We start from the raw sequence: 72089 nt of genomic DNA on the forward strand, positions 1-72089 counted from the left end.
ACTTTCAAGAAATGCACAGTTTGAAAAACTTTGTTTCTGAATGCGGGAAAAGGTAAAGGTTTTATAATGCCTATATCTAACGATCCTAAAGGAGCAGATGGCTACCTTTGGAATATATGATATGGAACCACTAGCCATCATACATATTTCATTTGGAAGCAGCTAGTGTATTCTCTCTGCAAGATATGCTAATTTTCAACTCCTAAGAAACTTAGAGTGCCAAAGCTTGAAATCGACATATATGTATTTCACAAACTCTGAATGCGGTTTCTGGCAAATGGGCATACCCCTGATAGATTATCGGCCCACCCTCAAACCTTTTCATTTTGAATGAAATTTGAGAATTGACTTTCAAGAAATGCACAGTTAGAAAATCTTTGTTTCTGAATGCGGGAAAAGTTAAAGGTTTTATAAAGCTCCTAAAGGAGCAGATGGCTACCTTTTGAATATATGATATGGAACCACTCACCATCATACATATTTCATTTGGAAGCAGCTAGTCTATTCTCTCTTCAAGATATTCTCATTTTCAACTCCTAAAAAATTAGACTGCCAAAGCTTGAAATCGTCATATATGTATTTCACAAGCTCTGAATGCGGTCTCTGGCAAATGGGCATACCCCTGATAGATTATCGGCCCACCATCAAACCATTTCCTTTTGGATGAAATTTGAGTGTTGACTTTCAAGAAATGGACAGTTTGAAAAACTTTGTTTCTGAATGCGGGAAAAGGTAAAGTTTTTATAAGGCCTATATCTAAAGCTCCTAAAGGAGCACATGGCTACCTTTGGGATATATGATATGGAACCACTCACCATCATACATATTTCATTTGGAAGCAGCTAGTGTATTCTCTTTTCAAGATATGCTCATTTTCAACTCCTAAGAAATTTAGAGTGCCAAAGCTTGAAATCGACATGTATGTATTTCAGAAGCTCTGAATGCGGTTTCTGGCAAATGGGCATACCCCTGATAGATTATCGGCCCACCATCAAACCTTTTCCTTTTGGATGAAATTTGAGTGTTGACTTTCAAGAAATGCACAGTTTGAAAAACTTTGTTTCTGAATGCGGGAAAAGGTAAAGGTTTTATAATGCCTATATCAAACGATCCTTAAGGAGGAGATGGCTACCTTTGGAATATATGATATGGAACCGCTCACCATCATACATAATTCATTTGGAAGCAGCTAGTGTATTCTCTCTTCAAGATATGCTAATTTTCAACTCCTAAGAAACTTAGACTGCCAAAGCTTGAAATCGTCGTGTATGTATTTAACAAGCTCTGAATGCGGTTTCTGGCAAATGGGCATACCCCTGATAGATTATCGGCCCACCATCAAACATTTTCCTTTTGGATGAAATTTGAGTGTTGACTTTCAAGAAATGCACAGTTTGAAAAACTTTGTTTCTGAATGCGGGAAAAGGTAAAGGTTTTATAATGCCTATATCTAAAGCTCCTAAAAGAGCAGATGGCTACCTTTTGAAAAAATGATATGGAACCACTCACCATCATACATATTTCATTTGGAAGCAGCTAGTGTATTCTCTCTTCAAGATATGCTCTTTTTCACCAACTATGAAACTTAGAGTGCCAAAGCTTGAAATCGTCATTTTGGGGATTTCACAAGCTCTGAATGCGGTTTCTGACAAATGGGCATACACCTGATAGATTTTCGCCCCACCATCAAACCTTTTGGTTTTGGATGAAATGTGAGTTTTGACTTTCAAGAAATGCACAGTTTGAAAAACTTTGTTTCTGAATGCGGGAAAAGGTAAAGGTTTTATAATGCCTATATCTAACGATCCTTAAGGAGGAGATGGCTACCTTTGGAATATATGATATGGAACCGCTCACCATCATACATATTTCATTTGGAAGCAGCTAGTGTATTCTCTCTTCAAGATATGCTAATTTTCACCAACTATGAAACTTAGAGTGCCAAAGCTTGAAATCGTCATTTTGGGGATTTCACAAGCTCTGAATGCGGTTTCTGGCAAATGGGCATACACCTGATAGATTTTCGCCCCACCATCAAACCTTTTGGTTTTGGATGAAATGTGAGTTTTGACTTTCAAGAAATGCGCACTCTGAAAAACTTTGTTTCTGAATGCGGGAAAAGTTAAAGTTTTTATAAGGCCTATATCTAAAGCTCTTAAAGGAGCACATGGCTACCTTTGGGATATATGATATGGAACCTCTCACCATCATACATATTTCATTTGGAAGCAGCTAGTGTATTCTCTCTTCAAGATATGCTCTTTTTCACCAACTATGAAACTTAGAGTGCCAAAGCTTGAAATCGTCATTTTGGGGATTTCACATGCTCTGAATGCGGTTTCTGGCAAATGGGCATACACCTGATAGATTTTCGCCCCACCATCAAACCTTTTGGTTTTGGATGAAATTTGAGTTCTGACTTTCAAGAAATGCGCACTCTGAAAAACTTTGTTTCTGAATGCGGGAAAAGTTAAAGTTTTTATGAGGCCTATATCTAAAGCTCCTAAAGGAGCACATGGCTACCTTTGGGATATATGATATGGAACCACTCACCATCATACATATTTCATTTGGAAGCAGCTAGTGTATTCTCTTTTCAAGATATGCTCATTTTCAACTCCTAAGAAATTTAGAGTGCCAAAGCTTGAAATCGACATGTATGTATTTCAGAAGCTCTGAATGCGGTTTCTGGCAAATGGGCATACCCCTGATAGATTATCGGCCCACCATCAAACCTTTTCCTTTTGGATGAAATTTGAGTGTTGACTTTCAAGAAATGCACAGTTTGAAAAACTTTGTTTCTGAATGCGGGAAAAGGTAAAGGTTTTATAATGCCTATATCTAACGATCCTTAAGGAGGAGATGGCTACCTTTGGAATATATGATATGGAACCGCTCACCATCATACATATTTCATTTGGAAGCAGCTAGTGTATTCTCTCTTCAAGATATGCTCATTTTCAACTCCTAAGAAACTTAGACTGCCAAAGCTTGAAATCGTCGTGTATGTATTTAACAAGCTCTGAATGCGGTTTCTGGCAAATGGGCATACCCCTGATAGATTATCGGCCCACCATCAAACATTTTCCTTTTGGATGAAATTTGAGTGTTGACTTTCAAGAAATGCACAGTTTGAAAAACTTTGTTTCTGAATGCGGGAAAAGGTAAAGGTTTTATAATGCCTATATCTAAAGCTCCTAAAAGAGCAGATGGCTACCTTTTGAAAAAATGATATGGAACCACTCACCATCATACATATTTCATTTGGAAGCAGCTAGTGTATTCTCTCTTCAAGATATGCTCTTTTTCACCAACTATGAAACTTAGAGTGCCAAAGCTTGAAATCGTCATTTTGGGGATTTCACAAGCTCTGAATGCGGTTTCTGGCAAATGGGCATACACCTGATAGATTTTCGCCCCACCATCAAACCTTTTGGTTTTGGATGAAATGTGAGTTTTGACTTTCAAGAAATGCACAGTTTGAAAAACTTTGTTTCTGAATGCGGGAAAAGGTAAAGGTTTTATAATGCCTATATCTAACGATCCTTAAGGAGGAGATGGCTACCTTTGGAATATATGATATGGAACCGCTCACCATCATACATATTTCATTTGGAAGCAGCTAGTGTATTCTCTCTTCAAGATATGCTAATTTTCACCAACTATGAAACTTAGAGTGCCAAAGCTTGAAATCGTCATTTTGGGGATTTCACAAGCTCTGAATGCGGTTTCTGGCAAATGGGCATACACCTGATAGATTTTCGCCCCACCATCAAACCTTTTGGTTTTGGATGAAATGTGAGTTTTGACTTTCAAGAAATGCGCACTCTGAAAAACTTTGTTTCTGAATGCGGGAAAAGTTAAAGTTTTTATAAGGCCTATATCTAAAGCTCTTAAAGGAGCACATGGCTACCTTTGGGATATATGATATGGAACCTCTCACCATCATACATATTTCATTTGGAAGCAGCTAGTGTATTCTCTCTTCAAGATATGCTCTTTTTCACCAACTATGAAACTTAGAGTGCCAAAGCTTGAAATCGTCATTTTGGGGATTTCACATGCTCTGAATGCGGTTTCTGGCAAATGGGCATACACCTGATAGATTTTCGCCCCACCATCAAACCTTTTGGTTTTGGATGAAATTTGAGTTCTGACTTTCAAGAAATGCGCACTCTGAAAAACTTTGTTTCTGAATGCGGGAAAAGTTAAAGTTTTTATGAGGCCTATATCTAAAGCTCCTAAAGGAGCACATGGCTACCTTTGGGATATATGATATGGAACCACTCACCATCATACATATTTCATTTGGAAGCAGCTAGTGTATTCTCTTTTCAAGATATGCTCATTTTCAACTCCTAAGAAATTTAGAGTGCCAAAGCTTGAAATCGACATGTATGTATTTCAGAAGCTCTGAATGCGGTTTCTGGCAAATGGGCATACCCCTGATAGATTATCGGCCCACCATCAAACCTTTTCCTTTTGGATGAAATTTGAGTGTTGACTTTCAAGAAATGCACAGTTTGAAAAACTTTGTTTCTGAATGCGGGAAAAGGTAAAGGTTTTATAATGCCTATATCTAACGATCCTTAAGGAGGAGATGGCTACCTTTGGAATATATGATATGGAACCGCTCACCATCATACATATTTCATTTGGAAGCAGCTAGTGTATTCTCTCTTCAAGATATGCTCATTTTCAACTCCTAAGAAACTTAGACTGCCAAAGCTTGAAATCGTCGTGTATGTATTTAACAAGCTCTGAATGCGGTTTCTGGCAAATGGGCATACCCCTGATAGATTATCGGCCCACCATCAAACATTTTCCTTTTGGATGAAATTTGAGTGTTGACTTTCAAGAAATGCACAGTTTGAAAAACTTTGTTTCTGAATGCGGGAAAAGGTAAAGGTTTTATAATGCCTATATCTAAAGCTCCTAAAAGAGCAGATGGCTACCTTTTGAAAAAATGATATGGAACCACTCACCATCATACATATTTCATTTGGAAGCAGCTAGTGTATTCTCTCTTCAAGATATGCTCTTTTTCACCAACTATGAAACTTAGAGTGCCAAAGCTTGAAATCGTCATTTTGGGGATTTCACAAGCTCTGAATGCGGTTTCTGGCAAATGGGCATACACCTGATAGATTTTCGCCCCACCATCAAACCTTTTGGTTTTGGATGAAATGTGAGTTTTGACTTTCAAGAAATGCACAGTTTGAAAAACTTTGTTTCTGAATGCGGGAAAAGGTAAAGGTTTTATAATGCCTATATCTAACGATCCTTAAGGAGGAGATGGCTACCTTTGGAATATATGATATGGAACCGCTCACCATCATACATATTTCATTTGGAAGCAGCTAGTGTATTCTCTCTTCAAGATATGCTAATTTTCACCAACTATGAAACTTAGAGTGCCAAAGCTTGAAATCGTCATTTTGGGGATTTCACAAGCTCTGAATGCGGTTTCTGGCAAATGGGCATACACCTGATAGATTTTCGCCCCACCATCAAACCTTTTGGTTTTGGATGAAATGTGAGTTTTGACTTTCAAGAAATGCGCACTCTGAAAAACTTTGTTTCTGAATGCGGGAAAAGTTAAAGTTTTTATAAGGCCTATATCTAAAGCTCTTAAAGGAGCACATGGCTACCTTTGGGATATATGATATGGAACCTCTCACCATCATACATATTTCATTTGGAAGCAGCTAGTGTATTCTCTCTTCAAGATATGCTCTTTTTCACCAACTATGAAACTTAGAGTGCCAAAGCTTGAAATCGTCATTTTGGGGATTTCACAAGCTCTGAATGCGGTTTCTGGCAAATGGGCATACACCTGATAGATTTTCGCCCAACCATCAAACCTTTTGGTTTTGGATGAAATGTGAGTTTTGACTTTCAAGAAATGCGCACTCTGAAAAACTTTGTTTCTGAATGCGGGAAAAGTTAAAGTTTTTATAAGGCCTATATCTTAAGCTCCTAAAGGAGCACAGGGCTACCTTTGGGATATATGATATGGAACCACTCACCATCATACATATTTCATTTGGAAGCAGCTAGTGTATTCTCTCTTCAAGATATGCTCTTTTTCACCAACTATGAAACTTAGAGTGCCAAAGCTTGAAATCGTCATTTTGGGGATTTCACAAACTCTGAATGCGGTTTCTGGCAAATGGGCATACACCTGATAGGTTTTCGCCCCACCATCAAACCTTTTGTTTTTGGATGAAATTTGAGTTTTGACTTTCAAGAAATGCGCACTCTGAAAAACTTTGTTTCTGAATGCGGGAAAAGTTAAAGTTTTTATAAGGCCTATATCTAAAGCTCCTAAAGGAGCACATGGCTTCCTTTGGGATATATGATATGGAACCACTCACCATCATACATATTTCATTTGGAAGCAGCTAGTGTATTCTCTCTTCAAGATATGCTCTTTTTCACCAACTATGAAACTTAGAGTGCCAAAGCTTGAAATCGTCATTTTGGGGATTTCACAAGCTCTGAATGCGGTTTCTGGCAAATGGGCATACACCTCATAGATTTTCGCCCCACCATCAAACCTTTTGGTTTTGGATGAAATGTGAGTTTTGACTTTCAAGAAATGCGCGCTCTGAAAAACTTTGTTTCTGAATGCGGGAAAAGTTTAAGTTTTTATAAGGCCTATATCTAAAGCTCCTAAAGGAGCACATGGCTACCTTTGGGATATATGATATGGAACCACTCACCATCATACATTTTTCATTTGGAAGCAGCTAGTGTATTCTCTCTTCAAGATATGCTCTTTTTCACCAACTATGAAACTTAGAGTGCCAAAGCTTGAAATCGTCATTTTGGGGATTTCACAAGCTCTGAATGCGGTTTCTGGCAAATGGGCATACACCTGATAGATTTTGCCCCACCATCAAACCTTTTGGTTTTGGATGAAATGTGAGTTTTGACTTTCAAGAAATGCGCGCTCTGAAAAACTTTGTTTCTGAATGCGGGAAAAGTTTACGTTTTTATAAGGCCTATATCTAAAGCTCCTAAAGGAGCACAGGGCTACCTTTGGGATATATGATATGGAACCACTCACCATCATACATATTTCATTTGGAAGCAGCTAGTGTATTCTCTCTTAAAGATATGCTCTTTTTCACCAACTATGAAACTTAGAGTGCCAAAGCTTGAAATCGTCATTTTGGGGATTTCACAAACTCTGAATGCGGTTTCTGGCAAATGGGCATACACCTGATAGGTTTTCGCCCCACCATCAAACCTTTTGTTTTTGGATGAAATTTGAGTTTTGACTTTCAAGAAATGCGCGCTCTGAAAAACTTTGTTTCTGAATGCGGGAAAAGTTAAAGTTTTTATAAGGCCTATATCTAAAGCTCCTAAAGGAGCACATGGCTACCTTTGGGATGTATGATATGGAACCACTCACCATCATACATATTTCATTTGGAAGCAGCTAGTGTATTCTCTCTTCAAGATATGCTCTTTTTCACCAAATATGAAACTTAGAGTGCCAAAGCTTGAAATCGTCATTTTGGGGATTTCACAAGCTCTGAATGCGGTTTCTGGCAAATGGGCATACACCTGATAGATTTTCACCCCACCATCAAACCTTTTGGTTTTGGATTAAATGTGAGTTTTGACTTTCAAGAAATGCGCACTCTGAAAAACTTTGTTTCTGAATGCGGGAAAAGTTAAAGTTTTTATAAGGCCTATATCTAAAGCTCCTAAAGGAGAACATGGCTACCTTTGGGATATATGATATGGAATCACTCACCATCATACATATTTCATTTGGCAGCAGCTAGTGTATTCTCTCTTCAAGATATGCTCTTTTTCACCAACTATGAAACTTAGCGTGCCAAAGCTTGAAATCGTCATTTTGGGGATTTCACAAGCTCTGAATGCGGTTTCTGGCAAATGGGCATACACCTGATAGATTTTCGCCCCACCATCAAACCTTTTGGTTTTGGATGAAATGTGAGTTTTGACTTTCAAGAAATGCGCACTCTGAAAAACGTTGTTTCTGAATGCGGGAAAAGTTAAAGTTTTTATAAGGCCTATATCTAAAGCTCCTAAAGGAGAACATGGCTACCTTTGGGATCTATGATATGGAACCACTCACCATCATACATATTTCATTTGGAAGCAGCTAGTGTATTCTCTCTTCAAGATATGCTCTTTTTCACCAACTATGAAACTTAGAGCGCCAAAGCTTGAAATCGTCATTTTGGGGATTTCACAAGCTCTGAATGCGGTTTCTGGCAAATGGGCATACACCTGATAGATTTTCGCCCCACCATCAAACCTTTTGGTTTTGGATGAAATGTGAGTTTTGACTTTCAAGAAATGCGCGCTCTGAAAAACTTTGTTTCTGAATGCGGGAAAAGTTAAAGTTTTTATAAGGCCTATATCTAAAGCTCCTAAAGGAGAACATGGCTACCTTTGGGATATATGATATGGAACCACTCACCATCATACATATTTCATTTGGGAGCAGCTAGTGTATTCTCTCTTCAAGATATGCTCTTTTTCACCAACTATGAAACTTAGCGTGCCAAAGCTTGAAATCGTCATTTTGGGGATTTCACAAGCTCTGAATGCGGTTTCTGGCAAATGGGCATACACCTGATAGGTTTTCGCCCCACCATCAAACCTTTTGTTTTTGGATGAAATTTGAGTTTTTACTTTCAAGAAATGCGCGCTCTGAAAAACTTTGTTTCTGAATGCGGGAAAAGTTAAAGTTTTTATAAGGCCTATATCTAAAGCTCCTAAAGGAGCACATGGCTACCTTTGGGATATATGATATGGAACCACTCACCATCATACATATTTCATTTGGAAGCAGCTAGTGTATTCTCTCTTCAAGATATGCTCTTTTTCACCAACTATGAAACTTAGCGTGCCAAAGCTTGAAATCGTCATTTTGGGGATTTCACAAGCTCTGAATGCGGTTTCTGGCAAATGGGCATACACCTGATAGGTTTTCGCCCCACCATCAAACCTTTTGTTTTTGGATGAAATTTGAGTTTTTACTTTCAAGAAATGCGCGCTCTGAAAAACTTTGTTTCTGAATGCGGGAAAAGTTAAAGTTTTTATAAGGCCTATATCTAAAGCTCCTAAAGGAGCACATGGCTACCTTTGGGATATATGATATGGAACCACTCACCATCATACATATTTCATTTGGAAGCAGCTAGTGTATTCTCTCTTCAAGATATGCTCTTTTTCACCAACTATGAAACTTAGAGTGCCAAAGCTTGAAATCGTCATTTTGGGGATTTCACAAGCTCTGAATGCGGTTTCTGGCAAATGGGCATACACCTGATAGATTTTCGCCCCACCATCAAACCTTTTGGTTTTGAATGAAATGTGAGTTTTGACTTTCAAGAAATGCGCACTCTGAAAAACTTTGTTTCTGAATGCGGGAAAAGTTAAAGTTTTTATAAGGCCTATATCTAAAGCTCCTAAAGGAGCACATGGCTACCTTTGGGATATATGATATGGAACCACTCACCATCATACATATTTCATTTGGAAGCAGCTAGTGTATTCTCTCTTCAAGATATGCTCTTTTTCACCAACTATGAAACTTAGAGTGCCAAAGCTTGAAATCGTCATTTTGGGGATTTCACAAGCTCTGAATGCGGTTTCTGGCAAATGGGCATACACCTGATAGATTTTCGCCCCACCATCAAACCTTTTGGTTTTGGATGAAATGTGAGTTTTGACTTTCAAGAAATGCGCACTCTGAAAAACTTTGTTTCTGAATGCGGGAAAAGTTAAAGTTTTTATAAGGCCTATATCTAAAGCTCCTAAAGGAGCACATGGCTACCTTTGGGATATATGATATGGAACCACTCACCATCATACATATTTCATTTGGAAGCAGCTAGTGTATTCTCTCTTCAAGATATGCTCTTTTTCACCAACTATGAAACTTAGAGTGCCAAAGCTTGAAATCGTCATTTTGGGGATTTCACAAGCTCTGAATGCGGTTTCTGGCAAATGGGCATACACCTGATAGATTTTCGCCCCACCATCAAACCTTTTGGTTTTGCATGAAATGTGAGTTTTGACTTTCAAGAAATGTGCACTCTGAAAGACTTTGTTTCTGAATGCGGGAAAAGTTAAAGTTTTTATAAGGCCTATATCTAAAGCTCCTAAAGGAGCACATGGCTACCTTTGGGATATATGATATGGAACCACTCACCATCATACATATTTCATTTGGAAGCAGCTAGTGTATTCTCTCTTCAAGATATGCTCTTTTTCACCAACTATGAAACTTAGAGTGCCAAAGCTTGAAATCGTCATTTTGGGGATTTCACAAGCTCTGAATGCGGTTTCTGGCAAATGGGCATACACCTGATAGGTTTTCGCCCCACCATCAAACCTTTTGTTTTGGATGAAATTTGAGTGTTGACTTTCAAGAAATGCGCGCTCTTAAAAACTTTGTTTCTGAATGCGGGAAAAGTTAAAGTTTTTATGAGGCCTATATCTATAGCTCCTAAAGGAGCACATGGCTACCTTTGGGATATATGATATGGAACCAGTCACCATCATACATATTTCATTTGGAAGCAGCTAGTGTATTCTCTCTTCAAGATATGCTCTTTTTCACCAACTATGAAACTTAGAGTGCCAAAGCTTGAAATCGTCATTTTGGGGATTTCACAAGCTCTGAATGCGGTTTCTGGCAAATGGGCATACACCTGATAGATTTTCGCCCCACCATCAAACCTTATGGTTTTGGATGAAATGTGAGTTTTGACTTTCAAGAAATGCGCACTCTGAAAAACTTTGTTCCTGAATGCGGGAAAAGTTAAAGTTTTTATAAGGCCTATATCTAAAGCTCCTAAAGGAGAACATGGCTACCTTTGGGATATATGATATGGAACCACTCACCATCATACATATTTCATTTGGAAGCAGCTAGTGTATTCTCTCTTCAAGATATGCTCTTTTTCACCAACTATGAAACTTAGCGTGCCAAAGCTTGAAATCGTCATTTTGGGGATTTCACAAGCTCTGAATGCGGTTTCTGGCAAATGGGCATACACCTGATAGGTTTTCGCCCCACCATCAAACCTTTTGTTTTTGGATGAAATTTGAGTTTTGACTTTCAAGAAATGCGCGCTCTGAAAAACTTTGTTTCTGAATGCGGGAAAAGTTAAAGTTTTTATAAGGCCTATATCTAAAGCTCCTAAAGGAGAACATGGCTACCTTTGGGATATATGATATGGAACCACTCACCATCATACATATTTCATTTGGAAGAAGCTAGTGTATTCTCTCTTCAAGATATGCTCTTTTTCACCAACTATGAAACTTAGCGTGCCAAAGCTTGAAATCGTCATTTTGGGGATTTCACAAGCTCTGAATGCGGTTTCTGGCAAATGGGCATACACCTGATAGGTTTTCGCCCCACCATCAAACCTTTTGTTTTTGGATGAAATTTGAGTTTTGACTTTCAAGAAATGCGCGCTCTGAAAAACTTTGTTTCTGAATGCGGGAAAAGTTTAAGTTTTTATAAGGCCTATATCTAAAGCTCCTAAAGGAGCACATGGCTACCTTTGGGATATATGATATGGAACCACTCACCATCATACATATTTCATTTGGAAGCAGCTAGTGTATTCTCTCTTCAAGATATGCTCTTTTTCACCAACTATGAAACTTAGAGTGCCAAAGCTTGAAATCGTCATTTTGGGGATTTCACAAGCTCTGAATGCGGTTTCTGGCAAATGGGCATACACCTGATAGGTTTTCGCCCCACCATCAAACCTTTTGTTTTTGGATGAAATTTGAGTTTTGACTTTCAAGAAATGCGCGCTCTGAAAAACTTTGTTTCTGAATGCGGGAAAAGTTTAAGTTTTTATAAGGCCTATATCTAAAGCTCCTAAAGGAGCACATGGCTACCTTTGGGATATATGATATGGAACCACTCACCATCATACATATTTCATTTGGAAGCAGCTAGTGTATTCTCTCTTCAAGATATGCTCTTTTTCACCAACTATGAAACTTAGAGTGCCAAAGCTTGAAATCGTCATTTTGGGGATTTCACAAGCTCTGAATGCGGTTTCTGGCAAATGGGCATACACCTGATAGATTTTCGCCCCACCATCAAACCTTTTGGTTTTGGATGAAATGTGAGTTTTGACTTTCAAGAAATGCGCACTCTGAAAAACTTTGTTTCTGAATGCGGGAAAAGTTAAAGTTTTTATAAGGCCTATATCTAAAGCTCCTAAAGGAGAACATGGCTACCTTTGGGATATATGATATGGAACCACTCACCATCATACATATTTCATTTGGAAGCAGCTAGTGTATTCTCTCTTCAAGATATGCTCTTTTTCACCAACTATGAAACTTAGCGTGCCAAAGCTTGAAATCGTCTTTTTGGGGATTTCACAAGCTCTGAATGCGGTTTCTGGCAAATGGGCATACACCTGATAGATTTTCGCCCCACCATCAAACCTTTTGTTTTTGGATGAAATTTGAGTTTTGACTTTCAAGAAATGCGCGCTCTGAAAAACTTTGTTTCTGAATGCGGGAAAAGTTAAAGTTTTTATAAGGCCTATATCTAAAGCTCCTAAAGGAGCACATGGCTACCTTTGGGATATATGATATGGAACCACTCACCATCATACATATTTCATTTGGAAGCAGCTAGTGTATTCTCTCTTCAAGATATGCTCTTTTTCACCAACTATGAAACTTAGAGCGCCAAAGCTTGAAATCGTCATTTTGGGGATTTCACAAGCTCTGAATGCGTTTTCTGGCAAATGGGCATACACCTGATAGATTTTCGCCCCACCATCAAACCTTTTGGTTTTGCATGAAATGTGAGTTTTGACTTTCAAGAAATGTGCACTCTGAAAGACTTTGTTTCTGAATGCGGGAAAAGTTAAAGTTTTTATAAGGCCTATATCTAAAGCTCCTAAAGGAGCACATGGCTACCTTTGGGATATATGATATGGAACCACTCACCATCATACATATTTCATTTGGAAGCAGCTAGTGTATTCTCTCTTCAAGATATGCTCTTTTTCACCAACTATGAAACTTAGCGTGCCAAAGCTTGAAATCGTCATTTTGGGGATTTCACAAGCTCTGAATGCGGTTTCTGGCAAATGGGCATACACCTGATAGGTTTTCGCCCCACCATCAAACCTTTTGTTTTTGGATGAAATTTGAGTTTTGACTTTCAAGAAATGCGCGCTCTGAAAAACTTTGTTTCTGAATGCGGGAAAAGTTAAAGTTTTTATAAGGCCTATATCTAAAGCTCCTAAAGGAGCACATGGCTACCTTTGGGATATATGATATGGAACCACTCACCATCATACATATTTCATTTGGAAGCAGCTAGTGTATTCTCTCTTCAAGATATGCTCTTTTTCACCAACTATGAAACTTAGAGCGCCAAAGCTTGAAATCGTCATTTTGGGGATTTCACAAGCTCTGAATGCGGTTTCTGGCAAATGGGCATACACCTGATAGATTTTCGCCCCACCATCAAACCTTTTGGTTTTGCATGAAATGTGAGTTTTGACTTTCAAGAAATGTGCACTCTGAAAAACTTTGTTTCTGAATGCGGGAAAAGTTAAAGTTTTTATAAGGCCTATATCTAAAGCTCCTAAAGGAGCACATGGCTACCTTTGGGATATATGATATGGAACCACTCACCATCATACATATTTCATTTGGAAGCAGCTAGTGTATTCTCTCTTCAAGATATGCTCTTTTTCACCAACTATGAAACTTAGAGTGCCAAAGCTTGAAATCGTCATTTTGGGGATTTCACAAGCTCTGAATGCGGTTTCTGGCAAATGGGCATACACCTGATAGATTTTCGCCCCACCATCAAACCTTTTGGTTTTGGATGAAATGTGAGTTTTGACTTTCAAGAAATGCGCGCTCTGAAAAACTTTGTTTCTGAATGCGGGAAAAGTTTAAGTTTTTATAAGGCCTATATCTAAAGCTCCTAAAGGAGCACAGGGCTACCTTTGGGATATATGATATGGAACCACTCACCATCATACATATTTCATTTGGAAGCAGCTAGTGTATTCTCTCTTCAAGATATGCTCTTTTTCACCAACTATGAAACTTAGAGTGCCAATGCTTGAAATCGTCATTTTGGGGATTTCACAAACTCTGAATGCGGTTTCTAGCAAATGGGCATACACCTGATAGGTTTTCGCCCCACCATCAAACCTTTTGTTTTGGATGAAATTTGAGTGTTGACTTTCAAGAAATGCACAGTTTGAAAAACTTTATTTCTGAATGTGGGAAAAGTTAAAGGTTTTATAAAGCCTATATCTAAAGATCCTAAAGGAGCAGATGGCTACCTTTGGAATATATGATATGGAACCACTAGCCATCATACATATTTCATTTGGAAGCAGCTAGTGTATTCTCTCTTCAAGATATGCTAATTTTCAACTCCTAAGAAACTTAGAGTGCCAAAGCTTGAAATCGACATATATGTATTTCACAAGCTCTGAATGCGGTTTCTGGCAAATGGGCATACACCTGATAGATTTTCGCCCCACCATCAAACCTTTTCATTTTGAATGAAATTTGAGAATTGACTTTCAAGAAATGCACAGTTAGAAAATCTTTGTTTCTGAATGCGGGAAAAGTTAAAGGTTTTATAAAGCTCCTAAAGGAGCAGATGGCTACCTTTTGAATATATGATATGGAACCACTCACCATCATACATATTTCATTTGGAAGCAGCTAGTGTATTCTCTCTTCAAGATATGCTAATTTTCAACTCCTAAAAAATTAGACTGCCAAAGCTTGAAATCGTCATATATGTATTTCACAAGCTCTGAATGCGGTCTCTGGCAAATGGGCATACCCCTGATAGATTATCGGCCCACCATCAAACCATTTCCTTTTGGATGAAATTTGAGTGTTGACTTTCAAGAAATGCACAGTTTGAAAAACTTTGTTTCTGAATGCGGGAAAAGTTAAAGTTTTTATAAGGCCTATATCTAAAGCTCCTAAAGGAGCACATGGCTACCTTTGGGATATATGATATGGAACCACTCACCATCATACATATTTCATTTGGAAGCAGCTAGTGTATTCTCTTTTCAAGATATGCTCATTTTCAACTCCTAAGAAATTTAGAGTGCCAAAGCTTGAAATCGTCATTTTGGGGATTTCACAAGCTCTGAATGCGGTTTCTGGCAAATGGGCATACACCTGATAGATTTTCGCCCCACCATCAAACCTTTTGGTTTTGGATGAAATGTGAGTTTTGACTTTCAAGAAATGCGCACTCTGAAAAACTTTGTTTCTGAATTCGGGAAAAGTTAAAGTTTTTATAAGGCCTATATCTAAAGCTCCTAAAGGAGCACAGGGCTACCTTTGGGATATATGATATGGAACCACTCACCATCTTACATATTTCATTTGGAAGCAGCTAGTGTATTCTCTCTTCAAGATATGCTCTTTTTCACCAACTATGAAACTTAGAGTGCCAAAGCTTGAAATCGTCATTTTGGGGATTTCACAAGCTCTGAATGCGGTTTCTGGCAAATGGGCATACACCTGATAGATTTTCGCCCCACCATCAAACCTTTTGGTTTTGGATGAAATGTGAGTTTTGACTTTCAAGAAATGCGCGCTCTGAAAAACTTTGTTTCTGAATGCGGGAAAAGTTTAACTTTTTATAAGGCCTATATCTAAAGCTCCTAAAGGAGCACAGGGCTACCTTTGGGATATATGATATGGAACCACTCACCATCATACATATTTCATTTGGAAGCAGCTAGTGTATTCTCTCTTCAAGATATGCTCTTTTTCACCAACTATGAAACTTAGAGTGCCAAAGCTTGAAATCGTCATTTTGGGGATTTCACAAAATCTGAATGCGGTTTCTGGCAAATGGGCATACACCTGAAAGGTTTTCGCCCCACCATCAAACCTTTTGTTTTGGATGAAATTTGAGTGTTGACTTTCAAGAAATGCACAGTTTGAAAAACTTTATTTCTGAATGCGGGAAAAGTTAAAGGTTTTATAAAGCCTATATCTAAAGATCCTAAAGGAGCAGATGGCTACCTTTGGAATATATGATATGGAACCACTAGCCATCATACATATTTCATTTGGAAGCAGCTAGTGTATTCTCTCTTCAAGATATGCTAATTTTCAACTCCTAAGAAACTTAGAGTGCCAAAGCTTGAAATCGACATATATGTATTTCACAAGCTCTGAATGCGGTTTCTGGCAAATGGGCATACCCCAATAGATTATCGGCCCACCCTCAAACCTTTTCATTTTGAATGAAATTTGAGAATTGACTTTCAAGAAATGCACAGTTAGAAAATCTTTGTTTCTGAATGCGGGAAAAGTTAAAGGTTTTATAAAGCTCCTAAAGGAGCACATGGCTACCTTTGGGATATATAATATGGAACCACTCACCATCATACATATTTCATTTGGAAGCAGCTAGTGTATTCTCTTTTCAAGATATGCTCATTTTCAACTCCTAAGCAATTTAGAGTGACAAAGCTTGAAATCGACATGTATGTATTTCAGAAGCTCTGAATGCGGTTTCTGGCAAATGGGCATACCCCTGATAGATTATCGGCCCACCATCAAACCTTTTCCTTTTGGATGAAATTTGAGTGTTGACTTTCAAGAAATGCACAGTTTGAAAAACTTTGTTTCTGAATGCGGGAAAAGGTAAAGGTTTTATAATGCCTATATCTAACGATCCTTAAGGAGGAGATGGCTACCTTTGGAATATATGATATGGAACCGCTCACCATCATACATATTTCATTTGGAAGCAGCTAGTGTATTCTCTCTTCAAGATATGCTAATTTTCAACTCCTAAGAAACTTAGACTGCCAAAGCTTGAAATCGTCGTGTATGTATTTAACAAGCTCTGAATGCGGTTTCTGGCAAATGGGCATACCCCTGATAGATTATCGGCCCACCATCAAACATTTTCCTTTTGGATGAAATTTGAGTGTTGACTTTCAAGAAATGCACAGTTTGAAAAACTTTGTTTCTGAATGCGGGAAAAGGTAAAGGTTTTATAATGCCTATATCTAAAGCTCCTAAAGGAGCACATGGCTACCTTTGGGATATATGATATGGAACCACTCACCATCATACATATTTCATTTGGAAGCAGCTAGTGTATTCTCTCTTCAAGATATGCTCTTTTTCACCAACTATGAAACTTAGAGTGCCAAAGCTTGAAATCGTCATTTTGGGGATTTCACAAGCTCTGAATGCGGTTTCTGGCAAATGGGCATACACCTGATAGATTTTCGCCCCACCATCAAACCTTTTGGTTTTGGATGAAATGTGAGTTTTGACTTTCAAGAAATGCGCGCTCTGAAAAACATTGTTTCTGAATGCGGGAAAAGTTAAAGTTTTTATGAGGCCTATATCTAAAGCTCCTAAAGGAGCACATGGCTACCTTTGGGATATATGATATGGAACCACTCACCATCATACATATTTCATTTGGAAGCAGCTAGTGTATTCTCTCTTCAAGATATGCTCTTTTTCACCAACTATGAAACTTAGAGCGCCAAAGCTTGAAATCGTCATTTTGGGGATTTCACAAGCTCTGAATGCGGTTTCTGGCAAATGGGCATACACCTGAAAGGTTTTCGCCCCACCATCAAACCTTTTGTTTTGGATGAAATTTGAGTGTTGACTTTCAAGAAATGCACAGTTTGAAAAACTTTATTTCTGAATGCGGGAAAAGTTAAAGGTTTTATAAAGCCTATATCTAAAGATCCTAAAGGAGCAGATGGCTACCTTTGGAATATATGATATGGAACCACTAGCCATCATACATATTTCATTTGGAAGCAGCTAGTGTATTCTCTCTTCAAGATATGCTAATTTTCAACTCCTAAGAAACTTAGAGTGCCAAAGCTTGAAATCGACATATATGTATTTCACAAGCTCTGAATGCGGTTTCTGGCAAATGGGCATACCCCAATAGATTATCGGCCCACCCTCAAACCTTTTCATTTTGAATGAAATTTGAGAATTGACTTTCAAGAAATGCACAGTTAGAAAATCTTTGTTTCTGAATGCGGGAAAAGTTAAAGGTTTTATAAAGCTCCTAAAGGAGCACATGGCTACCTTTGGGATATATAATATGGAACCACTCACCATCATACATATTTCATTTGGAAGCAGCTAGTGTATTCTCTTTTCAAGATATGCTCATTTTCAACTCCTAAGAAATTTAGAGTGACAAAGCTTGAAATCGACATGTATGTATTTCAGAAGCTCTGAATGCGGTTTCTGGCAAATGGGCATACCCCTGATAGATTATCGGCCCACCATCAAACCTTTTCCTTTTGGATGAAATTTGAGTATTGACTTTCAAGAAATGCACAGTTTGAAAAACTTTGTTTCTGAATGCGGGAAAAGGTAAAGGTTTTATAATGCCTATATCTAACGATCCTTAAGGAGGAGATGGCTACCTTTGGAATATATGATATGGAACCGCTCACCATCATACATATTTCATTTGGAAGCAGCTAGTGTATTCTCTCTTCAAGATATGCTAATTTTCAACTCCTAAGAAACTTAGACTGCCAAAGCTTGAAATCGTCGTGTATGTATTTAACAAGCTCTGAATGCGGTTTCTGGCAAATGGGCATACCCCTGATAGATTATCGGCCCACCATCAAACATTTTCCTTTTGGATGAAATTTGAGTGTTGACTTTCAAGAAATGCACAGTTTGAAAAACTTTGTTTCTGAATGCGGGAAAAGGTAAAGGTTTTATAATGCCTATATCTAAAGCTCCTAAAGGAGCACATGGCTACCTTTGGGATATATGATATGGAACCACTCACCATCATACATATTTCATTTGGAAGCAGCTAGTGTATTCTCTCTTCAAGATATGCTCTTTTTCACCAACTATGAAACTTAGAGTGCCAAAGCTTGAAATCGTCATTTTGGGGATTTCACAAGCTCTGAATGCGGTTTCTGGCAAATGGGCATACACCTGATAGATTTTCGCCCCACCATCAAACCTTTTGGTTTTGGATGAAATGTGAGTTTTGACTTTCAAGAAATGCGCGCTCTGAAAAACATTGTTTCTGAATGCGGGAAAAGTTAAAGTTTTTATGAGGCCTATATCTAAAGCTCCTAAAGGAGCACATGGCTACCTTTGGGATATATGATATGGAACCACTCACCATCATACATATTTCATTTGGAAGCAGCTAGTGTATTCTCTCTTCAAGATATGCTCTTTTTCACCAACTATGAAACTTAGAGCGCCAAAGCTTGAAATCGTCATTTTGGGGATTTCACAAGCTCTGAATGCGGTTTCTGGCAAATGGGCATACACCTGATAGATTTTCGCCCCACCATCAAACCTTTTGGTTTTGGATGAAATGTGAGTTTTGACTTTCAAGAAATGCGCACTCTGAAAAACTTTGTTTCTGAATGCGGGAAAAGTTAAAGTTTTTATAAGGCCTATATCTAAAGCTCCTAAAGGAGCACATGGCTACCTTTGGGATATATGATATGGAACCACTCACCATCATACATATTTCATTTGGAAGCAGCTAGTGTATTCTCTCTTCAAGATATGCTCTTTTTCACCAACTATGAAACTTAGAGTGCCAAAGCTTGAAATCGTCATTTTGGGGATTTCACAAGCTCTGAATGCGGTTTCTGGCAAATGGGCATACACCTGATAGATTTTCGCCCCACCATCAAACCTTTTGGTTTTGGATGAAATGTGAGTTTTGACTTTCAAGAAATGTGCACTCTGAAAAACTTTGTTTCTGAATGCGGGAAAAGTTAAAGTTTTTATAAGGCCTATATCTAAAGCTCCTAAAGGAGCACATGGCTACCTTTGGGATATATGATATGGAACCACTCACCATCATACATATTTCATTTGGAAGCAGCTAGTCTATTCTCTCTTCAAGATATGCTCTTTTTCACCAACTATGAAACTTAGAGTGCCAAAGCTTGAAATCGTCATTTTGGGGATTTCACAAGCTCTGAATGCGGTTTCTGGCAAATGGGCATACACCTGATAGATTTTCGCCCCACCATCAAACCTTTTGGTTTTGGATGAAATGTGAGTTTTGACTTTCAAGAAATGCGCGCTCTGAAAAACTTTGTTTCTGAATGCGGGAAAAGTTAAAGTTTTTATGAGGCCTATATCTATAGCTCCTAAAGGAGCACATGGCTACCTTTGGGATATATGATATGGAACCAGTCACCATCATACATATTTCATTTGGAAGCAGCTAGTGTATTCTCTCTTCAAGATATGCTCTTTTTCACCAACTATGAAACTTAGAGTGCCAAAGCTTGAAATCGTCATTTTGGGGATTTCACAAGCTCTGAATGCGGTTTCTGGCAAATGGGCATACACCTGATAGATTTTCGCCCCACCATCAAACCTTTTGGTTTTGGATGAAATGTGAGTTTTGACTTTCAAGAAATGCGCGCTCTGAAAAACTTTGTTTCTGAATGCGGGAAAAGTTAAAGTTTTCATAAGGCCTATATCTAAAGCTCCTAAAGGAGCACATGGCTACCTTTGGGATATATGATATGGAACCACTCACCATCATACATATTTCATTTGTAAGCAGCTAGTGTATTCTCTCTTCAAGATATGCTCTTTTTCACCAACTATGAAACTTAGCGTGCCAAAGCTTGAAATCGTCATTTTGGGGATTTCACAAGCTCTGAATGCGGTTTCTGGCAAATGGGCATACACCTGATAGGTTTTCGCCCCACCATCAAACCTTTTGTTTTTGGATGAAATTTGAGTTTTGACTTTCAAGAAATGCGCGCTCTGAAAAACTTTGTTTCTGAATGCGGGAAAAGTTAAAGTTTTCATAAGGCCTATATCTAAAGCTCCTAAAGGAGCACATGGCTACCTTTGGGATATATGATATGGAACCACTCACCATCATACATATTTCATTTGGAAGCAGCTAGTGTATTCTCTCTTCAAGATATGCTCTTTTTCACCAACTATGAAACTTAGAGCGCCAAAGCTTGAAATCGTCATTTTGGGGATTTCACAAGCTCTGAATGCGGTTTCTGGCAAATGGGCATACACCTGATAGATTTTCGCCCCACCATCAAACCTTTTGGTTTTGCATGAAATGTGAGTTTTGACTTTCAAGAAATGTGCACTCTGAAAAACTTTGTTTCTGAATGCGGGAAAAGTTAAAGTTTTTATAAGGCCTATATCTAAAGCTCCTAAAGGAGCACATGGCTACCTTTGGGATATATGATATGGAACCACTCACCATCATACATATTTCATTTGGAAGCAGCTAGTGTATTCTCTCTTCAAGATATGCTCTTTTTCACCAACTATGAAACTTAGAGTGCCAAAGCTTGAAATCGTCATTTTGGGGATTTCACAAGCTCTGAATGCGGTTTCTGGCAAATGGGCATACACCTGATAGATTTTCGCCCCACCATCAAACCTTTTGGTTTTGGATGAAATGTGAGTTTTGACTTTCAAGAAATGCGCGCTCTGAAAAACTTTGTTTCTGAATGCGGGAAAAGTTAAAGTTTTTATAAGGCCTATATCTAAAGCTCCTAAAAGAGCACAGGGCTACCTTTGGGATATATGATATGGAACCACTCATCATCATACATATTTCATTTGGAAGCAGCTAGTGTATTCTCTCTTCAAGATATGCTCTTTTTCACCAACTATGAAACTTAGAGTGCCAATGCTTGAAATCGTCATTTTGGGGATTTCACAAACTCTGAATGCGGTTTCTGGCAAATGGGCATACACCTGATAGGTTTTCCCCCCACCATCAAACCTTTTGTTTTGGATGAAATTTGAGTGTTGACTTTCAAGAAATGCACAGTTTGAAAAACTTTATTTCTGAATGTGGGAAAAGTTAAAGGTTTTATAAAGCCTATATCTAAAGATCCTAAAGGAGCAGATGGCTACCTTTGGAATAGATGATATGGAACCACTAGCCATCATACATATTTCATTTGGAAGCAGCTAGTTTATTCTCTCTTCAAGATATGCTAATTTTCAACTCCTAAGAAACTTAGAGTGCCAAAGCTTGAAATCGACATATATGTATTTCACAAGCTCTGAATGCGGTTTCTGGCAAATGGGCATACCCCTGATAGATTATCGGCCCACCATCAAACCTTTTCCTTTTGGATGAAATTTGAGTGTTGACTTTCAAGAAATGCACAGTTTGAAAAACTTTGTTTCTGAATGCGGGAAAAGGTAAAGGTTTTATAATGCCTATATCTAACGATCCTTAAGGAGGAGATGGCTACCTTTGGAATATATGATATGGAACCGCTCACCATCATACATATTTCATTTGGAAGCAGCTAGTGTATTCTCTCTTCAAGATATGCTAATTTTCAACTCCTAAGAAACTTAGACTGCCAAAGCTTGAAATCGTCGTGTATGTATTTAACAAGCTCTGAATGCGGTTTCTGGCAAATGGGCATACCCCTGATAGATTATCGGCCCACCATCAAACATTTTCCTTTTGGATGAAATTTGAGTGTTGACTTTCAAGAAATGCACAGTTTGAAAAACTTTGTTTCTGAATGCGGGAAAAGTTAAAGTTTTTATAAGGCCTATATCTAAAGCTCCTAAAGGAGCACATGGCTACCTTTGGGATATATGATATGGAACAACTCACCATCATACATATTTCATTTGGAAGCAGCTAGTGTATTCTCTCTTCAAGATATGCTCTTTTTCACCAACTATGAAACTTAGAGTGCCAAAGCTTGAAATCGTCATTTTGGGGATTTCACAAGCTCTGAATGCGGTTTCTGGCAAATGGGCATACACCTGATAGATTTTCGCCCCACCATCAAACCTTTTGGTTTTGGATGAAATGTGAGTTTTGACTTTCAAGAAATGCGCGCTCTGAAAAACTTTGTTTCTGAATGCGGGAAAAGTTAAAGTTTTTATGAGGCCTATATCTATAGCTCCTAAAGGAGCACATGGCTACCTTTGGGATATATGATATGGAACCAGTCACCATCATACATATTTCATTTGGAAGAAGCTAGTGTATTCTCTCTTCAAGATATGCTCTTTTTCACCAACTATGAAACTTAGAGTGCCAAAGCTTGAAATCGTCATTTTGGGGATTTCACAAGCTCTGAATGCGGTTTCTGGCAAATGGGCATACACCTGATAGATTTTCGCCCCACCATCAAACCTTTTGGTTTTGGATGAAATGTGAGTTTTGACTTTCAAGAAATGCGCACTCTGAAAAACTTTGTTTCTGAATGCGGGAAAAGTTAAAGTTTTTATAAGGCCTATATCTAAAGCTCCTAAAGGAGAACATGGCTACCTTTGGGATATATGATATGGAACCACTCACCATCATACATATTTCATTTGGAAGCAGCTAGTGTATTCTCTCTTCAAGATATGCTCTTTTTCACCAACTATGAAACAGAGTGCCAAAGCTTGAAATCGTCATTTTGGGGATTTCACAAGCTCTGAATGCGGTTTCTGGCAAATGGGCATACACCTGATAGGTTTTCGCCCCACCATCAAACCTTTTGTTTTTGGATGAAATTTGAGTTTTGACTTTCAAGAAATGCGCGCTCTGAAAAACTTTGTTTCTGAATGCGGGAAAAGTTAAAGTTTTTATAAGGCCTATATCTAAAGCTCCTAAAGGAGCACATGGCTACCTTTGGGATATATGATATGGAACCACTCACCATCATACATATTTCATTTGGAAGCAGCTAGTGTATTCTCTCTTCAAGATATGCTCTTTTTCACCAACTGTGAAACTTAGAGCGCCAAAGCTTGAAATCGTCATTTTGGGGATTTCACAAGCTCTGAATGCGGTTTCTGGCAAATGGGCATACACCTGATAGATTTTCGCCCCACCATCAAACCTTTTGGTTTTGCATGAAATGTGAGTTTTGACTTTCAAGAAATGTGCACTCTGAAAAACTTTGTTTCTGAATGCGGGAAAAGTTAAAGTTTTTATGAGGCCTATATCTATAGCTCCTAAAGGAGCACATGGCTACCTTTGGGATATATGATATGGAACCAGTCACCATCATACATATTTCATTTGGAAGCAGCTAGTGTATTCTCTCTTCAAGATATGCTCTTTTTCACCAACTATGAAACTTAGAGTGCCAAAGCTTGAAATCGTCATTTTGGGGATTTCACAAGCTCTGAATGCGGTTTCTGGCAAATGGGCATACACCTGATAGATTTTCGCCCCACCATCAAACCTTTTGGTTTTGGATGAAATGTGAGTTTTGACTTTCAAGAAATGCGCACTCTGAAAAACTTTGTTTCTGAATGCGGGAAAAGTTAAAGTTTTCATAAGGCCTATATCTAAAGCTCCTAAAGGAGAACATGGCTACCTTTGGGATATATGATATGGAACCACTCACCATCATACATATTTCATTTGGAAGCAGCTAGTGTATTCTCTCTTCAAGATATGCTCTTTTTCACCAACTATGAAACTTAGCGTGCCAAAGCTTGAAATCGTCATTTTGGGGATTTCACAAGCTCTGAATGCGGTTTCTGGCAAATGGGCATACACCTGATAGGTTTTCGCCCCACCATCAAACCTTTTGTTTTTGGATGAAATTTGAGTTTTGACTTTCAAGAAATGCGCGCTCTGAAAAACTTTGTTTCTGAATGCGGGAAAAGTTAAAGTTTTTATAAGGCCTATATCTAAAGCTCCTAAAGGAGCACATGGCTACCTTTGGGGTATATGATATGGAACCACTCACCATCATACATATTTCATTTGGAAGCAGCTAGTGTATTCTCTCTTCAAGATATGCTCTTTTTCACCAACTATGAAACTTAGAGTGCCAAAGCTTGAAATCGTCATTTTGGGGATTTCACAAGCTCTGAATGCGGTTTCTGGCAAATGGGCATACACCTGATAGATTTTCGCCCCACCATCAAACCTTTTGGTTTTGGATGAAATGTGAGTTTTGACTTTCAAGAAATGCGCACTCTGAAAAACTTTGTTTCTGAATGCGGGAAAAGTTAAAGTTTTTATAAGGCCTATATCTAAAGCTCCTAAAGGAGAACATGGCTACCTTTGGGATATATGATATGGAACCACTCACCATCATACATATTTCATTTGGAAGCAGCTAGTGTATTCTCTCTTCAAGATATGCTCATTTTCACCAACTATGAAACTTAGCGTGCCAAAGCTTGAAATCGTCATTTTGGGGATTTCACAAGCTCTGAATGCGGTTTCTGGCAAATGGGCATACACCTGATAGGTTTTCGCCCCACCATCAAACCTTTTGTTTTTGGATGAAATTTGAGTTTTGACTTTCAAGAAATGCGCGCTCTGAAAAACTTTGTTTCTGAATGCGGGAAAAGTTAAAGTTTTTATAAGGCCTATATCTAAAGCTCCTAAAGGAGCACATGGCTACCTTTGGGGTATATGATATGGAACCACTCACCATCATACATATTTCATTTGGAAGCAGCAAGTGTATTCTCTCTTCAAGATATGCTCTTTTTCACCAACTATGAAACTTAGAGTGCCAAAGCTTGAAATCGTCATTTTGGGGATTTCACAAGCTCTGAATGCGGTTTCTGGCAAATGGGCATACACCTGATAGATTTTCGCCCCACCATCAAACCTTTTGGTTTTGGATGAAATGTGAGTTTTGACTTTCAAGAAATGCGCGCTCTGAAAAACTTTGTTTCTGAATGCGGGAAAAGTTAAAGTTTTCATGAGGCCTATATCTATAGCTCCTAAAGGAGCACATGGCTACCTTTGGGATATATGATATGAAACCAGTCACCATCATACATATTTCATTTGGAAGCAGCTAGTGTATTCTCTCTTCAAGATATGCTCTTTTTCACCAACTATGAAACTTAGAGTGCCAAAGCTTGAAATCGTCATTTTGGGGATTTCACAAGCTCTGAATGCGGTTTCTGGCAAATGGGCATACACCTGATAGATTTTCGCCCCACCATCAAACCTTTTGGTTTTGGATGAAATGTGAGTTTTGACTTTCAAGAAATGCGCACTCTGAAAAACTTTGTTTCTGAATGCGGGAAAAGTTAAAGTTTTTATAAGGCCTATATCTAAAGCTCCTAAAGGAGAACATGGCTACCTTTGGGATATATGATATGGAACCACTCACCATCATACATATTTCATTTGGAAGCAGCTAGTGTATTCTCTCTTCAAGATATGCTCTTTTTCACCAACTATGAAACTTAGAGTGCCAAAGCTTGAAATCGTCATTTTGGGGATTTCACAAGCTCTGAATGCGGTTTCTGGCAAATGGGCATACACCTGATAGATTTTCGCCCCACCATCAAACCTTTTGGTTTTGGATGAAATGTGAGTTTTGACTTTCAAGAAATGCGCACTCTGAAAAACTTTGTTTCTGAATGCGGGAAAAGTTAAAGTTTTTATAAGGCCTATATCTAAAGCTCCTAAAGGAGCACATGGCTACCTTTGGGATATATGATATGGAACCACTCACCATCATACATATTTCATTTGGAAGCAGCTAGTGTATTCTCTCTTCAAGATATGCTCTTTTTCACCAACTATGAAACTTAGAGTGCCAAAGCTTGAAATCGTCATTTTGGGGATTTCACAAGCTCTGAATGCGGTTTCTGGCAAATGGGCATACACCTGATAGATTTTCACCGCACCATCAAACCTTTTGGTTTTGGATGAAATGTGAGTTTTGACTTTCAAGAAATGCGCACTCTGAAAAACTTTGTTTCTGAATCCGTGAAAAGTTAAAGTTTTTATAAGGCCTATATCTAAAGCTCCTAAAGGAGCAAATGGCTACCTTTGGGATATATGATATGGAACCACTCACCATCATACATATTTCATTTGGAAGCAGCTAGTGTATTCTCTCTTCAAGATATGCTCTTTTTCACCAACTATGAAACTTAGAGTGCCAAAGCTTGAAATCGTCATTTTGGGGATTTCACAAGCTCTGAATGCGGTTTCTGGCAAATGGGCATACACCTGATAGATTTTCGCCCCACCATCAAACCTTTTGGTTTTGGATGAAATGTGAGTTTTGACTTTCAAGAAATGCGCACTCTGAAAAACTTTGTTTCTGAATGCGGGAAAAGTTAAAGTTTTTATAAGGCCTATATCTAAAGCTCCTAAAGGAGAACATGGCTACCTTTGGGATATATGATATGGAACCACTCACCATCATACATATTTCATTTGGAAGCAGCTAGTGTATTCTCTCTTCAAGATATGCTCTTTTTCACCAACTATGAAACTTAGCGTGCCAAAGCTTGAAATCGTCATTTTGGGGATTTCACAAGCTCTGAATGCGGTTTCTGGCAAATGGGCATACACCTGATAGGTTTTCGCCCCACCATCAAACCTTTTGTTTTTGGATGAAATTTGAGTTTTGACTTTCAAGAAATGCGCGCTCTGAAAAACTTTGTTTCTGAATGCGGGAAAAGTTAAAGTTTTTATAAGGCCTATATCTAAAGCTCCTAAAGGAGCACATGGCTGCCTTTGGGATATATGATATGGAACCACTCACCATCATACATATTTCATTTGGAAGCAGCTAGTGTATTCTCTCTTCAAGATATGCTCTTTTTCACCAACTATGAAACTTAAGAGTGCCAAAGCTTGAAATCGTCTTTTTGGGGATTTCACAAGCTCTGAATGCGGTTTCTGGCAAATGGCCATACACCTGATAGATTTTCGCCCCACCATCAAACCTTTTGGTTTTGGATGAAATGTGAGTTTTGACTTTCAAGAAATGCGCACTCTGAAAAACATTGTTTCTGAATGCGGGAAAAGTTAAAGTTTTTATAAGGCCTATATCTAAAGCTCCTAAAGGAGCACATGGCTACCTTTGGGATATATGATATGGAACCACTCACCATCATACATATTTCATTTGGAAGCAGCTAGTGTATTCTCTCTTCAAGATATGCTCTTTTTCACCAACTATGAAACTTAGAGTGCCAAAGCTTGAAATCGTCATTTTGGGGATTTCACAAGCTCTGAATGCGGTTTCTGGCAAATGGGCATACACCTGATAGATTTTCGCCCCACCATCAAACCTTTTGGTTTTGGATGAAATGTGAGTTTTGACTTTCAAGAAATGCGCACTCTGAAAAACTTTGTTTGTGAATCCGTGAAAAGTTAAAGTTTTTATAAGGCCTATATCTAAAGCTCCAAAAAGAGCAAATGGCTACCTTTGGGATATATGATATGGAACCACTCACCATCATACATATTTCATTTGGAAGCAGCTAGTGTATTCTCTCTTCAAGATATGCTCTTTTTCACCAACTATGAAACTTAGAGTGCCAAAGCTTGAAATCGTCATTTTGGGGATTTCACAAGCTCTGAATGCGGTTTCTGGCAAATGGGCATACACCTGATAGATTTTCGCCCCACCATCAAACCTTTTGGTTTTGGATGAAATGTGAGTTTTGACTTTCAAGAAATGCGCGCTCTGAAAAACTTTGTTTCTGAATGCGGGAAAAGTTAAAGTTTTTATGAGGCCTATATCTATAGCTCCTAAAGGAGCACATGGCTACCTTTGGGATATATGATATGGAACCAGTCACCATCATACATATTTCATTTGGAAGCAGCTAGTGTATTCTCTCTTCAAGATATGCTCTTTTTCACCAACTATGAAACTTAGAGTGCCAAAGCTTGAAATCGTCATTTTGGGGATTTCACAAGCTCTGAATGCGGTTTCTGGCAAATGGGCATACACCTGATAGATTTTCGCCCCACCATCAAACCTTTTGGTTTTGGATGAAATGTGAGTTTTGACTTTCAAGAAATGCGCACTCTGAAAAACATTGTTTCTGAATGCGGGAAAAGTTAAAGTTTTTATAAGGCCTATATCTAAAGCTCCTAAAGGAGCACATGGCTACCTTTGGGATATATGATATGGAACCACTCACCATCATACATATTTCATTTGGAAGCAGCTAGTGTATTCTCTCTTCAAGATATGCTCTTTTTCACCAACTATGAAACTTAGAGTGCCAAAGCTTGAAATCGTCATTTTGGGGATTTCACAAGCTCTGAATGCGGTTTCTGGCAAATGGGCATACACCTGATAGATTTTCGCCCCACCATCAAACCTTTTGGTTTTGGATGAAATGTGAGTTTTGACTTTCAAGAAATGCGCACTCTGAAAAACTTTGTTTGTGAATCCGTGAAAAGTTAAAGTTTTTATAAGGCCTATATCTAAAGCTCCAAAAAGAGCAAATGGCTACCTTTGGGATATATGATATGGAACCACTCACCATCATACATATTTCATTTGGAAGCAGCTAGTGTATTCTCTCTTCAAGATATGCTCTTTTTCACCAACTATGAAACTTAGAGTGCCAAAGCTTGAAATCGTCATTTTGGGGATTTCACAAGCTCTGAATGCGGTTTCTGGCAAATGGGCATACACCTGATAGATTTTCGCCCCACCATCAAACCTTTTGGTTTTGGATGAAATGTGAGTTTTGACTTTCAAGAAATGCGCGCTCTGAAAAACTTTGTTTCTGAATGCGGGAAAAGTTAAAGTTTTTATGAGGCCTATATCTATAGCTCCTAAAGGAGCACATGGCTACCTTTGGGATATATGATATGGAACCAGTCACCATCATACATATTTCATTTGGAAGCAGCTAGTGTATTCTCTCTTCAAGATATGCTCTTTTTCACCAACTATGAAACTTAGAGTGCCAAAGCTTGAAATCGTCATTTTGGGGATTTCACAAGCTCTGAATGCGGTTTCTGGCAAATGGGCATACACCTGATAGATTTTCGCCCCACCATCAAACCTTTTGGTTTTGGATGAAATGTGAGTTTTGACTTTCAAGAAATGCGCACTCTGAAAAACTTTGTTTCTGAATGCGGGAAAAGTTAAAGTTTTTATAAGGCCTATATCTAAAGCTCCTAAAGGAGAACATGGCTACCTTTGGGATATATGATATGGAACCACTCACCATCATACATATTTCATTTGGAAGCAGCTAGTGTATTCTCTCTTCAAGATATGCTCTTTTTCACCAACTATGAAACTTAGCGTGCCAAAGCTTGAAATCGTCATTTTGGGGATTTCACAAGCTCTGAATGCGGTTTCTGGCAAATGGGCATACACCTGATAGGTCTTCGCCCCACCATCAAACCTTTTGTTTTTGGATGAAATTTGAGTTTTGACTTTCAAGAAATGCGCGCTCCGAAAAACTTTGTTTCTGAATGCGGGAAAAGTTAAAGTTTTTATAAGGCCTATATCTAAAGCTCCTAAAGGAGCACATGGCTACCTTTGGGATATATGATATGGAACCACTCACCATCATACATATTTCATTTGGAAGCAGCTAGTGTATTCTCTCTTCAAGATATGCTCTTTTTCACCAACTATGAAACTTAGAGTGCCAAAGCTTGAAATCGTCATTTTGGGGATTTCACAAGCTCTGAATGCGGTTTCTGGCAAATGGGCATACACCTGATAGATTTTCGCCCCACCATCAAACCTTTTGGTTTTGGATGAAATGTGAGTTTTGACTTTCAAGAAATGCGCGCTCTGAAAAACTTTGTTTCTGAATGCGGGAAAAGTTAAAGTTTTTATGAGGCCTATATCTATAGCTCCTAAAGGAGCACATGGCTACCTTTGGGATATATGATATGGAACCAGTCACCATCATACATATTTCATTTGGAAGCAGCTACTGTATTCTCTCTTCAAGATATGCTCTTTTTCACCAACTATGAAACTTAGAGTGCCAAAGCTTGAAATCGTCATTTTGGGGATTTCACAAGCTCTGAATGCGGTTTCTGGCAAATGGGCATACACCTGATAGATTTTCGCCCCACCATCAAACCTTTTGGTTTTGGATGAAATGTGAGTTTTGACTTTCAAGAAATGCGCACTCTGAAAAACTTTGTTTCTGAATGCGGGAAAAGTTAAAGTTTTTATAAGGCCTATATCTAAAGCTCCTAAAGGAGAACATGGCTACCTTTGGGATATATGATATGGAACCACTCACCATCATACATATTTCATTTGGAAGCAGCTAGTGTATTCTCTCTTCAAGATATGCTCTTTTTCACCAACTATGAAACTTAGCGTGCCAAAGCTTGAAATCGTCATTTTGGGGATTTCACAAGCTCTGAATGCGGTTTCTGGCAAATGGGCATACACCTGATAGGTTTTCGCCCCACCATCAAACCTTTTGTTTTTGGATGGAATTTGAGTTTTGACTTTCAAGAAATGCGCGCTCCGAAAAACTTTGTTTCTGAATGCGGGAAAAGTTAAAGTTTTTATAAGGCCTATATCTAAAGCTCCTAAAGGAGCACATGGCTACCTTTGGGATATATGATATGGAACCACTCACCATCATACATATTTCATTTGGAAGCAGCTAGTGTATTCTCTCTTCAAGATATGCTCTTTTTCACCAACTATGAAACTTAGAGCGCCAAAGCTTGAAATCGTCATTTTGGGGATTTCACAAGCTCTGAATGCGGTTTCTGGCAAATGGGCATACACCTGATAGATTTTCGCCCCACCATCAAACCTTTTGGTTTTGGATGAAATGTGAGTTTTGACTTTCAAGAAATGCGCACTCTGAAAAACTTTGTTTCTGAATGCGGGAAAAGTTAAAGTTTTTATAAGGCCTATATCTAAAGCTCCTAAAGGAGCACATGGCTACCTTTGGGATATATGATATGGAACCACTCACCATCATACATATTTCATTTGGGAGCAGCTAGTGTATTCTCTCTTCAAGATATGCTCTTTTTCACCAACTATGAAACTTAGAGTGCCAAAGCTTGAAATCGTCATTTTGGGGATTTCACAAGCTCTGAATGCGGTTTCTGGCAAATGGGCATACACCTGATAGATTTTCGCCCCACCATCAAACCTTTTGGTTTTGGATGAAATGTGAGTTTTGACTTTCAAGAAATGCGCGCTCTGAAAAACTTTGTTTCTGAATGCGGGAAAAGTTAAAGTTTTTATGAGGCCTATATCTATAGCTCCTAAAGGAGCACATGGCTACCTTTGGGATATATGATATGGAACCAGTCACCATCATACATATTTCATTTGGAAGCAGCTACTGTATTCTCTCTTCAAGATATGCTCTTTTTCACCAACTATGAAACTTAGAGTGCCAAAGCTTGAAATCGTCATTTTGGGGATTTCACAAGCTCTGAATGCGGTTTCTGGCAAATGGGCATACACCTGATAGATTTTCGCCCCACCATCAAACCTTTTGGTTTTGGATGAAATGTGAGTTTTGACTTTCAAGAAATGCGCACTCTGAAAAACTTTGTTTCTGAATGCGGGAAAAGTTAAAGTTTTTATAAGGCCTATATCTAAAGCTCCTAAAGGAGAACATGGCTACCTTTGGGATATATGATATGGAACCACTCACCATCATACATATTTCATTTGGAAGCAGCTAGTGTATTCTCTCTTCAAGATATGCTCTTTTTCACCAACTATGAAACTTAGCGTGCCAAAGCTTGAAATCGTCATTTTGGGGATTTCACAAGCTCTGAATGCGGTTTCTGGCAAATGGGCATACACCTGATAGGTTTTCGCCCCACCATCAAACCTTTTGTTTTTGGATGGAATTTGAGTTTTGACTTTCAAGAAATGCGCGCTCCGAAAAACTTTGTTTCTGAATGCGGGAAAAGTTAAAGTTTTTATAAGGCCTATATCTAAAGCTCCTAAAGGAGCACATGGCTACCTTTGGGATATATGATATGGAACCACTCACCATCATACATATTTCATTTGGAAGCAGCTAGTGTATTCTCTCTTCAAGATATGCTCTTTTTCACCAACTATGAAACTTAGAGCGCCAAAGCTTGAAATCGTCATTTTGGGGATTTCACAAGCTCTGAATGCGGTTTCTGGCAAATGGGCATACACCTGATAGATTTTCGCCCCACCATCAAACCTTTTGGTTTTGGATGAAATGTGAGTTTTGACTTTCAAGAAATGCGCACTCTGAAAAACTTTGTTTCTGAATGCGGGAAAAGTTAAAGTTTTTATAAGGCCTATATCTAAAGCTCCTAAAGGAGCACATGGCTACCTTTGGGATATATGATATGGAACCACTCACCATCATACATATTTCATTTGGGAGCAGCTAGTGTATTCTCTCTTCAAGATATGCTCTTTTTCACCAACTATGAAATTTAGAGTGCCAAAGCTTGAAATCGTCTTTTTGGGGATTTCACAAGCTCTGAATGCGGTTTCTGGCAAATGGGCATACACCTGATAGATTTTCGCCCCACCATCAAACCTTTTGGTTTTGGATGAAATGTGAGTATTGACTTTCAAGAAATGTGCACTCTGAAAAACTTTGTTTCTGAATGCGGGAAAAGTTAAAGTTTTTATAAGGCCTATATCTAAAGCTCCTAAAGGAGCACATGGCTACCTTTGGGATATATGATATGGAACCACTCACCATCATACATATTTCATTTGGAAGCAGCTAGTGTATTCTCTCTTCAAGATATGCTCTTTTTCACCAACTATGAAACTTAGAGTGCCAAAGCTTGAAATCGTCATTTTGGGGATTTCACAAGCTCTGAATGCGGTTTCTGGCAAATGGGCATACACCTGATAGATTTTCGCCCCACCATCAAACCTTTTGGTTTTGGATGAAATGTGAGTTTTGACTTTCAAGAAATGCGCACTCTGAAAAACTTTGTTTCTGAATGGGGGAAAAGTTAAAGTTTTTATAAGGCCTATATCTAAAGCTCCTAAAGGAGCACATGGCTACCTTTGGGATATATGATATGGAACCACTCACCATCTTACATATTTCATTTGGAAGCAGCTAGTGTATCCTCTTTTCAAGATATGCTCATTTTCAACTCCTAAGAAACTTAGACTGCCAAAGCTTGAAATCGTCATGTATGTATTTCACAAGCTCTGAATGCGGTTTCTGGCAAATGGGCATACCCCTGATAGATTATCGGCCCACCATCAAACCTTTTCCTTTTGGATGAAATTTGAGTGTTGACTTTCAAGAAATGCACAGTTTGAAAAACTTTGTTTCTGAATGCGGGTAAAGGTAAAGGTTTTATAATGCCTATATCTAAAGCTCCTAAAGGAGCAGATGGCTACCTTTTGAAAAAATGATATGGAACCACTCACCATCATACATATTTCATTTGGAAGCAGCTAGTGTATTCTCTCTTCAAGATATGATAATTTTCAACTCCTAAGAAACTTAGACTGCCAAAGCTTGAAATCGTCATGTATGTATTTCACAAGCTCTGAATGCGGTTTCTGGCAAATGGGCATACCCCTGATAGATTATCGGCCCACCATCAAACCTTTTCCTTTTGGATGAAATTTGAGTGTTGACTTTCAAGAAATGCACAGTTTGAAAAACTTTGTTTCTGAATGCGGGAAAAGGTAAAGGTTTTATAAAGCCTATATCTAAAGCTCCTAAAGGAGAAGATGTCTACCTTTTGAATATATGATATGAAACCACTCACCATCATACATATTTCATTTGGAAGCAGCTAGTGTGTTCTCTCTTCAAGATATGCTCATTTTCAACTATTAAGAAACTTAGAATGCCAAAGCTTGAAATCGTCATATATGTATTTCACAAGCTCTGAATGTGGTTTCTGGCAAATAGGCATACCCCTGATAGAGCATCGGCCCACCATCAAACCTTTTCCTTTTAGATGGAATTTGAGTGTTGACTTTCACGAAATGCACAGTTTGAAAAACTTTGTTTCTGAATGCGGGAAAAGTTAAAGGTTTTTTAAAGCCTATATCTAAAGCTCCTAAAGGAGCAGATGGCTACCTTTTGAATATATGATATGGAACCACTCACCATCATACATATTTCATTTGGAAGCAGATAGTGTATTCTCTTTTCAAGATATGCTAATTTTCAACTCCTAAGAAACTTTGACTGCCAAAGCTTGAAATCGTCGTGTATGTATTTAATAAGCTCTGAATGCGGTTTCTGGCAAATAGGCATACCCCTGATAGATTATCGGCCCACCATCAAACCTTTTCCTTTTGGATGAAATTTGAGTGTTGACTTTCAAGAAATGCACAGTTTGAAAAACTTTGTTTCAGAATGCGGGAAAAGGTAAAGGTTTTATAAAGCCTATATCTAAAGCTCCTAAAGGAGCACATGGCAACCTTTTGAATATATGATATGGAACCACTCACCATCTTACATATTTCATTTGGAAGCAGCGAGTGAATTCTCTCTTCAAGATATGCTAATTTTCAACTCCTAAGAAACTTAGAGTGCCAAAGCTTGAAATCGTCATGTATGTATTTCACAAGCTCTGAATGCGGTTTCTGGCAAATGGGCATACCCCTGATAGATTATCGGCCCAACATCAAACCTTTTCCTTTTGGATGAAATTTGAGTGTTGACTCAAGAAATGCACAGTTTGAAAAACTTTGTTTCTGAATGCGGGAATAGTTAAAGGTTTTATAAAGCCTATATCTAAAGCTCGTAAAGGAGCAGATGGCTACCTTTTGAATAGATGATTTGGAACAACTCACCATCATACATATTTCATTTGGAAGCAGCTAGTGTATTCTCTTTTCAAGATATGCTCATTTTCAACTCCTAAGAAATTTAGAGTGCCAAAGCTTGAAATCGACATGTATGTATTACACAAGCTCTGAATGCGGTTTCTGGCAAATGGGCATACCCCCGATAGATTATCGGCCCACCATCAAACCTTTTCCTTTTGGATGAAATTTGAGTGTTGACTTTCAAGAAATGCACAGTTTGAAAAACTTTGTTTCTGAATGCGGGAAAAGTTAAAGGTTTTATAATGCCTATATCTAACGATCCTTAAGGAGGAGATGGCTACCTTTTGAATATATGATATGGAACCACTCACCATCATACATATTTCATTTGGAAGCAGCTAGTGTATTCTCTCTTCAAGATATGCTAATTTTCAACTCCTAAGAAACTTAGACTGCCAAAGCTTGAAATCGTCATGTATGTATTTCACAAGCTCTGAATGCGGTTTCTGGCAAATGGGCATACCCCTTATAGATTATCGGCCCACCATCAAACCTTTTCCTTTTGGATGAAATTTGAGTGTTGACTTTCAAGAAATGCACAGTTTGAAAAACTTTGTTTCTGAATGCGGGAAAAGGTAAAGGTTTTATAAAGCCTATATCTAAAGCTCCTAAAGGAGAAGATGTCTACCTTTTGAATATATGATATGGAACCACTCACCATCATACATATTTCATTTGGAAGCAGCTAGTGTGTTCTCTCTTCAAGATATGCTCATTTTCAACTATTAAGAAACTTAGAGTGCCAAAGCTTGAAATCGTCATATATGTATTTCACAAGCTCTGAATGCGGTTTCTGGCAAATAGGCATACCCCTGATAGATTATCGGCCCACCATCAAACCTTTTCCTTTTGGATGAAATTTGAGTGTTGACTTTCAAGAAATGCACAGTTTGAAAAACTTTGTTTCAGAATGCGGGAAAAGGTAAAGGTTTTATAAAGCCTATATGTAAAGCTCCTAAAGGAGCACATGGCAACCTTTTGAATATATGATATGGAACCACTCACCATCTTACATATTTCATTTGGAAGCAGCTAGTGAATTCTCTCTTCAAGATATGCTAATTTTCAACTCCTAAGAAACTTAGAGTGCCAAAGCTTGAAATCGTCATGTATGTATTTCACAAGCTCTGAATGCGGTTTCTGGCAAATGGGCATACCCCTGATAGATTATCGGCCCAACATCAAACCTTTTCCTTTTGGATGAAATTTGAGTGTTGACTCAAGAAATGCACAGTTTGAAAAACTTTGTTTCTGAATGCGGGAATAGTTAAAGGTTTTATAAAGCCTATATCTAAAGCTCGTAAAGGAGCAGATGGCTACCTTTTGAATATATGATTTGGAACAACTCACCATCATACATATTTCATTTGGAAGCAGCTAGTGTATTCTCTTTTCAAGATATGCTCATTTTCAACTCCTAAGAAATTTAGAGTGCCAAAGCTTGAAATCGACATGTATGTATTTCACAAGCTCTGAATGCGGTTTCTGGCAAATGGGCATACCCCCGATAGATTATCGGCCCACCATCAAACCTTTTCCTTTTGGATGAAATTTGAGTGTTGACTTTCAAGAAATGCACAGTTTGAAAAACTTTGTTTCTGAATGCGGGAAAAGGTAAAGGTTTTATAATGCCTATATCTAACGATCCTTAAGGAGGAGATGGCTACCTTTTGAATATATGATATGGAACCACTCACCATCATACATATTTCATTTGGAAGCAGCTAGTGTATTCTCTCTTCAAGATATGCTAATTTTCAACTCCTAAGAAACTTTGACTGCCAAAGCTTGAAATCGTCGTGTATGTATTTAACAAGCTCTGAATGCGGTTTCTGGCAAATGGGCATACCCCTGATAGATTATCGGCCCACCATCAAACCTTTTCCTTTTGGATGAAATTTGAGTGTTGACTTTCAAGAAATGCACAGTTTGAAAAACTTTGTTTCTGAATGCGGGAAAAGGTAAAGGTTTTATAATGCCTATATCTAAAGCTCCTAAAGGAGCACATGGCTACCTTTGGGATATATGATATGGAACCACTCACCATCATACATATTTCATTTGGAAGCAGCTAGTGTATTCTCTCTTCAAGATATGCTAATTTTCAACTCCTAAGAAACTTTGACTGCCAAAGCTTGAAATCGTCGTGCATGTATTTAACAAGCTCTGAATGCGGTTTCTGGCAAATGGGCATACCCCTGATAGATTATCGACCCACCATCAAACCTTTTCCTTTTGGATGAAATTTGAGTGTTGACTTTGAAGAAATGCACAGTTTGAAAAACTTTGTTTCTGAATGCGGGAATAGTTAAAGCTTTTATAAAGCCTATATCTAAAGCTCCTAAAGGAGCACATGGCTACCTTTGGGATATATGATATGGAACCACTCACCATCATACATATTTCATTTGGCAGCAGCTAGTGTATTCTCTCTTCAAGATATGCTCTTTTTCACCAACTATGAAACTTAGAGTGCCAAAGCTTGAAATCGTCATTTTGGGGATTTCACAAGCTCTGAATGCGGTTTCTGGCAAATGGGCATACAACTGATAGATTTTCGCCCCACCATCAAACCTTTTGGTTTTGGATGAAATGTGAGTTTTGACTTTCAAGAAATGCGCACTCTGAAAAACTTTGTTTCTGAATGCGGGAAAAGTTAAAGTTTTTATAAGGCCTATATCTAAAGCTCCTAAAGGAGCACATGGCTACCTTTGGTATATGTGATATGGAACCACTCACCATCATACATATTTCATTTGGGAGCAGCTAGTGTATTCTCTCTTCAAGATATGCTCTTTTTCACCAACTATGAAACTTAGAGCGCCAAAGCTTGAAATCGTCATTTTGGGGATTTCACAAGCTCTGAATGCGGTTTCTGGCAAATGGGCATACACCTGATAGATTTTCGCCCCACCATCAAACCTTTTGGTTTTGGCTGAAATGTGAGTTTTGACTTTCAAGAAATGCGCACTCTGAAAAATTTTGCTTCTGAATGCGGGAAATGTTAAAGTTTTTATAAGGCCTATATCTAAAGCTCCTAAAGGAGCACATGGCTACCTTTGGGATATATGATATGGAACCACTCACCATCATACATATTTCATTTGGGAGCAGCTAGTGTATTCTCTCTTCAAGATATGCTCTTTTTCACCAACTATGAAACTTAGAGTGCCAAAGCTTGAAATCGTCATTTTGGGGATTTCACAAGCTCTGAATGCGGTTTCTGGCAAATGGGCATACACCTGATAGATTTTCGCCCCACCATCAAACCTTTTGGTTTTGGATGAAATGTGAGTTTTGACTTTCAAGAAATGCGCACTCTGAAAAACTTTGTTTCTGAATGCGGGAAAAGTTAAAGTTTTTATAAGGCCTATATCTAAAGCTCCTAAAGGAGCACATGGCTACCTTTGGGATATATGATATGGAACCACTCACCATCATACATATTTCATTTGGAAGCAGCTAGTGTATTCTCTTTTCAAGATATGCTCATTTTCAACTCCTAAGAAATTTAGAGTGCCAAAGCTTGAAATCGACATGTATGTATTTCACAAGCTCTGAATGCGGTTTCTGGCAAATGGGCATACCCCCGATAGATTATCGGCCCACCATCAAACCTTTTCCTTTTGGATGAAATTTGAGTGTTGACTTTCAAGAAATGCACAGTTTGAAAAACTTTGTTTCTGAATGCGGGAAAAGGTAAAGGTTTTATAATGCCTATATCTAAAGCTCCTAAAGGAGCACATGGCTACCTTTGGGATATATGATATGGAACCACTCACCATCATACATATTTCATTTGGAAGCAGCTAGTGTATTCTCTCTTCAAGATATGCTCATTTTCAACTCCTAAGAAATTTAGAGTGCCAAAGCTTGAAATCGTCGTGTATGTATTTAACAAGCTCTGAATGCGGTTTCTGGCAAATGGGCATACCCCCGATAGATTATCGGCCCACCATCAAACCTTTTCCTTTTGGATGAAATTTGAGTGTTGACTTTCAAGAAATGCACAGTTTGAAAAACTTTGTTTCTGAATGCGGGAAAAGGTAAAGGTTTTATAATGCCTATATCTAACGATCCTTAAGGAGGAGATGGCTACCTTTTGAAAATATGATATGGAACCACTCACCATCATACATATTTCATTTGGAAGCAGCTAGTGTATTCTCTCTTCAAGATATGCTAATTTTCAACTCCTAAGAAACTTTGACTGCCAAAGCTTGAAATCGTCGTGTATGTATTTAACAAGCTCTGAATGCGGTTTCTGGCAAATGGGCATACCCCTGATAGATTATCGGCCCACCATCAAACCTTTTCCTTTTGGATGAAATTTGAGTGTTGACTTTCAAGAAATGCACAGTTTGAAAAACTTTGTTTCTGAATGCGTGAAAAGGTAAAGGTTTTATAATGCCTATATCTAAAGCTCCTAAAGGAGCACATGGCTACCTTTGGGATATATGATATGGAACCACTCACCATCATACATATTTCATTTGGAAGCAGCTAGTGTATTCTCTCTTCAAGATATGCTAATTTTCAACTCCTAAGAAACTTTGACTGCCAAAGCTTGAAATCGTCGTGTATGTATTTAACAAGCTCTGAATGCGGTTTCTGGCAAATGGGAATACCCCTGATAGATTATCGACCCACCATCAAACCTTTTCCTTTTGGATGAAATTTGAGTGTTGACTTTCAAGAAATGCACAGTTTGAAAAACTTTGTTTCAGAATGCGGGAAAAGGTAAAGGTTTTATAAAGCCTATATCTAAAGCTCCTAAAGGAGCACATGGCAACCTTTTGAATATATGATATGGAACCACTCACCATCTTACATATTTCATTTGGAAGCAGCGAGTGAATTCTCTCTTCAAGATATGCTAATTTTCAACTCCTAAGAAACTTAGAGTGCCAAAGCTTGAAATCGTCATGTATGTATTTCACAAGCTCTGAATGCGGTTTCTGGCAAATGGGCATACACCTGATAGATTATCGGCCCAACATCAAACCTTTTCCTTTTGGATGAAATTTGAGTGTTGACTCAAGAAATGCACAGTTTGAAAAACTTTGTTTCTGAATGCGGGAATAGTTAAAGCTTTTATAAGGCCTATATCTAAAGCTCCTAAAGGAGCACATGGCTACCTTTGGGATATATGATATGGAACCACTCACCATCATACATATTTCATTTGGGAGCAGCTAGTGTATTCTCTCTTCAAGATATGCTCTTTTTCACCAACTATGAAACTTAGAGTGCCAAAGCTTGAAATCGTCATTTTGGGGATTTCACAAGCTCTGAATGCAGTTTCTGGCAAATGGGCATACAACTGATAGATTTTCGCCCCACCATCAAACCTTTTGGTTTTGGATGAAATGTGAGTTTTGACTTTCAAGAAATGCGCACTCTGAAAAACTTTGTTTCTGAATGCGGGAAAAGTTAAAGTTTTTATAAGGCCTATATCTAAAGCTCCTAAAGGAGCACATGGATACGTTTGGGATATATGATATGGAACCACTCACCATCATACATATTTCATTTGGAAGCAGCTAGTGTATTCTCTCTTCAAGATATGCTCTTTTTCACCAACTATGAAACTTAGAGTGCCAAAGCTTGAAATCGTCATTTTGGGGATTTCACAAGCTCTGAATGCGGTTTCTGGCAAATGGGCATACACCTGATAGATTTTCGCCCCACCATCAAACCTTTTGGTTTTGAATGAAATGTGAGTTTTGACTTTCAAGAAATGCGCACTCTGAAAAACTTTGTTTCTGAATGCGGGAAAAGTTAAAGTTTTTATAAGGCCTATATCTAAAGCTCCTAAAGGAGCACATGGCTACCTTTGGGATATATGATATGGAACCACTCACCATCATACATATTTCATTTGGGAGCAGCTAGTGTATTCTCTCTTCAAGATATGCTCTTTTTCACCAACTATGAAACTTAGAGTGCCAAAGCTTGAAATCGTCATTTTGGGGATTGCACAAGCTCTGAATGCGGTTTCTGGCAAATGGGCATAGACCTGATAGATTTTCGCCCCACCATCAAACCTTTTGGTTTTGGCTGAAATGTGAGTTTTGACTTTCAAGAAATGCGCACTCTGAAAAACTTTGTTTCAGAATGCGGTAAAAGTTCAAGTTTTTATAAGGCCTATATCTAAAGCTCCTAAAGGAGCACATGGCTACCTTCGGGATATATGATATGGAACCAATCACCGTCATACATATTTCATTTGGAAGCAGCTAGTGTATTCTCTCTTCAAGATATGCTCTTTTTCACCAACTATGAAACTTAGAGTGCCAAAGCTTGAAATCGTCATTTTGGGGATTTCACAAGCTCTGAATGTGGTTTCTGGCAAATGGGCATACACCTGATAGATTTTCGCCCCACCATCAAACCTTTTGGTTTTGGATGAAATTTGAGTTTTGACTTTCAAGAAATGCGCACTCTGAAAAACTTTGTTTCTGAATGCGGGAAAAGTTAAAGTTTTTATAAGGCCTATATCTAAAGCTCCTAAAGGAGCACATGGCTACCTTTGGTATATGTGATATGGAACCACTCACCATCATACATATTTCATTTGGGAGCAGCTAGTGTATTCTCTCTTCAAGATATGCTCTTTTTCACCAACTATGAAACTTAGAGCGCCAAAGCTTGAAATCGTCATTTTGGGGATTTCACAAGCTCTGAATGCGGTTTCTGGCAAATGGGCATACACCTGATAGATTTTCGCCCCACCATCAAACCTTTTGGTTTTGGCTGAAATGTGAGTTTTGACTTTCAAGAAATGCGCACTCTGAAAAATTTTGCTTCTGAATGCGGGAAAAGTTAAAGTTTTATAAGGCCTATATCTAAAGCTCCTAAAGGAGCACATGGCTACCTTTGGGATATATGATATGGAACCACTCACCATCATACATATTTCATTTGGAAGCAGCTAGTGTATTCTCTCTTCAAGATATGCTCTTTTTCACCAACTATGAAACTTAGAGTGCCAAAGCTTGAAATCGTCATTTTGGGGATTTCACAAGCTCTGAATGCGGTTTCTGGCAAAGGGGCATACACCTGATAGATTTTCGCCCCACCATCAAACCTTTTGGTTTTGGATGAAATGTGAGTTTTGACTTTCAAGAAATGCGCACTCTGAAAAACTTTGTTTCTGAATGCGGGAAAAGTTAAAGTTTTTATAAGGCCTATATCTAAAGCTCCTAAAGGAGCACATGGCTACCTTTGGTATATGTGATATGGAACCACTCACCATCATACATATTTCATTTGGGAGCAGCTAGTGTATTCTCTCTTCAAGATATGCTCTTTTTCACCAACTATGAAACTTAGAGCGCCAAAGCTTGAAATCGTCATTTTGGGGATTTCACAAGCTCTGAATGCGGTTTCTGGCAAATGGGCATACACCTGATAGATTTTCGCCCCACCATCAAACCTTTTGGTTTTGGCTGAAATGTGAGTTTTGACTTTCAAGAAATACGCACTCTGAAAAATTTTGCTTCTGAATGCGGGAAATGTTAAAGTTTTTATAAGGCCTATATCTAAAGCTCCTAAAGGAGCACATGGCTACCTTTGGGATATATGATATGGAACCACTCACCATCATACATATTTCATTTGGGAGCAGCTAGTGTATTCTTTCTTCAAGATATGCTCTTTTTCACCAACTATGAAACTTAGAGTGCCAAAGCTTGAAATCGTCATTTTGGGGATTTCACAAGCTCTGAATGCGGTTTCTGGCAAATGGGCATACACCTGATAGATTTTCGCCCCACCATCAAACCTTTTGGTTTTGGATGAAATGTGAGTTTTGACTTTCAAGAAATGCGCACTCTGAAAAACTTTGTTTCTGAATGCGGGAAAAGTTAAAGTTTTTATAAGGCCTATATCTAAAGCTCCTAAAGGAGCACATGGCTACCTTTGGGATATATGATATGGAACCACTCACCATCATACATATTTCATTTGGGAGCAGCTAGTGTATTCTCTCTTCAAGATATGCTCTTTTTCACCAACTATGAAACTTAGAGCGCCAAAGCTTGAAATCGTCATTTTGGGGATTTCACAAGCTCTGAATGCGGTTTCTGGCAAATGGGCATACACCTGATAGATTTTCGCCCCACCATCAAACCTTTTGGTTTTGGATGAAATGTGAGTTTTGACTTTCAAGAAATGCGCACTATGAAAAACTTTGTTTCTGAATGCGGGAAAAGTTAAAGTTTTCATAAGGCCTATATCTAAAGCTCCTAAAGGAGCACATGGCTACCTTTGGGATATATGATATGGAACCACTCACCATCATACATATTTCATTTGGAAGCAGCTAGTGTATTCTCTCTCCAAGATATGCTCATTTTCACCAACTATGAAACTTAGAGTGCCAAAGCTTGTAATCGACTTTTTGGGGATTTGACAAGCTGTGAATGCGGTTTCTGGCAAATGGGCATACACCTGATATATTTTCGCCCCACCATCAAACCTTTTGGTTTTGGATGAAATGTGAGTTTTGACTTTCAAGAAATGCGCACTCTGAAAAACTTTGTTTCTGAATGCGGGAAAAGTTAAAGTTTTCATAAAGCCTATATCTAAAGCTCCTAAAGGAGCACATGGCTACCTTTGGGATATATGATATGGAACCACTCACCATCATACATATTTCATTTGGGAGCAGCTAGTGTATTCTCTCTTCAAGATATGCTCTTTTTCACCAACTATGAAACTTAGAGTGCCAAAGCTTGAAATCGTCATTTTGGGGATTTCACAAGCTCTGAATGCGGTTTCTGGCAAATGGGCATACACCTGATAGATTTTCGCCCCACCATCAAACCTTTTGGTTTTGGATGAAATGTGAGTTTTGACTTTCAAGAAATGCGCACTCTGAAAAACTTTGTTTCTGAATGCGGGAAAAGTTAAAGGTTTTATAAGGCCTATATCTAAAGCTCCTAAAGGAGCAGATGGCTACCTTTGGTATATGTGATCTGGAACCACTCACCATCATACATATTTCATTTGGGAGCAGCTAGTGTATTCTCTCTTCAAGATATGCTCTTTTTCACCAACTATGAAACTTAGAGCGCCAAAGCTTGAAATCGTCATTTTGGGGATTTCACAAGCTCTGAATGCGGTTTCTGGCAAATGGGCATACACCTGATAGATTTTCGCCCCACCATCAAACCTTTTGGTTTTGGCTGAAATGTGAGTTTTGACTTTCAAGAAATGCGCACTCTGAAAAATTTTGCTTCTGAATGCGGGAAAAGTTAAAGTTTTTATAAGGCCTATATCTAAAGCTCCTAAAGGAGCACATGGCTACCTTTGGGATATATGATATGGAACCACTCACCATCATACATATTTCATTTGGGAGCAGCTAGTGTATTCTCTCTTCAAGATATGCTCATTTTCACCAACTATGTAACTTAGAGTGCCAAAGCTTGTATTCGACTTTTTGGGGATTTCACAAGCTCTGAATGCGGTTTCTGGCAAATGGGCATACACCTGATAGATTTTCGCCCCACCATCAAACCTTTTGGTTTTGGATGAAATGTGAGTTTTGACTTTCAAGAAATGCGCACTCTGAAAAACTTTGTTTCTGAATGCGGGAAAAGTTAAAGTTTTTATGAGGCCTATATCTAAAGCTCCTAAAGGAGCAGATGGCTACCTTTTGAATATATGATATGGAACCACTCACCATCATACATATTTCATTTGGAAGCAGCTAGTGTATTCACTCTTGAAGATATGCTCATATTCAACTCCTAAGAAACTTAGAGTGCCAAAGATTGAAATCGTCATATATGTATTTCACAAGCTCTGAATGCGGTTTCTGGCAAATGGGCATACACCTGATAGATTTTCGCCCCACCATCAAACTATTTGGATTTGGATGAAATGTGAGTTTTGACTTTCAAGAAATGCGCACTCTGAAAAACTTTGTTTCTGAATGCGGGAAAAGTTAAAGTTTTTATAAGGCCTATATCTAAAGCTCCTAAAGGAGCACATGGCTACCTTTGGGATATATGATATGGAACCACTCACCATCATACATATTTCATTTGGGAGCAGCTAGTGTATTCTCTCTTCAAGATATGCTCTTTTTCACCAACTATGAAACTTAGAGTGCCAAAGCTTGAAATCGTCATTTTGGGGATTTCACAAGCTCTGAATGCGGTTGCTGGCAAATGGGCATACACCTGATAGATTTTCGCCCCACCATCAAACCTTTTGGTTTTGGATGAAATGTGAGTTTTGACTTTCAAGAAATGCGCACTCTGAAAAACTTTGTTTCTGAATGCGGGAAAAGTTAAAGTTTTTATAAGGCCTATATCTAAAGCTCCTAAAGGAGCAGATGGCTACCTTTGGGATATATGATATGGAACCACTCACCATCATACATATTTCATTTGGGAGCAGCTAGTGTATTCTCTCTTCAAGATATGCTCTTTTTCACCAACTATGAAACTTAGAGTGCCAAAACTTGAAATCGTCATTTTGGGGATTTCACATGCTCTGAATGCGGTTTCTGGCAAATGGGCATACACCTGATAGATTTTCGCCCCACCATCAAACCTTTTGGTTTTGGATGAAATGTGAGTTTTGACTTTCAAGAAATGCGCACTCTGAAAAACTTTGTTTCTGAATGCGGGAAAAGTTAAAGTTTTTATAAGGCCTATATCTAAAGCTCCTAAAGGAGCAGATGGCTACCTTTTGAATATATGATATGGAACCACTCACCATCATACATATTTCATTTGGAAGCTGCTAGTGTATTCTCTCTTGAAGATATGCTCATATTCAACTCCTAAGAAACTTAGAGTGCCAAAGATTGAAATCGTCATATATGTATTTCACAAGCTCTGAATGCGGTTTCTGGCAAATGGGCATACACCTGATAGATTTTCGCCCCACCATCAAACCTTTTGGTTTTGGAAAAAATGTGAGTTTTGACTTTAAAGAAATGCGCATTCTGAAAAACTTTGTTTGTGAATGCGGGAAAAGTTAAAGTTTTTATAAGGCCTATATCTAAAGCTCCTAAAGGAGCACATGGCTACCTTTGGGATATATGATATGGAACCACTCACCATCATACATATTTCATTTGGAAGCAGCTAGTGTATTCTCTCTTCACGATATGCTCTTTTTCACCAACTATGAAACTTAGAGTGCCAAAGCTTGAAATCGTCATTTTGGGGATTTCACAAGCTCTGAATGCGGTTTCTGGCAAATTGGCATACACCTGATAGATTTTCGCCCCACCATCAAACCTTTTGGTTTTGGATGAAATGTGAGTTTTGACTTTCAAGAAATGCGCACTCTGAAAAACTTTGTTTCTGAATGCGGGAAAAGTTAAAGTTTTCATAAAGCCTATATCTAAAGCTCCTAAAGGAGCACATGGCTACCTTTGGGATATATGATATGGAACCACTCACCATCATACATATTTCATTTGGGAGCAGCTAGTGTATTCTCTCTTCAAGATATGCTCTTTTTCACCAACTATGAAACTTAGAGTGCAAAGGCTTGAAATCGTCATTTTGGGGATTTCACAAGCTCTGAATGCGGTTTCTGGCAAATGGGCATACACCTGATAGATTTTCGCCCCACCATCAAACCTTTTGGTTTTGGATGAAATGTGAGTTTTGACTTTCAAGAAATGCGCACTCTGAAAAACTTTGTTTCTGAATGCGGGAAAAGTTAAAGGTTTTATAAGGCCTATATCTAAAGCTCCTAAAGGAGCAGATGGCTACCTTTGGTATATGTGATCTGGAACCACTCACCATCATACATATTTCATTTGGGAGCAGCTAGTGTATTCTCTCTTCAAGATATGCTCTTTTTCACCAACTATGAAACTTAGAGCGCCAAAGCTTGAAATCGTCATTTTGGGGATTTCACAAGCTCTGAATGCGGTTTCTGGCAAATGGGCATACACCTGATAGATTTTCGCCCCACCATCAAACCTTTTGGTTTTGGCTGAAATGTGAGTTTTGACTTTCAAGAAATGCGCACTCTGAAAAATTTTGCTTCTGAATGCGGGAAAAGTTAAAGTTTTTATAAGGCCTATATCTAAAGCTCCTAAAGGAGCACATGGCTACCTTTGGGATATATGATATGGAACCACTCACCATCATACATATTTCATTTGGGAGCAGCTAGTGTATTCTCTCTTCAAGATATGCTCATTTTCACCAACTATGTAACTTAGAGTGCCAAAGCTTGTATTCGACTTTTTGGGGATTTCACAAGCTCTGAATGCGGTTTCTGGCAAATGGGCATACACCTGATAGATTTTCGCCCCACCATCAAACCTTTTGGTTTTGGATGAAATGTGAGTTTTGACTTTCAAGAAATGCGCACTCTGAAAAACTTTGTTTCTGAATGCGGGAAAAGTTAAAGTTTTTATGAGGCCTATATCTAAAGCTCCTAAAGGAGCAGATGGCTACCTTTTGAATATATGATATGGAACCACTCACCATCATACATATTTCATTTGGAAGCAGCTAGTGTATTCACTCTTGAAGATATGCTCATATTCAACTCCTAAGAAACTTAGAGTGCCAAAGATTGAAATCGTCATATATGTATTTCACAAGCTCTGAATGCGGTTTCTGGCAAATGGGCATACACCTGATAGATTTTCGCCCCACCATCAAACTATTTGGATTTGGATGAAATGTGAGTTTTGACTTTCAAGAAATGCGCACTCTGAAAAACTTTGTTTCTGAATGCGGGAAAAGTTAAAGTTTTTATAAGGCCTATATCTAAAGCTCCTAAAGGAGCACATGGCTACCTTTGGGATATATGATATGGAACCACTCACCATCATACATATTTCATTTGGGAGCAGCTAGTGTATTCTCTCTTCAAGATATGCTCTTTTTCACCAACTATGAAACTTAGAGTGCCAAAGCTTGAAATCGTCATTTTGGGGATTTCACAAGCTCTGAATGCGGTTGCTGGCAAATGGGCATACACCTGATAGATTTTCGCCCCACCATCAAACCTTTTGGTTTTGGATGAAATGTGAGTTTTGACTTTCAAGAAATGCGCACTCTGAAAAACTTTGTTTCTGAATGCGGGAAAAGTTAAAGTTTTTATAAGGCCTATATCTAAAGCTCCTAAAGGAGCAGATGGCTACCTTTGGGATATATGATATGGAACCACTCACCATCATACATATTTCATTTGGGAGCAGCTAGTGTATTCTCTCTTCAAGATATGCTCTTTTTCACCAACTATGAAACTTAGAGTGCCAAAACTTGAAATCGTCATTTTGGGGATTTCACATGCTCTGAATGCGGTTTCTGGCAAATGGGCATACACCTGATAGATTTTCGCCCCACCATCAAACCTTTTGGTTTTGGATGAAATGTGAGTTTTGACTTTCAAGAAATGCGCACTCTGAAAAACTTTGTTTCTGAATGCGGGAAAAGTTAAAGTTTTTATAAGGCCTATATCTAAAGCTCCTAAAGGAGCAGATGGCTACCTTTTGAATATATGATATGGAACCACTCACCATCATACATATTTCATTTGGAAGCTGCTAGTGTATTCTCTCTTGAAGATATGCTCATATTCAACTCCTAAGAAACTTAGAGTGCCAAAGATTGAAATCGTCATATATGTATTTCACAAGCTCTGAATGCGGTTTCTGGCAAATGGGCATACACCTGATAGATTTTCGCCCCACCATCAAACCTTTTGGTTTTGGAAAAAATGTGAGTTTTGACTTTAAAGAAATGCGCATTCTGAAAAACTTTGTTTGTGAATGCGGGAAAAGTTAAAGTTTTTATAAGGCCTATATCTAAAGCTCCTAAAGGAGCACATGGCTACCTTTGGGATATATGATATGGAACCACTCACCATCATACATATTTCATTTGGAAGCAGCTAGTGTATTCTCTCTTCACGATATGCTCTTTTTCACCAACTATGAAACTTAGAGTGCCAAAGCTTGAAATCGTCATTTTGGGGATTTCACAAGCTCTGAATGCGGTTTCTGGCAAATTGGCATACACCTGATAGATTTTCGCCCCACCATCAAACCTTTTGGTTTTGGATGAAATGTGAGTTTTGACTTTCAAGAAATGCGCACTCTGAAAAACTTTGTTTCTGAATGCGGGAAAAGTTAAAGTTTTTATAAGGCCTATATCTAAAGCTCCTAAAGGAGCACATGGCTACCTTTGGGATATATGATATGGAACCACTCACCATCATACATATTTCATTTGGGAGCAGCTAGTGTATTCTCTCTTCAAGATATGCTCTTTTTCACCAACTATGAAACTTAGAGTGCCAAAACTTGAAATCGTCATTTTGGGGATTTCACATGCTCTGAATGCGGTTTCTGGCAAATGGGCATACACCTGATAGATTTTCGCCCCACCATCAAACCTTTTGGTTTTGGATGAAATGTGAGTTTTGACTTTCAAGAAATGCGCATTCTGAAAAACTTTGTTTCTGAATGCGGGAAAAGTTAAAGTTTTTATAAGGCCTATATCTAAAGCTCCTAAAGGAGCACATGGCTACCTTTGGGATATATGATATGGAACCACTCACCATCATACATATTTCATTTGGAAGCAGCTAGTGTATTCTCTCCACGATATGCTCTTTTTCACCAACTATGAAACTTAGAGTGCCAAAGCTTGAAATCGTCATTTTGGGGATTTCACAAGCTCTGAATGCGGTTTCTGGCAAATTGGCATACACCTGATAGATTTTCGCCCCACCATCAAACCTTTTGGTTTTGGATGAAATGTGAGTTTTGACTTTCAAGAAATGCGCACTCTGAAAAACTTTGTTTCTGAATGCGGGAAAAGTTAAAGTTTTTATAAGGCCTATATCTAAAGCTCCTAAAGGAGCACATGGCTACCTTTGGGATATATGATATGGAACCACTCACCATCATACATATTTCATTTGGAAGCAGCTAGTGTATTCACTCTTGAAGATATGCTTATATTCAACTCCTAAGAAACTTAGAGTGCCAAAGATTGAAATCGTCATATATGTATTTCACAAGCTCTGGATGCGGTTTCTGGCAAATGGGCATACACCTGATAGATTTTCGCCCCACCATCAAACCTTTTGGTTTTGGATGAAATGTGAGTTTTGACTTTCAAGAAATGCGCATTCTGAAAAACTTTGTTTCTGAATGCGGGAAAAGTTAAAGTTTTTATAAGGCCTATATCTAAAGCTCCTAAAGGAGCACATGGCTACCTTTGGGATATATGATATGGAACCACTCACCATCATACATATTTCATTTGGAAGCAGCTAGTGTATTCTCTCTTCACGATATGCTCTTTTTCACCAACTATGAAACTTAGAGTGCCAAAGCTTGAAATCGTCATTTTGGGGATTTCACAAGCTCTGAATGCGGTTTCTGGCAAATTGGCATACACCTGATAGATTTTCGCCCCACCATCAAACCTTTTGGTTTTGGATGAAATGTCAGTTTTGACTTTCAAGAAATGCGCACTCTGAAAAACTTTCTTTCTGAATGCGGGAAAAGTTAAAGGTTTTATAAGGCCTATATCTAAAGCTCCTAAAGGAGCACATGGCTACCTTTTGAATATATGATATGGAACCACTCACCATCATACATATTTCATTTGGAAGCAGCAAGTATATTCTCTCTTCAAGATATGCTCTTTTTCACCAACTCTGAAACTTAGAGTGCCAAAGCTTGAAATCGTCATTTTGGGGATTTCACAAGCTCTGAATGCGGTTTCTGGCAAATGGGCATACACCTGATAGATTTTCGCCCCACCATCAAACCTTTTGGTTTTGGATGAAATGTGAGTTTTGACTTTCAAGAAATGCGCATTCTGAAAAACTTTGTTTCTGAATGCGGGAAAAGTTAAAGTTTTTATAAGGCCTATATCTAAAGCTCCTAAAGGAGCACATGGCTACCTTTGGGATATATGATATGGAACCACTCACCATCATACATATTTCATTTGGAAGCAGCTAGTGTATTCTCTCCACGATATGCTCTTTTTCACCAACTATGAAACTTAGAGTGCCAAAGCTTGAAATCGTCATTTTGGGGATTTCACAAGCTCTGAATGCGGTTTCTGGCAAATTGGCATACACCTGATAGATTTTCGCCCCACCATCAAACCTTTTGGTTTTGGATGAAATGTGAGTTTTGACTTTCAAGAAATGCGCACTCTGAAAAACTTTGTTTCTGAATGCGGGAAAAGTTAAAGTTTTTATAAGGCCTATATCTAAAGCTCCTAAAGGAGCACATGGCTACCTTTGGGATATATGATATGGAACCACTCACCATCATACATATTTCATTTGGAAGCAGCTAGTGTATTCACTCTTGAAGATATGCTTATATTCAACTCCTAAGAAACTTAGAGTGCCAAAGATTGAAATCGTCATATATGTATTTCACAAGCTCTGAATGCGGTTTCTGGCAAATGGGCATACACCTGATAGATTTTCGCCCCACCATCAAACCTTTTGGTTTTGGATGAAATGTGAGTTTTGACTTTAAAGAAATGCGCATTCTGAAAAACTTTGTTTCTGAATGCGGGAAAAGTTAAAGTTTTTATAAGGCCTATATCTAAAGCTCCTAAAGGAGCACATGGCTACCTTTGGGATATATGATATGGAACCACTCACCATCATACATATTTCATTTGGAAGCAGCTAGTGTATTCTCTCTTCACGATATGCTCTTTTTCACCAACTATGAAACTTAGAGTGCCAAAGCTTGAAATCGTCATTTTGGGGATTTCACAAGCTCTGAATGCGGTTTCTGGCAAATTGGCATACACCTGATAGATTTTCGCCCCACCATCAAACCTTTTGGTTTTGGATGAAATGTCAGTTTTGACTTTCAAGAAATGCGCACTCTGAAAAACTTTCTTTCTGAATGCGGGAAAAGTTAAAGTTTCTATAAGGCCTATATCTAAAGCTCCTAAAGGAGCACATGGCTACCTTTGGGATATATGATATGGAACCACTCACCATCATACATATTTCATTTGGAAGCAGCTAGTGTATTCTCTCTTCAAGATATGCTCTTTTTCACCAACTATGAAACTTAGAGTGCCAAAGCTTGAAATCGTCATTTTGGGGATTTCACAAGCTCTGAATGCGGTTTCTGGCAAATTGGCATACACCTGATAGATTTTCGCCCCACCATCAAACCTTTTGGTTTTGGATGAAATGTGAGTTTTGACTTTCAAGAAATGCGCACTCTGAAAAACTTTGTTTCTGAATGCGGGAAAAGTTAAAGTTTTTATGAGGCCTATATCTAAAGCTCCTAAAGGAGCAGATGGCTACCTTTTGAATATGTGATATGGAACCACTCACCATCATACATATTTCATTTGGAAGCAGCTAGTGTATTCACTCTTGAAGATATGCTCATATTCAACTCCTAAGAAACTTAGAGTGCCAAAGATTGAAATCGTCATATATGTATTTCACAAGCTCTGAATGCGGTTTCTGGCAAATGGGCATACACCTGATAGATTTTCGCCCCACAATCAAACCTTTTGGTTTTGGATGAAATGTGAGTTTTGACTTTCAAGAAATGCGCACTCTGAAAAACTTTGTTTCTGAATGCGGGAAAAGTTAAAGTTTTTATGAGGCCTATATCTAAAGCTCCTAAAGGAGCAGATGGCTACCTTTTGAATATATGATATGGAACCACTCACCATCATACATATTTCATTTGGAAGCAGCTAGTGTATTCACTCTTGAAGATATGCTCATATTCAACTCCTAAGAAACTTAGAGTGCCAAAGATTGAAATCGTCATATATGTATTTCACAAGCTCTGAATGCGGTTTCTGGCAAATGGGCATACACCTGATAGATTTTCGCCCCACCATCAAACTATTTGGATTTGGATGAAATGTGAGTTTTGACTTTCAAGAAATGCGCACTCTGAAAAACTTTGTTTCTGAATGCGGGAAAAGTTAAAGTTTTTATAAGGCCTATATCTAAAGCTCCTAAAGGAGCACATGGCTACCTTTGGGATATATGATATGGAACCACTCACCATCATACATATTTCATTTGGAAGCAGCTAGTGTATTCTCTCTTCACGATATGCTCTTTTTCACCAACTATGAAACTTAGAGTGCCAAAGCTTGAAATCGTCATTTTGGGGATTTCACAAGCTCTGAATGCGGTTTCTGGCAAATTGGCATACACCTGATAGATTTTCGCCCCACCATCAAACCTTTTGGTTTTGGATGAAATGTGAGTTTTGACTTTCAAGAAATGCGCACTCTGAAAAACTTTGTTTCTGAATGCGGGAAAAGTTAAAGTTTTTATAAGGCCTATATCTAAAGCTCCTAAAGGAGCACATGGCTACCTTTGGGATATATGATATGGAACCACTCACCATCATACATATTTCATTTGGGAGCAGCTAGTGTATTCTCTCTTCAAGATATGCTCTTTTTCACCAACTATGAAACTTAGAGTGCCAAAACTTGAAATCGTCATTTTGGGGATTTCACATGCTCTGAATGCGGTTTCTGGCAAATGGGCATACACCTGATAGATTTTCGCCCCACCATCAAACCTTTTGGTTTTGGATGAAATGTGAGTTTTGACTTTCAAGAAATGCGCACTCTGAAAAACTTTGTTTCTGAATGCGGGAAAAGTTAAAGTTTTTATAAGGCCTATATCTAAAGCTCCTAAAGGAGCACATGGCTACCTTTGGGATATATGATATGGAACCACTCACCATCATACATATTTCATTTGGAAGCAGCTAGTGTATTCTCTCTTCAAGATATGCTCTTTTTCACCAACTATGAAACTTAGAGTGCCAAAGCTTGAAATCGTCATTTTGTGGATTTCACAAGCTCTGAATGCGGTTTCTGGCAAATGGGCATACACCTGATAGATTTTCGCCCCACCATCAAACCTTTTGGTTTTGGATGAAATGTGAGTTTTGACTTTCAAGAAATGCGCACTCTGAAAAACTTTGTTTCTGAATGCGGGAAAAGTTAAAGGTTTTATAAGGCCTATATCTAAAGCTCCTAAAGGAGCACATGGCTACCTTTTTAATATATGATATGGAACCACTCACCATCATACATATTTCATTTGGAAGCAGCAAGTATATTCTCTCTTCAAGATATGCACTTTTTCACCAACTCTGAAACTTAGAGTGCCAAAGCTTGAAATCGTCATTTTGGGGATTTCACAAGCTCTGAATGCGGTTTCTGGCAAATGGGCATACACCTGATAGATTTTCGCCCCACCATCAAACCTTTTGGTTTTGGATGAAATGTGAGTTTTGACTTTCAAGAAATGCGCATTCTGAAAAACTTTGTTTCTGAATGCGGGAAAAGTTAAAGTTTTTATAAGGCCTATATCTAAAGCTCCTAAAGGAGCACATGGCTACCTTTGGGATATATGATATGGAACCACTCACCATCATACATATTTCATTTGGAAGCAGCTAGTGTATTCTCTCCACGATATGCTCTTTTTCACCAACTATGAAACTTAGAGTGCCAAAGCTTGAAATCGTCATTTTGGGGATTTCACAAGCTCTGAATGCGGTTTCTGGCAAATTGGCATACACCTGATAGATTTTCGCCCCACCATCAAACCTTTTGGTTTTGGATGAAATGTGAGTTTTGACTTTCAAGAAATGCGCACTCTGAAAAACTTTGTTTCTGAATGCGGGAAAAGTTAAAGTTTTTATAAGGCCTATATCTAAAGCTCCTAAAGGAGCACATGGCTACCTTTGGGATATATGATATGGAACCACTCACCATCATACATATTTCATTTGGAAGCAGCTAGTGTATTCACTCTTGAAGATATGCTTATATTCAACTCCTAAGAAACTTAGAGTGCCAAAGATTGAAATCGTCATATATGTATTTCACAAGCTCTGAATGCGGTTTCTGGCAAATGGGCATACACCTGATAGATTTTCGCCCCACCATCAAACCTTTTGGTTTTGGATGAAATGTGAGTTTTGACTTTCAAGAAATGCGCATTCTGAAAAACTTTGTTTCTGAATGCGGGAAAAGTTAAAGTTTTTATAAGGCCTATATCTAAAGCTCCTAAAGGAGCACATGGCTACCTTTGGGATATATGATATGGAACCACTCACCATCATACATATTTCATTTGGAAGCAGCTAGTGTATTCTCTCTTCACGATATGCTCTTTTTCACCAACTATGAAACTTAGAGTGCCAAAGCTTGAAATCGTCATTTTGGGGATTTCACAAGCTCTGAATGCGGTTTCTGGCAAATTGGCATACACCTGATAGATTTTCGCCCCACCATCAAACCTTTTGGTTTTGGATGAAATGTCAGTTTTGACTTTCAAGAAATGCGCACTCTGAAAAACTTTCTTTCTGAATGCGGGAAAAGTTAAAGGTTTTATAAGGCCTATATCTAAAGCTCCTAAAGGAGCACATGGCTACCTTTTGAATATATGATATGGAACCACTCACCATCATACATATTTCATTTGGAAGCAGCAAGTATATTCTCTCTTCAAGATATGCTCTTTTTCACCAACTCTGAAACTTAGAGTGCCAAAGCTTGAAATCGTCATTATGGGGATTTCACAAGCTCTGAATGCGGTTTCTGGCAAATGGGCATACACCTGATAGATTTTCGCCCCACCATCAAACCTTTTGGTTTTGGATGAAATGTGAGTTTTGACTTTCAAGAAATGCGCATTCTGAAAAACTTTGTTTCTGAATGCGGGAAAAGTTAAAGTTTTTATAAGGCCTATATCTAAAGCTCCTAAAGGAGCACATGGCTACCTTTGGGATATATGATATGGAACCACTCACCATCATACATATTTCATTTGGAAGCAGCTAGTGTATTCTCTCCACGATATGCTCTTTTTCACCAACTATGAAACTTAGAGTGCCAAAGCTTGAAATCGTCATTTTGGGGATTTCACAAGCTCTGAATGCGGTTTCTGGCAAATTGGCATACACCTGATAGATTTTCGCCCCACCATCAAACCTTTTGGTTTTGGATGAAATGTGAGTTTTGACTTTCAAGAAATGCGCACTCTGAAAAACTTTGTTTCTGAATGCGGGAAAAGTTAAAGTTTTTATAAGGCCTATATCTAAAGCTCCTAAAGGAGCACATGGCTACCTTTGGGATATATGATATGGAACCACTCACCATCATACATATTTCATTTGGAAGCAGCTAGTGTATTCACTCTTGAAGATATGCTTATATTCAACTCCTAAGAAACTTAGAGTGCCAAAGATTGAAATCGTCATATATGTATTTCACAAGCTCTGAATGCGGTTTCTGGCAAATTGGCATACACCTGATAGATTTTCGCCCCACCATCAAACCTTTTGGTTTTGGATGAAATGTCAGTTTTGACTTTCAAGAAATGCGCACTCTGAAAAACTTTCTTTCTGAATGCGGGAAAAGTTAAAGTTTCTATAAGGCCTATATCTAAAGCTCCTAAAGGAGCACATGGCTACCTTTTGAATATATGATATGGAACCACTCACCATCATACATATTTCATTTGGAAGCAGCTAGTGTATTCACTCTTGAAGATATGCTCATATTCAACTCCTAAGAAACTTAGAGTGCCGAAGATTGAAATCGTCATTTTGGGGATTTCACAAGCTCTGAATGCGGTTTCTGGCAAATTGGCATACACCTGATAGATTTTCGCCCCACCATCAAACCTTTTGGTTTTGGATGAAATGTGAGTTTTGACTTTCAAGAAATGCGCACTCTGAAAAACTTTGTTTCTGAATGCGGGAAAAGTTAAAGTTTTTATGAGGCCTATATCTAAAGCTCCTAAAGGAGCAGATGGCTACCTTTTGAATATATGATATGGAACCACTCACCATCATACATATTTCATTTGGAAGCAGCTAGTGTATTCACTCTTGAAGATATGCTCATATTCAACTCCTAAGAAACTTAGAGTGCCGAAGATTGAAATCGTCATATATGTATTTCACAAGCTCTGAATGCGGTTTCTGGCAAATGGGCATACACCTGATAGATTTTCGCCCCACCATCAAACCTTTTGGTTTTGGATGAAATGTGAGTTTTGACTTTCAAGAAATGCGCACTCTGAAAAACTTTGTTTCTGAATGCGGGAAAAGTTAAAGTTTTTATAAGGCCTATATCTAAAGCTCCTAAAGGAGCACATGGCTACCTTTGGGATATATGATATGGAACCACTCACCATCATACATATTTCATTTGGAAGCAGCTAGTGTATTCTCTCTTCAAGATATGCTCTTTTTCACCAACTATGAAACTTAGAGTGCCAAAGCTTGAAATCGTCATTTTGGGGATTTCACAAGCTCTGAATGCGGTTTCTGGCAAATGGGCATACACCTGATAGATTTTCGGCCCACCATCAAACCTTTTGGTTTTGGATGAAATGTGAGTTTTGACTTTCAAGAAATGCGCACTCTGAAAAACTTTGTTTCTGAATGCGGGAAAAGTTAAAGTTTTTATGAGGCCTATATCTAAAGCTCCTAAAGGAGCAGATGGCTACCTTTTGAATATATGATATGGAACCACTCACCATCATACATATTTCATTTGGAAGCAGCTAGTGTATTCACTCTTGAAGATATGCTCATATTCAACTCCTAAGAAACTTAGAGTGCCAAAGATTGAAATCATCATATATGTATTTCACAAGCTCTGAATGCGGTTTCTGGCAAATGGGCATACACCTGATAGATTTTCGCCCCACCATCAAACCTTTTGGTTTTGGATGAAATGTGAGTTTTGACTTTCAAGAAATGCGCACTCTGAAAAACTTTGTTTCTGAATGCGGGAAAAGTTAAAGTTTTTATGAGGCCTATATCTAAAGCTCCTAAAGGAGCAGATGGCTACCTTTTGAATATATGATATGGAACCACTGACCATCATACATATTTCATTTGGGAGCAGCTAGTGTATTCTCTCTTCAAGATATGCTCTTTTTCACCAACTATGAAACTTAGAGTGCCAAAACTTGAAATCGTCATTTTGGGGATTTCACAAGCTCTGAATGCGGTTTCTGGCAAATGGGCATACACCTGATAGATTTTCGCCCCACCATCAAACCTTTTGGTTTTGGATGAAATGTGAGTTTTGACTTTCAAGAAATGCGCACTCTGAAAAACTTTGTTTCTGAATGCGGGAAAAGTTAAAGTTTTTATAAGGCCTATATCTAAAGCTCCTAAAGGAGCACATGGCTACCTTTGGGATATATGATATGGAACCACTCACCATCATACATATTTCATTTGGAAGCAGCTAGTGTATTCTCTCTTCAAGATATGCTCTTTTTCACCAACTATGAAACTTAGAGTGCCAAAGCTTGAAATCGTCATTTTGGGGATTTCACAAGCTCTGAATGCGGTTTCTGGCAAATGGGCATACACCTGATAGATTTTCGCCCCACCATCAAACCTTTTGGTTTTGGATGAAATGTGAGTTTTGACTTTCAAGAAATGCGCACTCTGAAAAACTTTGTTTCTGAATGCGGGAAAAGTTAAAGTTTTTATGAGGCCTATATCTAAAGCTCCTAAAGGAGCAGATGGCTACCTTTTGAATATATGATATGGAACCACTCACCATCATACATATTTCATTTGGAAGCAGCTAGTGTATTCACTCTTGAAGATATGCTCATATTCAACTCCTAAGAAACTTAGAGTGCCAAAGATTGAAATCGTCATATATGTATTTCACAAGCTCTGAATGCGGTTTCTGGCAAATGGGCATACACCTGATAGATTTTCGCCCCACCATCAAACCATTTGGTTTTGGATGAAATGTCAGTTTTGACTTTCAAGAAATGCGCACTCTGAAAAACTTTGTTTCTGAATGCGGGAAAAGTTAAAGTTTTTATAAGGCCTATATCTAAAGCTCCTAAAGGAGCACATGGCTACCTTTGGGATATATGATATGGAACCACTCACCATCATACATATTTCATTTGGGAGCAGCTAGTGTATTCTGTCTTCAAGATATGCTCTTTTTCACCAACTATGAAACTTAGAGTGCCAAAACTTGAAATCGTCATTTTGGGGATTTCACAAGCTCTGAATGCGGTTTCTGGCAAATGGGCATACACCTGATAGATTTTCGCCCCACCATCAAACCTTTTGGTTTTGGATGAAATGTGAGTTTTGACTTTCAAGAAATGCGCACTCTGAAAAACTTTGTTTCTGAATGCGGGAAAAGTTAAAGTTTTTATAAGGCCTATATCTAAAGCTCCTAAAGGAGCACATGGCTACCTTTGGGATATATGATATGGAACCACTCACCATCATACATATTTCATTTGGAAGCAGCTAGTGTATTCTCTCTTCAAGATATGCTCTTTTTCACCAACTATGAAACTTAGAGTGCCAAAGCTTGAAATCGTCATTTTGGGGATTTCACAAGCTCTGAATGCGGTTTCTGGCAAATGGGCATACACCTGATAGATTTTCGCCCCACCATCAAACCTTTTGGTTTTGGATGAAATGTGAGTTTTGACTTTCAAGAAATGCGCACTCTGAAAAACTTTGTTTCTGAATGCGGGAAAAGTTAAAGTTTTTATGAGGCCTATATCTAAAGCTCCTAAAGGAGCAGATGGCTACCTTTTGAATATATGATATGGAACCACTCACCATCATACATATTTCATTTGGAAGCAGCTAGTGTATTCACTCTTGAAGATATGCTCATATTCAACTCCTAAGAAACTTAGAGTGCCAAAGATTGAAATCGTCATATATGTATTTCACAAGCTCTGAATGCGGTTTCTGGCAAATGGGCATACACCTGATAGATTTTCGCCCCACCATCAAACCATTTGGTTTTGGATGAAATGTCAGTTTTGACTTTCAAGAAATGCGCACTCTGAAAAACTTTGTTTCTGAATGCGGGAAAAGTTAAAGTTTTTATAAGGCCTATATCTAAAGCTCCTAAAGGAGCACATGGCTACCTTTGGGATATATGATATGGAACCACTCACCATCATACATATTTCATTTGGAAGCAGCTAGTGTATTCTCTCTTCAAGATATGCTCTTTTTCACCAACTATGAAACTTAGAGTGCCAAAGCTTGAAATCGTCATTTTGGGGATTTCACAAGCTCTGAATGCGGTTTCTGGCAAATGGGCATACACCTGATAGATTTTCGGCCCACCATCAAACCTTTTGGTTTTGGATGAAATGTGAGTTTTGACTTTCAAGAAATGCGCACTCTGAAAAACTTTGTTTCTGAATGCGGGAAAAGTTAAAGTTTTTATGAGGCCTATATCTAAAGCTCCTAAAGGAGCAGATGGCTACCTTTTGAATATATGATATGGAACCACTCACCATCATACATATTTCATTTGGAAGCAGCTAGTGTATTCACTCTTGAAGATATGCTCATATTCAACTCCTAAGAAACTTAGAGTGCCAAAGATTGAAATCATCATATATGTATTTCACAAGCTCTGAATGCGGTTTCTGGCAAATGGGCATACACCTGATAGATTTTCGCCCCACCATCAAACCTTTTGGTTTTGGATGAAATGTGAGTTTTGACTTTCAAGAAATGCGCACTCTGAAAAACTTTGTTTCTGAATGCGGGAAAAGTTAAAGTTTTTATGAGGCCTATATCTAAAGCTCCTAAAGGAGCAGATGGCTACCTTTTGAATATATGATATGGAACCACTGACCATCATACATATTTCATTTGGGAGCAGCTAGTGTATTCTCTCTTCAAGATATGCTCTTTTTCACCAACTATGAAACTTAGAGTGCCAAAGCTTGAAATCGTCATTTTGGGGATTTCACAAGCTCTGAATGCGGTTTCTGGCAAATGGGCATACACCTGATAGATTTTCGCCCCACCATCAAACCTTTTGGTTTTGGATGAAATGTGAGTTTTGACTTTCAAGAAATGCGCACTCTGAAAAACTTTGTTTCTGAATGCGGGAAAAGTTAAAGTTTTTATGAGGCCTATATCTAAAGCTCCTAAAGGAGCAGATGGCTACCTTTTGAATATATGATATGGAACCACTCACCATCATACATATTTCATTTGGAAGCAGCTAGTGTATTCACTCTTGAAGATATGCTCATATTCAACTCCTAAGAAACTTAGAGTGCCAAAGATTGAAATCGTCATATATGTATTTCACAAGCTCTGAATGCGGTTTCTGGCAAATGGGCATACACCTGATAGATTTTCGCCCCACCATCAAACCATTTGGTTTTGGATGAAATGTCAGTTTTGACTTTCAAGAAATGCGCACTCTGAAAAACTTTGTTTCTGAATGCGGGAAAAGTTAAAGTTTTTATAAGGCCTATATCTAAAGCTCCTAAAGGAGCACATGGCTACCTTTGGGATATATGATATGGAACCACTCACCATCATACATATTTCATTTGGGAGCAGCTAGTGTATTCTCTCTTCAAGATATGCTCTTTTTCACCAACTATGAAACTTAGAGTGCCAAAACTTGAAATCGTCATTTTGGGGATTTCACAAGCTCTGAATGCGGTTTCTGGCAAATGGGCATACACCTGATAGATTTTCGCCCCACCATCAAACCTTTTGGTTTTGGATGAAATGTGAGTTTTGACTTTCAAGAAATGCGCACTCTGAAAAACTTTGTTTCTGAATGCGGGAAAAGTTAAAGTTTTTATAAGGCCTATATCTAAAGCTCCTAAAGGAGCACATGGCTACCTTTGGGATATATGATATGGAACCACTCACCATCATACATATTTCATTTGGAAGCAGCTAGTGTATTCTCTCTTCAAGATATGCTCTTTTTCACCAACTATGAAACTTAGAGTGCCAAAGCTTGAAATCGTCATTTTGGGGATTTCACAAGCTCTGAATGCGGTTTCTGGCAAATGGGCATACACCTGATAGATTTTCGCCCCACCATCAAACCTTTTGGTTTTGGATGAAATGTGAGTTTTGACTTTCAAGAAATGCGCATTCTGAAAAACTTTGTTTCTGAATGCGGGAAAAGTTAAAGTTTTTATAAGGCCTATATCTAAAGCTCCTAAAGGAGCACATGGCTACCTTTGGGATATATGATATGGAACCACTCACCATCATACATATTTCATTTGGAAGCAGCTAGTGTATTCTCTCTTCACGATATGCTCTTTTTCACCAACTATGAAACTTAGAGTGCCAAAGCTTGAAATCGTCATTTTGGGGATTTCACAAGCTCTGAATGCGGTTTCTGGCAAATTGGCATACACCTGATAGATTTTCGCCCCACCATCAAACCTTTTGGTTTTGGATGAAATGTGAGTTTTGACTTTCAAGAAATGCGCACTCTGAAAAACTTTCTTTCTGAATGCGGGAAAAGTTAAAGTTTCTATAAGGCCTATATCTAAAGCTCCTAAAGGAGCACATGGCTACCTTTGGGATATATGATATGGAACCACTCACCATCATACATATTTCATTTGGAAGCAGCTAGTGTATTCTCTCTTCAAGATATGCTCTTTTTCACCAACTATGAAACTTAGAGTGCCAAAGCTTGAAATCGTCATTTTGGGGATTTCACAAGCTCTGAATGCGGTTTCTGGCAAATTGGCATACACCTGATAGATTTTCGCCCCACCATCAAACCTTTTGGTTTTGGATGAAATGTGAGTTTTGACTTTCAAGAAATGCGCACTCTGAAAAACTTTGTTTCTGAATGCGGGAAAAGTTAAAGTTTTTATGAGGCCTATATCTAAAGCTCCTAAAGGAGCAGATGGCTACCTTTTGAATATATGATATGGAACCACTCACCATCATACATATTTCATTTGGAAGCAGCTAGTGTATTCACTCTTGAAGATATGCTCATATTCAACTCCTAAGAAACTTAGAGTGCCAAAGATTGAAATCGTCATATATGTATTTCACAAGCTCTGAATGCGGTTTCTGGCAAATGGGCATACACCTGATAGATTTTCTCCCCACCATCAAACCTTTTGGTTTTGGATGAAATGTGAGAGCAGATGGCTACCTTTTGAATATATGATATGGAACCACTCACCATCATACATATTTCATTTGGAAGCAGCTAGTGTATTCACTCTTGAAGATATGCTCATATTCAACTCCTAAGAAACTTAGAGTGCCAAAGATTGAAATCGTCATATATGTATTTCACAAGCTCTGAATGCGGTTTCTGGCAAATGGGCATACACCTGATAGATTTTCGCCCCACCATCAAACCATTTGGATTTGGATGAAATGTGAGTTTTGACTTTCAAGAAATGCGCACTCTGAAAAACTTTGTTTCTGAATGCGGGAAAAGTTAAAGTTTTTATAAGGCCTATATCTAAAGCTCCTAAAGGAGCACATGGCTACCTTTGGGATATATGATATGGAACCACTCACCATCATACATATTTCATTTGGGAGCAGCTAGTGTATTCTCTCTTCAAGATATGCTCTTTTTCACCAACTATGAAACTTTGAGTGCCAAAACTTGAAATCGTCATTTTGGGGATTTCACAAGCTCTGAATGCGGTTTCTGGCAAATGGGCATACACCTGATAGATTTTCGCCCCACCATCAAACCTTTTGGTTTTGGATGAAATGTGAGTTTTGACTTTCAAGAAATGCGCACTCTGAAAAACTTTGTTTCTGAATGCGGGAAAAGTTAAAGTTTTTATAAGGCCTATATCTAAAGCTCCTAAAGGAGCACATGGCTACCTTTGGGATATATGATATGGAACCACTCACCATCATACATATTTCATTTGGAAGCAGCTAGTGTATTCTCTCTTCAAGATATGCTCTTTTTCACCAACTATGAAACTTAGAGTGCCAAAGCTTGAAATCGTCATATTGGGGATTTCACAAGCTCTGAATGCGGGTTCTGGCAAATGGGCATACACCTGATAGATTTTCGCCCCACCATCAAACCTTTTGGTTTTGGATGAAATGTGAGTTTTGACTTTCAAGAAATGCGCACTCTGAAAAACTTTGTTTCTGAATGCGGGAAAAGTTAAAGTTTTTATGAGGCCTATATCTAAAGCTCCTAAAGGAGCACATGGCTACCTTTGGGATATATGATATGGAACCACTCACCATCATACATATTTCATTTGGAAGCAGCTAGTGTATTCTCTCTTCACGATATGCTCTTTTTCACCAACTATGAAACTTAGAGTGCCAAAGCTTGAAATCGTCATTTTGGGGATTTCACAAGCTCTGAATGCGGTTTCTGGCAAATTGGCATACACCTGATAGATTTTCGCCCCACCATCAAACCTTTTGGTTTTGGATGAAATGTGAGTTTTGACTTTCAAGAAATGCGCACTCTGAAAAACTTTGTTTCTGAATGCGGGAAAAGTTAAAGTTTTTATAAGGCCTATATCTAAAGCTCCTAAAGGAGCACATGGCTACCTTTGGGATATATGATATGGAACCACTCACCATCATACATATTTCATTTGGGAGCAGCTAGTGTATTCTCTCTTCAAGATATGCTCTTTTTCAACAAACTATGAAACTTAGAGTGCCAAAACTTGAAATCGTCATTTTGGGGATTTCACAAGCTCTGAATGCGGTTTCTGGCAAATGGGCATACACCTGATAGATTTTCGCCCCACCATCAAACCTTTTGGTTTTGGATGAAATGTGAGTTTTGACTTTCAAGAAATGCGCACTCTGAAAAACTTTGTTTCTGAATGCGGGAAAAGTTAAAGTTTTTATAAGGCCTATATCTAAAGCTCCTAAAGGAGCACATGGCTACCTTTGGGATATATGATATGGAACCACTCACCATCAGACATATTTCATTTGGGAGAAGCTAGTGTATTCTCTCTTCAAGATATGCTCTTTTTCACCAACTATGAAACTTAGAGTGCCAAAGCTTGAAATCGTCATTTTGGGGATTTCACAAGCTCTGAATGCGGTTTCTGGCAAAATGGCATACACCTGATAGATTTTCGCCCCACCATCAAACCTTTTGGTTTTGGATGAAATGTGAGTTTTGACTTTCAAGAAATGCGCATTCTGAAAAACTTTGTTTCTGAATGCGGGAAAAGTTAAAGTTTTTATAAGGCCTATATCTAAAGCTCCTAAAGGAGCACATGGCTACCTTTGGGATATATGATATGGAACCACTCACCATCATACATATTTCATTTGGAAGCAGCTAGTGTATTCTCTCTTCACGATATGCTCTTTTTCACCAACTATGAAACTTAGAGTGCCAAAGCTTGAAATCGTCATTTTGGGGATTTCACAAGCTCTGAATGCGGTTTCTGGCAAATGGGCATACACCTGATAGATTTTCGCCCAACCATCAAACCTTATGGTTTTGGATGAAATGTGAGTTTTGACTTTCAAGAAATGCGCACTCTGAAAAACTTTGTTTCTGAATGCGGGAAAAGTTAAAGTTTTTATGAGGCCTATATCTAAAGCTCCTAAAGGAGCAGATGGCTACCTTTTGAATATATGATATGGAACCACTCACCATCATACATATTTCATTTGGAAGCAGCTAGTGTATTCACTCTTGAAGATATGCTCATATTCAACTCCTAAGAAACTTAGAGTGCCAAAGATTGAAATCGTCATATATGTATTTCACAAGCTCTGAATGCGGTTTCTGGCAAATGGGCATACACCTGATAGATTTTCGCCCCACCATCAAACCTTTTGGTTTTGGATGAAATGTGAGTTTTGACTTTCAAGAAATGCGCACTCTGAAAAACTTTGTTTCTGAATGCGGGAAAAGTTAAAGTTTTTATGAGGCCTATATCTAAAGCTCCTAAAGGAGCAGATGGCTACCTTTTGAATATATGATATGGAACCACTCACCATCATACATATTTCATTTGGAAACAGCTAGTGTATTCACTCTTGAAGATATGCTCATATTCAACTCCTAAGAAACTTAGAGTGCCAAAGATTGAAATCGTCATATATGTATTTCACAAGCTCTGAATGCGGTTTCTGGCAAATGGGCATACACCTGATAGATTTTCGCCCCACCATCAAACCATTTGGTTTTGGATGAAATGTGAGTTTTGACTTTCAAGAAATGCGCACTCTGAAAAACTTTGTTTCTGAATGCGGGAAAAGTTAAAGTTTTTATAAGGCCTATATCTAAAGCTGCTAAAGGAGCACATGGCTACCTTTGGGATATATGATATGGAACCACTCACCATCATACATATTTCATTTGGGAGCAGCTAGTGTATTCTCTCTTCAAGATATGCTCTTTTTCACCAACTATGAAACTTAGAGTGCCAAAACTTGAAATCGTCATTTTGGGGATTTCACAAGCTCTGAATGCGGTTTCTGGCAAATGGGCATACACCTGATAGATTTTCGCCCCACCATCAAACCTTTTGGTTTTGGATGAAATGTGAGTTTTGACTTTCAAGAAATGCGCACTCTGAAAAACTTTGTTTCTGAATGCGGGAAAAGTTAAAGTTTTTATAAGGCCTATATCTAAAGCTCCTAAAGGAGCACATGGCTACCTTTGGGATATATGATATGGAACCACTCACAATCATACATATTTCATTTGGAAGCAGCTAGTGTATTCTCTCTTCAAGATATGCTCTTTTTCACCAACTATGAAACTTAGAGTGCCAAAGCTTGAAATCGTCATTTTGTGGATTTCACAAGCTCTGAATGCGGTTTCTGGCAAATGGGCATACACCTGATAGATTTTCGCCCCACCATCAAACCTTTTGGTTTTGGATGAAATGTGAGTTTTGACTTTCAAGAAATGCGCACTCTGAAAAACTTTGTTTCTGAATGCGGGAAAAGTTAAAGGTTTTATAAGGCCTATATCTAAAGCTCCTAAAGGAGCAGATGGCTACCTTTTGAATATATGATATGGAACCACTCACCATCATACATATTTCATTTGGGAGCAGCTAGTCTATTCTCTCTTCAAGATATGCTCTTTTTCACCAACTATGAAACTTAGAGCGCCAAAGCTTGAAATCGTCATTTTGGGGATTTCACAAGCTCTGAATGTGGTTTCTGGCAAATGGGCATACACCTGATAGATTTTCGCCCCACCATCAAACCTTTTGCTTTTGGATGAAATGTGAGTTTTGACTTTCAAGAAATGCGCACTCTGAAAAACTTTGTTTCTGAATGCGGGAAAAGTTAAAGTTTTCATAAGGCCTATATCTAAAGCTCCTAAAGGAGCACATGGCTACCTTTGGGATATATGATATGGAACCACTCACCATCATACATATTTCATTTGGGAGCAGCTAGTGTATTCTCTCTTCAAGATATGCTCTTTTTCACCAACTATGAAACTTAGAGCGCCAAAGCTTGAAATCGTCATTTTGGGGATTTCACAAGCTCTGAATGCGGTTTCTGGCAAATGGGCATACACCTGATAGATTTTCGCCCCACCATCAATCCTTTTGGTTTTGGATGAAATGTGAGTTTTGACTTTCAAGAAATGCGCACTCTGAAAAACTTTGTTTCTGAATGCGGGAAAAGTTAAAGTTTTTATAAGGCCAATATCTAAAGCTCCTAAAGGAGCACATGGCTACCTTTGGGATATATGATATGGAACCACTCACCATCATACATATTTCATTTGGGAGCAGCTAGTGTATTCTCTCTTCAAGATATGCTCTTTTTCACCAACTATGAAACTTAGAGTGCCAAAGCTTGAAATCGTCATTTTGGGGATTTCACAAGCTCTGAATGCGGTTTCTGGCAAATGGGCATACACCTGATAGATTTTCGCCCCACCATCAAACCTTTTGGTTTTGGATGAAATGTGAGTTTTGACTTTCAAGAAATGCGCACTCTGAAAAACTTTGTTTCTGAATGCGGGAAAAGTTAAAGTTTTTATAAGGCCAATATCTAAAGCTCCTAAAGGAGCACATGGCTACCTTTGGGATATATGATATGGAACCACTCACCATCATACATATTTCATTTGGGAGCAGCTAGTGTATTCTCTCTTCAAGATATGCTCTTTTTCACCAACTATGAAACTTAGAGTGCCAAAGCTTGAAATCGTCATTTTGGGGATTTCACAAGCTCTGAATGCGGTTTCTGGCAAATGGGCATACACCTGATAGATTTTCGCCCCACCATCAAACCTTTTGGTTTTGGATGAAATGTGAGTTTTGACTTTCAAGAAATGCGCACTCTGAAAAACTTTGTTTCTGAATGCGGGAAAAGTTAAAGTTTTCATAAGGCCTATATCTAAAGCTCCTAAAGGAGCACATGGCTACCTTTGGGATATATGATATGGAACCACTCACCGTCATACATATTTCATTTGGGAGCAGCTAGTGTATTCTCTCTTCAAGATATGCTCATTTTCACCAACTATGAAACTTAGAGTGCCAAAGCTTGAAATCGACTTTTTGGGGATTTCACAAGCTCTGAATGCGGTTTCTGGCAAATGGGCATACACCTGATAGATTTTCGCCCCACCATCAAACCTTTTGGTTTTGGATGAAATGTGAGTTTTGACTTTCAAGAAATGCGCACTCTGAAAAACTTTGTTTCTGAATGCGGGAAAAGTTAAAGTTTTCATAAGGCCTATATCTAAAGCTCCTAAAGGAGCACATGGCTACCTTTGGGATATATGATATGGAACCACTCACCGTCATACATATTTCATTTGGGAGCAGCTAGTGTATTCTCTCTTCAAGATATGCTCATTTTCACCAACTATGAAACTTAGAGTGCCAAAGCTTGAAATCGACTTTTTGGGGATTTCACAAGCTCTGAATGCGGTTTCTGGCAAATGGGCATACACCTGATAGATTTTCGCCCCACCATCAAACCTTTTGGTTTTGGATGAAATGTGAGTTTTGACTTTCAAGAAATGCGCACTCTGAAAAACTTTGTTTCTGAATGCGGGAAAAGTTAAAATTTTTTTAAGGCCTATATCTAAAGCTCCTAAAGGAGCACATGGCTACCTTTGGGATATATGATATGGAACCACTCACCATCATACATATTTCATTTGGGAGCAGCTAGTGTATTCTCTCTTCAAGATATGCTCTTTTTCACCAACTATGAAACTTAGAGTGCCAAAGCTTGAAATCGTCATTTTGGGGATTTCACAAGCTCTGAATGCGGTTTCTGGCAAATGGGCATACACCTGATAGATTTTCGCCCCACCATCAAACCTTTTGGTTTTGGATGAAATGTGAGTTTTGACTTTCAAGAAATGCGCACTCTGAAAAACTTTGTTTCTGAATGCGGGAAAAGTTAAAGTTTTCATAAGGCCTATATCTAAAGCTCCTAAAGGAGCACATGGCTACCTTTGGGATATATGATATGGAACCACTCACCGTCATACATATTTCATTTGGGAGCAGCTAGTGTATTCTCTCTTCAAGATATTCTCATTTTCACCAACTATGAAACTTAGAGTGCCAAAGCTTGAAATCGACTTTTTGGGGATTTCACAAGCTCTGAATGCGGTTTCTGGCAAATGGGCATACACCTGATAGATTTTCGCCCCACCATCAAACCTTTTGGTTTTGGATGAAATGTGAGTTTTGACTTTCAAGAAATGCGCACTCTGAAAAACTTTGTTTCTGAATGCGGGAAAAGTTAAAGTTTTCATAAGGCCTATATCTAAAGCTCCTAAAGGAGCACATGGCTACCTTTGGGATATATGATATGGAACCACTCACCGTCATACATATTTCATTTGGGAGCAGCTAGTGTATTCTCTCTTCAAGATATGCTCATTTTCACCAACTATGAAACTTAGAGTGCCAAAGCTTGAAATCGACTTTTTGGGGATTTCACAAGCTCTGAATGCGGTTTCTGGCAAATGGGCATACACCTGATAGATTTTCGCCCCACCATCAAACCTTTTGGTTTTGGATGAAATGTGAGTTTTGACTTTCAAGAAATGCGCACTCTGAAAAACTTTGTTTCTGAATGCGGGAAAAGTTAAAGTTTTTATAAGGCCTATATCTAAAGCTCCTAAAGGAGCACATGGCTACCTTTGGGATATATGATATGGAACCACTCACCATCATACATATTTCATTTGGAAGCAGCTAGTATATTCTCTCTTCAAGATATGCTCTTTTTCACCAACTATGAAACTTAGAGTGCCAAAGCTTGAAATCGTCATTTTGGGGATTTCACAAGCTCTGAATGCGGTTTCTGGCAAATGGGCATACACCTGATAGATTTTCGCCCCACCATCAAACCTTTTGGTTTTGGATGAAATGTGAGTTTTGACTTTCAAGAAATGCGCACTCTGAAAAACTTTGTTTCTGAATGCGGGAAAAGTTAAAGGTTTTATAAGGCCTATATCTAAAGCTCCTAAAGGAGCACATGGCTACCTTTGGGATATATGATATGGAACCACTCACCATCATACATATTTCATTTGGGAGCAGCTAGTGTATTCTCTCTTCAAGATATGCTCTTTTTCACCAACTATGAAACTTAGAGCGCCAAAGCTTGAAATCGTCATTTTGGGGATTTCACAAGCTCTGAATGTGGTTTCTGGCAAATGGGCATACACCTGATAGATTTTCGCCCCACCATCAAACCTTTTGCTTTTGGATGAAATGTGAGTTTTGACTTTCAGGAAATGCGCACTCTGAAAAACTTTGTTTCTGAATGCGGGAAAAGTTAAAGTTTTTATAAGGCCTATATCTAAAGCTCCTAAAGGAGCACATGGCTACCTTTGGGATATATGATATGGAACCACTCACCATCATACATATTTCATTTGGGAGCAGCTAGTGTATTCTCTCTTCAAGATATGCTCTTTTTCACCAACTATGAAACTTAGAGCGCCAAAGCTTGAAATCGTCATTTTGGGGATTTCACAAGCTCTGAATGCGGTTTCTGGCAAATGGGCATACACCTGATAGATTTTCGCCCCACCATCAATCCTTTTGGTTTTGGATGAAATGTGAGTTTTGACTTTCAAGAAATGCGCACTCTGAAAAACTTTGTTTCTGAATGCGGGAAAAGTTAAAGTTTTTATAAGGCCAATATCTAAAGCTCCTAAAGGAGCACATGGCTACCTTTGGGATATATGATATGGAACCACTCACCATCATACATATTTCATTTGGGAGCAGCTAGTGTATTCTCTCTTCAAGATATGCTCTTTTTCACCAACTATGAAACTTAGAGTGCCAAAGCTTGAAATCGTCATTTTGGGGATTTCACAAGCTCTGAATGCGGTTTCTGGCAAATGGGCATACACCTGATAGATTTTCGCCCCACCATCAAACCTTTTGGTTTTGGATGAAATGTGAGTTTTGACTTTCAAGAAATGCGCACTCTGAAAAACTTTGTTTCTGAATGCGGGAAAAGTTAAAGTTTTTATAAGGCCAATATCTAAAGCTCCTAAAGGAGCACATGGCTACCTTTGGGATATATGATATGGAACCACTCACCATCATACATATTTCATTTGGGAGCAGCTAGTGTATTCTCTCTTCAAGATATGCTCTTTTTCACCAACTATGAAACTTAGAGTGCCAAAGCTTGAAATCGTCATTTTGGGGATTTCACAAGCTCTGAATGCGGTTTCTGGCAAATGG

Source organism: Conger conger, chromosome 10, assembly GCF_963514075.1.
Source record: "Conger conger chromosome 10, fConCon1.1, whole genome shotgun sequence".
NCBI lineage: Eukaryota > Metazoa > Chordata > Actinopteri > Anguilliformes > Congridae > Conger > Conger conger.